Genomic DNA, 70,665 nt, shown 5'->3' on the forward strand with positions numbered 1-70,665 from the left:
TTTGTTGAATCACTTCAATGTGACAAATCAGCATGACAGGCCTTCCTTATTTTTTGGCAGTCAGGAAATAACTCCAAGCTAACACAAAATGCCCAGCATGTAGTAAAGAGCTAGGGCTGTGGAGCAGAGGGGTCTAATTGGGCTCCCCCAGAGGGCACACAGCAAACCAGGTCTGTTTGATAGCTTGCTGAAAGCCATATTAAAAATTGATATCTCCTTTGGGACTGATTGTCTTCAAATTTGCAAGGAAGCCCATTGGTAAAAGCTTTTTTTTTTTTTTTTCTGTAAATCCAGCTCTCTTCCTGTAATTTTTTGGAGCCGTGTTCGGGCCTTTCACCCTGGTGCTGGTGATGGGCTGGGACCAGGCAGGGCTGTGATCCAGCAGTAGCCAGAGCTCCTGCTGGTCCATGACTGAAAGCAGCTCCCAGGGACAGGTTCATTTGTTGTTGTTGTTGTTTTGCATGTACTTTAAGTGTTATCTTATGACAAGTTTTTTCTTCACGGGTGAGAAAACCAGTTCTTGTGAAAGCGTTGCTCATTGATGGGAAGTACAGCATGATTGTTCTTTTCCTACCCTTTTTGCTTCTGCATGGCCTTTGCTTGCTTGTTTGTTTGTTTGCCTCGTTCTTTCTGCTTTAATGGAATCATCCTTACCTCAAGCCATGAGCCTTTTTCTTTCCCGTGTACTTTGTTCTCTCCCGCTCCTTTTGAGGCAGGGGAGTAAGAGAATGGTTGCGGTGGACCTTGGTTGCCCATCAGGGTAAAACCACCAAAAGATGCAAAAAGTCAGAGAATCGTTTCACACAGCTTGCATGCTGTGAGATGGAGCATTTGGGTTTGAATATGAATTTGATAGCAGCAACAGCAGCAGCAGGAGGCTTTATCTGCCAAAGGGAGTCAAAATGATCCAGAAGTGATAACTCTATGAGCAAGGGGGAATGAGAAAAAATGTTTCTGCCTGCTTCAGTGATTCAACTGCAGTTCACACTGCTCTAATGAATTACTTGTATGATCAATGCTTGCACATAGGTCTTTTTTTAAAGAGAAGCTTAAATGGTCTTTCTGTGTTATTTCCCTTCATATCATTCTCCAAGACCTTTTACTCTGTTTTGGAGGAAGATTTGGGTTCTGTTTCAGTCGCCCACCCTTTTTTCCTTGTTGCCTTTCCTTCTTTTTTCTGGCAGTGTGCCTCCACCTGTGGTTTACCTCATCTGCTGACCTGTTTTAGGATTGTAAATTACCTTTGAGTACTGTGATGTTCTTCCCATGTTAGACTCCACCATTTTAAGGACTATTCCCATGATCTCACTTATGATTCCTATTACCTTCTCCTCAGTTTGTGCTCCATTTTTTTTCTATCACATCTACCCTGCCGTTTGCTCTGTTAAAACTATTCTTGCTTATAAGAGCTCAGGAGCAAAAATCTTCTTGACCTGCTGAACCCTTTCAGTGCCCTAAAGCACAATTCTGAAGGATTCTTTTCCTTCAGTTGCAGTGACTCCACATCACCCGGATTTCTTTTTGCTCCTCAAGACTCTTCTGTAGCATTCTCCTTCAGGGGTTCCCTTTCTCTCTCTTTTTCAACTTTTTTTTTTTTCTTTCCTGAGGAATCCTAGCAGATTCTGACTGAAATCTTTCTTCAGCTTCCTTTTGCTGCAGTTAAAACTGCATCTACAAGTTGTTAACAAGTTGCTGACGGATACTTATTGTTTAAATCCTTTTTTCAAAAGTCAAGCATCTGACACATTCTTTGGATGGAATCTCCAGCTACCAGTCCATTCTTCCTTTCCTTCCTTACAACCAACACTCATAATTTTTCTCATGTAAAGCAATAAAATGGTCAGAAAGCTGCATGTAACCTTCAGTGGGGCATCTATAAGCTTCAGTATTCAGTCGTTATCTAAATTTTGCTTATTCTGTCTACCAACCCCAGGACATTTCCTTTACTACTCATCTTTACAGATTACATTCTTATCTTAGCCATCACCTGTCCACAATTTTTACCTTGCTGTACAATAATAATAATAAATCACTTTGGTACAAAAAAAAAAAAAAAAAAGTATTTATTGCACTTTATAGATAACTGCTGGTGACCAGTGTTGAAGGTGAGGTATATAGATGGCTTTTGGTTCAACCTAGATGAGCAGTTTTCATGCTTTCCTTGCTTTTGATGAGTGCAATATTGTTCTTCTGTTATCCTCCCCAAATTTAGATATAAACAGTCCTCCAAGCCTACTCTTTTGACACCGTTTTCTGTCTGTGACTGTTGTTCTCACTCGAGTGAGATAAACCAGCTGACACACTCAAGCAAAACATCTGTTTGGAGATTCATAGCTAACTGCCTTGAGATGTGAACTTGTCTTGTAAGCTTTTGGGATACAGACCATCGTTTTGTCCTGTGCATGCACTGCACTGTATGCAGTGAGAGCTTGCTTCTTAGATCACCTCTTTGTAGTGCCGCCCAGTAATGGAATAGGAAGATGTGAAGCATGTTTGGTAGCTGAGAAATAACAAAAGAACTCTGGCATGAAAATAGTTCAGAAAATTTAGGAAAAACCCTCTGGAATTTGCACGTCGTCACCTAGTTTGTTTTTCTTTGAACAATGTTTTGCCAAATTACTATGAGGAAAAGTGTTGTTTTCAAGTTTATGCAAAGATGAGAAAATAGCGTGAGGACGAGCCACTCTTCCAACGTGGCAAGCTATGGTCATCAGGTGTGCAGTGAACTGGACAGGAGGGTGGAAACATGTTTGCTAGGAGAATGTAAGAGAGAAGGGAGGAGGATTTTTTTGTTTGGTTGGTTGAGGAAAAAAAAAGTCACTGTTGATATTACTCTAGATGTGAAGGGCAGATGACCACTCTAGTCAGATTCTCATTGTTAAAGACAAAAGCTACAAAAGAGTTTTATACAGTGAAGTTATATTGGATGTAGTCTGCAGCAGAAGTATAGAGATGTGATTAAACCTAAGTGGGTTTTGTTATCTCTCACAGCTTTATTTACACATTTCTTAAGGGGAAAGCAGTAATGTGGGGACATTGTGATAAGAACTAAGTTCTTATTGCATTTCATGAATTGTTTTGTGCAAGGTTTGGAACCAATTATGCCTAAGGAGCTGATTTTTCTAGGTGTTTGAATCTGGAGATGCTGGTCTTGAAGGCTCCATAACCATAGTAGTGTACATTTTATGAAAATCTGTACCATTTAGAATGGATTAAACAAGCTTAAAGAGAATCCTTTTCTTTGTGGAAATGGTGATTCCATTTCAAATAATTTCACTAAATTATAAGAGAAATTTTGTTGGAATCTAATACTTGGAGTGTGTTTCAGGTAAGGCTGAATTGTTTCTCTGCATCTGTTCAGCAACTGAAATGCTCTGGTGCAAGTAGGATTCTATAGCCCACAAAAACCCTCTGGCTGGCTGAAGTCTTTCAGAAGGCATCATGGTCTCTTGGAGAGATTACTTCATGCCACTATCTTCCTCAATTTAAAAATATTGAAGACGCTTATGTAATGAAAAACCTCATCTCTCATTTTTTTTCTGACATTTTCTGCATGAAATATGTTAGCTGAAATACAAAAATCAGAAATAGTGCAGCTTCAGGGAATAATTGAATATGGGTTTCTGACAACCCTGATGACAGGGTTGCCACTGAAAAGGAACAATTTTTTTGTGTTCTATCATGCTACTGAATTATAAGCAAACCCCCTGCTTACACATATGTGTTTTATAGATGTACAATGTTTTTAATTATTGAGCTCTATGACTGTTTAATTCTAATTTAGCACAGAGAAGTTTGAAATTTACTTGTATTTTAAAAAAATGTATTTTGAAAAATAGTCAATCTGCTGAAAGGATTATAAATCAGGCTTTTCCTCCTAGGTTTACATTTGATTAGAATGCTAATGGAAAAAAAACTCTGGAGCCTTAGGGAAATATTCTAACATTTCACAATTAAATGTAACAGCAAACCATAAGTAATAGACACATGAGAGAAATTTTCTTCCTGAATTTACACCATAACTACTTCTTTCAATCTGAAGGAAATCTTGATATCAACATCACAAAAAGCTTTTTGCTGTGGTGCAATACATAGTGTGATTTTTACATCAGTCTCCAATTTTGCAACAGTTGTGAAGTTTGCAAAATTAAATGTAATTTGTTACTATAGAATATTAAGTACTTGTAAAACCCTTTATTGGTTCAGTTGTAAAGTTAAGCCCGAGTAACACAACTGTCTGCCACCACAGCCCAAGATCATGTCAATTGCCCAGGGAAGTGGTGGAGTCACCATCCCTGGAAGTCTTCAAAAGACGTTTAGATGTAGAGCTTAGGGATATGGTTTAGTGGGGACTGTTAGCATTAGGTTGGAGGTTGGACTCGATGACCTTGAGGTCTCTTCCAACCTAGAAAATTCTGTGATTCTGTGAAATTTTCAGGAGACTTAGCTAGAAGTCATCTTTCTTTCTGTTTTCATATGTTGTGCTTTTTGCTACCTGGTCAAATTATAAATGATCCTTCAGCTTCCTGTCTCATTCACAACTTTAGCAGTTTTCAAGCACACTGACTTTGCCTTTAGCATCTTTTGACCACAGCTTTCAATTTAACTCGGACCTGTGCCCTACAATTATTTACTGAAAACAACTCTTCATGTCAAGCAACCTAGTTTTCCCTTAGCTTTCCTTCTCTTACCAGAGCCATTATTAAGAGCTTTGCTGTGTTAAAGCTGCAGCCTGTATATTTGGGGCAGAACCCAAATGTGCATGCTAATATGAGGTGTTACTATGAAAAGTAAGTTTTAGGTTTTACGTGAACAGAAGGAAAAGCTGAAAATGGATGAAGGAAGCAATACGGCAGAAAGAAAACTGAAGTTAAAGGCAACTAGGGCTTGGCACTGCTGCAAAAAAACGTTGCAGGTCTTGTTTCAGTACCAGCTGTTCTGTGCGAGGAATAGTACCTACCTCTCTTGCTCCTCTAGTTAAAAGACATTGTTCAGCCAGAGGCATCAAATTTTATAGAAGTAGTGACCAAAGTGGTGTCAGAGAAAAACACAACTATTGCAGGGTTAGAAAACCTCTGGGGAAAGACTGAAGGAAGTGGCTGCATCTATTTGAGAATATAGAATAACAATTATTCTGACATATGAGGTATTTATGGAGTGATTTTCCATGTAAGGTTGAGAGTAAGCAGTTTCTCTCTTTGGAAAAAGATTTATTTTTTTTCTCTAACATTTAAAAGGCCAGCTAATCACTGTAGAATGTTATGCTAGGAACTTTCCATCCTTCAGTGGACAACGGAAAAAAAAAATGCAACACAGTCCTATTTTGGAGTAGAGCAAAATGATCTTAAGAGCAGATTCATACCAGCCACAGCCTGGTTTATTGTTACTAAAATGTGAATCATAATGCCCAGAGATTCATTTCAGCATGACTGCCTCCATCATGCAAGCCCCATAGCAGGCTTGGAGGAATGCAGCTGGTGCATGGTGCCTTTCTTGCACCTTTCCCTGCCCTCTGAGCCAGGCAAGTTTGTGCAATGGATTCCTCAGCAGATTGTGCTGGGGCATCATTTCCATTACTTTCCCAGGCTTCTTGTCATGCATTACCCAGCACTGAGCAGTTCTCAAACTTTTCAACTGAAACAAAAAGCCACTGTTGCCACAAACTGTCCTTAGCATGAGCTAGCACGGCTTCAAGCTCCACCACCACTGTGATCACAGGTAGTTCAAGAACTAGCTGCAGCTGAGAAACAGGAACAACTTTATCTACTATAGCTTACAGCAGCTCCCCTGTACTGATCAGAAGCCCAGACTCAATTCTGGATGCACAAAAATTATTATGAATCCTGAATTATTACTATCCTGAATTCACCAAGAAAAACTCTGCTCCTCACTGTCACGTAGGCAACACCCCTTTCAGATTTCAGGTGAGACTTTCTCAGACGTCACACCAGCTAAGAATTTCTGTCAGTGAACAATTGTGAAGAAGCCCAAATATTGTGCTCTCTGTGAACTTCCCTGGCCCATAACATGAAATACTTTCAGGTTTCATTGCAGTCAAGACCATCAGCTCATATTTTTGACCACTCCTCAATCTAAGCAGAGAGAGCAGTCTGGATATGCAGGCTTGTGTAAGCCAAAAATACTCACTAAATTTGTTAAGCCAGAAATACTTGTTAGGAAACATTTGGTCTAAATTTATTGGCAAATTTGGCCCATGGAAGTATATCATTATGTGACCCAAAGCTACACGGTGGAAGTTCAGTGAGGTAGAGGCTTGTGGCACAGCTCTGAGGTGGCTAATAAGGGCACCTCCCACCACCTTCCAAGTATTTATACAGTGTCTGTCAACAGTTATACCCAACTGTGACCTGAAAGTCCTGTTTTGTCTTTGCCAGTGCTTTGCATTTTCACCATGGACTAGCCCACCAGTGCGAGAGCAAAGTGTATGTACACATACGTATGCGTGCAAGAGACAGCAATGGGTTTGTGTCCGGTCCGTGAATCGTGTTTGTGGTTTAGTGATAGACCAGATAGTATTTACAGCCTCTCTCTTCTCTTATCCTCCCAGACTTTCTTCTATGGTATTTTTCTGGTTTTTGCTTTTAAATCAAATTCCTATTTTCAACTCCACATGAATACTACAGCTGGGTAAGGTAGAAGGATCGCATCAATCTGTGGGTAACCCTCTTCTATTGAACACTGTCAAGGAGCTGCAGAAACATATTGTCTTGATGTATTCTTTAAATTCTGAGCTCTACCAAACTTGCAACATGCACGTTGAACCACAGGAAGATTGTGTGTTTGAAGTTTTCATTTCACATTTCAGTGAGAACTTCTGTCTAGGATTATTACTTCATTGTTTGAATTTAAAAAATAAAAAAATATATATATAAAAAAATAAAAATAAATAAATAAAATGGGAAACCCTAAAAGGAAAGAGGTTTTCCAAACAATGATCTGACTAGAGGGCAGTTCCAATCTTGCTGCATCAAGTACGTCATTGGCCCCATCCCCAACTGAAAGAAATAAATTGGAAATGGGACTGTGCTCACAAACACGTGAAGGGTGTTACACACCTGGCCAGTGGTACAACAAATTTGTTCACTTCCTTACACAAACTTACTGTGATGGCTGAAAATTTTAAATTTTTTTTAAGCTTAAAAAAGCTGGCTAGACAGCTGCACGTAACTGAAATACATGGTCTCATGTTCTCACCCAGATCTGTAACTGATGGGAAACAGACATCTTTTTCTTCTGAAAAGCAAAACAGAAGTGTTTCTAAAAAGAAGTGGAGCCAACACTTGTTTTGATAAGGGGAGATTGCTGCCTTTCTTGGAATGGGGAAGCCTCTGAGCCCATTGCACTTTCTCTTGAAAAGAAGCTGTTGGTTTCACCTTAATTTTTCTGTGTCCAGATCAGAAGTAATTCTTTAAAAAGCAGGTAGAGGAGTTGGCTTCCTTAGACACAACAGGAACAGTTCATCAACATCTGATGCCACTTGAGTTGAATACCAAGCTCAAAGTCTGCCATTTTCACCCGTGTAAGTACCATTGCTCTGATACTACCTGAGTTCAGTAACTGCCCAGACCTTGAAACAAGGAATGAGGATACATATGATAAAGAACACAGCTAATTGTTACTGTCTTTATTTATATTCAGTTATTTATTATCAAATCTGTTAAAGTTTGGTGTTACTCCAGCCCCTTTTACATACTTAAGGCCTTCTTCCAGTTCTGACTCTTCATTTCAGAAAAGGAAAAAAAAACAAAAAAAAAAACAAAAAACAACATTAATTTTCTGATAATCCTTAGATGTTATACTAGTACAATATTAGACATAGTATTATGTGTAGCTGCCATTTCCATTTAAATAACTGTCTAGAGGCAGACCCGCAAGATCTACTGAATTTACTGTCTTCTGTTTCTAGCTAATGAAGTCTTTACGGGGAATAAATAAATAAATAAATAAAATGTGAAGAACAGTCATTACACTCCTGAAAGAGAAATTTGCTGTTGTTGAATATTAGTTTTCCTATCACTGCAGAGGAAAAAGAAAGTGCCTCAATCCGGGCAGCGATAAGCAGCTGCTCTTGTTCCTGTTCAGAGCTGGCCTTCTGGGCGAGTTATCCACACCATGCTGCCTCATGGAAATTTCACATTTATGAGATGACTTCAGAGTTGTCCTCAGGTGACAGAGCTGGGTGGTGAACATGCAAATGGTGAGCTTTAAAATTGAGAAGGCCTTTGCCACTGCCAGCAGAGTCATAGATCTGGACTCTGTTTTGACCTCGACAGCAGGCTGTGTTGCAGCAGACCCAGATCCTCCTCCCCAGCTTGGAGGACTCTGTCTCCCCTGCTTTTTCTGTTCCATCCCTCTCCCCTGGAAACCCAGCCTCACTCTATCTGCACGATTAGTGCTTGTTTTCTTTTCAGTCTCACCTTCTGAATCTATCTTCCCTCACATCATTAGGTCTTCCCTCAACTTCCTTTCTTTCAGAAACACGGTCCAGCGTAGTTCCTACCTCCTGCTTCTGCAGGTCTGGGTCGTCCCCCCAACCCCAAGTCCTTGCCTTCCAGCAGGGAAACTATGAAATGCCTGGGAGAGCATCTGCCATGGAGCTGGGCAGCATTTCCTCAGTCAGGGAGCAGCAGTTCTACACGTGGCTGTATCCTGTCCTGGTGGATCTGACAGCAGCTTCCTGGGGTGCCTAAAGACACTGTCTGACCCCCATCTCCTTCCTGACATGTTTTCCAAATCATGTCATAGGCACAGTGGAACTTCTTGATAAAGGTGTTATACCTTTCAAAGTTATTACACTTTAAAATTAAGAAGGGGCAGGGCCTGTTTTGAAAAATCTAATATCTCAAATATTGCTGATCATCTTTCAATTAAACTTGAAAATTTGATTAAACCATAAAAATAACAACAACCAACAATTGTGTTATAAGGTGAGTCTGGAAAGGCTTTGAGCAACTTTAAAGGTAAAAGTTGACTTTATAACTATGCTAAGGTGTCTTATCTATTGTACTGTAGTTAGCTATTGTATTGCTTAGAGCATGATACACGACTCAAATGTCAACTCTGTGTCATGACAGAACAATCTAATCTTCTGATGTGGGCTGTGTGACCAGTGTAGACAAACTGTTTCCCATTTCCTTCCTGCTGTCACAAGCATTAGGTTGGTAACTAATGCTCAACTGCATTACCGACAGACTGGTGGCAGCAACACAGATGAACTCATCTATGTACTTCAAACTTCCAGTTTCAATTGTTTCTCAACAGCTGCATTTGGAGTAAGTCTTCTTTTAATGCCAGTCTTCTGACTGGTCCTGGAATTGGCCTGAAGGACAAGGAAGCCTGTTCCTGTTTGTCCATGGAGTTCCCATTTTTTCATGGAAAGATAACAAGGAAAGCCTGTGAAGAACTGCTGTGCAAGAATGGAAAGAATGGCAGCTATTTAATACGAGAAAGTGAAAGCGTGGAAGGAGCCTTGTGTCTGTGTGTTTTGTAAGTATTTTGATACTAAATTTCTTAAGAGTTTTCAAGTAGATTCAAAACCAAGGGTTCATATTCTCTAACGTTACTGGTTCTTTCCCTAATGTTAACAAATTCAAAGGATTGGTGTAGATGTACTCAAGTATTGCTGGTTGACTTGAGCTTCCTTTGTAGTGAGTGGTGAGAGGGTGGCATTAGCAAAAGACAATTAATACAACACAGGAGTGATTAATTGTTCTCTGCTGATGCTGGTCTCTCTCTACAGACAATAGAGGAAGCCCAGAGGAAATATCTCAGCCTGCCAAAACATGGTGAGAAGAAAGTCATTCAAAGTTACTGCCTCTGTAATGATGAGTAAATAGCATTTTAGCACTATCGAGACTCTGAAAAGTCTCATAGTATGATATAAAGCATGTCCTTCCTCACATGCTTTCTGACTATTTGGTGAAACCTTAGCCTTGTGTTTCTTACACAGTATCTGATGTAACAATACAAGCTGAGACTGAAAGCTGTAATGTCTTGTTCAAATTCATATAGCAAACCCATGAACAAGACAAACATAGAAAATTACTACCACTAGTCCCTAACTCACCACAATTAAAATCTTATGATTTTCTTTTCCTGTAGGGAATGGTACTTTTATTTTCCGTTCATGAAGCCCGTTTTACATTTTTTCATATGTAATTGATTTGTTCCTAATGCGCTCAAAATTTATAAGTTAGTAACTCTGAGTCTTTTCTGTTTGAACCTAAAAGAATTTACGCTCTCTTTGGGGATGTATTTGAGTGTGATGTGGGGAAAAAAAATCAACACAATTAATTAATTCAGAAATATCAGGACATATTTTTTGTCAATAAATAAAATCTTGTTGCTTTTGAAACAAATCAAAGAAGGGAGAAAAAGGTGGGGGAAATGGAGTATTGCGTTGTTGGGTAAAAGAACGAAGGATCGGGAAATGACAGAAGTGGAGTAAGAAGTGAAATGGCAAGTGAGGAGCAGAGTACTTGGGGAGGGAACTGCAGGAACCTGCCTGCAGTGTGATGTGGAAGGAAACAATGGGAGCAGAGGGAGCATACAAAGGAAAGGATATGTATACCCTGTCAGAAGAGACAAATGGAGGTCCTAGCACAGTTGAGGAATGACGATATTAGTCCCTGACTTGGGAGGATGGCTTTGGAGATGGCTTTTTTGGGAGATGGCTTTTTATGCAGTAGAGGTAGATCAGAAAGCGGTGATATACTTGTGTGTGTAATGAGTCTGAACTACTGAAATAAGAGTGCACATCTACTGAGTACATCATGGGCAGATGCAAGCTGACATGAAGGTTAAGTGCAGTGCTGCACTAGCACAGTTGTGTTCCCTCCCTTTTTTCTCGTTATTTTCCTCCTTTTTTTTTTTTTTTTTTTGGGGGGGGGGAGGGGGGGAAGAAGGGGGTTCTTTTTTTATTTTGCTAACAGCAAAGCAGATCCACTTTGTGATAGTCTGCAGATGTGAATTTGTCTATCTACAGTGTTCTGGGCAAGCATATACAAAAGCATGTGGCTTCCAGCTAGCCTCTGGATTTTTAATGCCGAAAGAAGGCAGCGTATTTGAATTAAGTTTGTGTATTAACAAAAATAATAGTTAAACTGCAGGAGTGGCAGCAATGGTATAACAGATACTGGGCTTGTAGAGATGAAAGGATTGTCTACAGGTATCAAATCAGGAGGGTGGTAGAGGATTGACTTAGAAACTGAGAGACTGTCAGTGACTGACTAGGGAGACAAACTGTTCGAGGCGAATGCATTTGTTCTGAAATTTGAGGCATCAACACTAAAACTTTCAGTGCTGTTTCAAGACAACCTTTGGGTTAGAATTACATCGTAAAGCACTGCTTAGCACCTAACAGGGTTGATGAACAAACTGATGCTCACCTGTGTCAAAAATAAATAAATAAATAATTTGGTTGTTCTCAACTTAGCTGCTCAATGGGCATAGATAGCAATTCACATGCTACACAGAACAACCAAAACTTTTGGTCCTCCCCACTGACTGAGGGGAGATGACATGCCCACAGAGGACCTGAGAGTTGGAATGGTGGCAGCAGCTGAAAAACATCTCATCTCTAATCAGGCACAACACACAGCTCTTCCTCCATGGTATACTGCTGTTCTCATCCCAAGCTTTCACAGGTCCCTTAGTCCAGACCTATTGCACCGGCTGCTGTTTTCATGGTTCAACATGTCAGCCTACCAAAACAAACTCTTCTCATCCTGTTCTTCTGCCTCTGGATCTTCCTTGGGCCCACACCAGCCATTTGTTAATTTGAAATATGCATTTAGTACTTGATTTGGAATAAGAAGTTTTCATTGTAATGGCAATTTCATGTTTATTTTGCCATAACTACCACAGCCAAAGTAAAATACAGGCACTAACCTTCCAATGTTTGACAGGTAAAGAATGAGTTTCAGAAAAATCAGATTAGGTTATTATTCTTCACCTTTATGCCTTACTTTTACTTGCAAATTATGTTTAAAGAATGAATGCTAACATTATAAAAAAAACTCATATGCCAGATAGATACCCATCAATTTCCACAGGTGTCTCAAGAAGGGGGAAAAAAAATAATAAAAAAAAAAGATGTAGCCCTGGGATGCAATGCTTTGAATCAAAGTAAATCTATTCTAACTGGAAGTTTTCTACTGGTCCCAGTCCATAGTAACTTCTTCAGTTACTGTGTAACCAATCCATAGTAACTTCTTCAGAGTAACCAGCCATTTACATGCAAGTCCCCTGAACTAGGTTTTTGCCCTAAGATTCTCCGTTTCAGGACAGCTTAATTGATTTAGCTATAACTGAAATCCTTCCATTGAACATACATGCCAATTAAGAGAACTTGTCTTCAGATATTGTTTTTTGTTGTTGCTGCTCTGTTGTGGTTTACATCTCTCTGCAACTTTACTGCCTTTTTTGATCATGATCTGCAGTTCATCTTCTGAACAGCTGCCATTGCTGTATTTGATAAAGCTTTTGTTTCGGTTGATAAAAGATACCCAAAGCCATCAGTACCCTGAGTGTTCAAACCATGTTTATTGTTTTTTTAAAAGTGTTTTTATTAAAAAAAAAAAAAAAAAAAAAAAAAAAAAAAAAGTAAGCAAAACCATGGGAAATCTAAAGGACAAATAATTTTCTAGAAGTAGAACTTGCGCAGACATTTTCTGCGTGTTGGTGACTGGAGGCCATTTCCTACTAACATTTCTCCAAGAATTCAACATTCGACTTGTGATACAACTGCAAAGTGAAGTTTAGGGAGGTATCGCATGGGGAGAAGAGGATAGACGAGAGCATGGGAAGCCTACGGTATCAAACTATTCTCATGTAAAGGCACGTGTCAGGTTTAGTTCATGAGTTCTTTGAAACCCTTAGTTGGGCCAAACATATTTCAAAATTTAAAACCTTCTCTCACTTTTTGAACTCTGGACTCCCCATTGTCTTGCTTTTCTAACTTAGTCTCGGTCAGTCTTACTGTACAACCTCTTGTGTCTCTAATATCACCTGCTATTGGCAGATATTTCCAGTCTCGATGGCTGTTAAAAATGGGGTTTCCCTTCCTTCCTCCATTGTGTCTGCTTTCAACATTGTGGGTCAGAGACTCAGATCAGTGTTGAGACACAAATATCATGTGTGCTCTTTTTTATGTGCTCCCTGTTAAATATCCAGTATTGTACACATCTGGTCAAATCAAACACATTCGAAGTTGAAGTAGCCTGGTACACGATCACATCTGGTATACATGGAAGTATGAACAGCTCAAGGGGTCACTGTGGGGAAATTGAGAGTATGAATTTATGCTGCTACACTTACTTGAGGGCTCTCACAAGGAAAGCAGTTCACATGAAACGTATTCTACAACTTCACACTTCTGTGTCTGCCATGGAGACTTCTATATCCGCTTTCTTCAGAGAAATACCAGTAGACCTTGTGTGAAAGGTGAACTGCAAGTCTTCTACAGAATCATTCTTTACCCTTACTTTGATTAATGTGGTTTTCCTTCTCTTTGTCCTCTCCCATCCTCCCCAACTTCCATCAGTTCAATAGGATACATTTCCCAAGACAGCCTTCTAGTGTTGTTTTAGGCCAATGTGTGTGTTTTCCATATAACATTGCAGTCTTGTGTCATAACCTGGTAATTCTCTCAGCTGTGTTTTATGGTGCTGATCAGCCTTTTGAAAGGTGATGGTTTCTCCTGTGGTGTTGCTAATTAGTTTGAAGGTAGCCTGTTTTCCCCTGGTGTATGACTTCAGGGAAAGAAAGGCACCTCACTTTTCTCTGTAGCTATTTGTGTCTTCACTGTAGCTCCATTTTTGAAGCAGGGGTACATGTTACCACCGTCTTTCCGGGGTGAAAAGGATGTCTGACTCTAAGACCGACATCGTTGCAGTCTGAGAGTCAGCAAGGCCACAGCTCCCCCTTCTCCTCACTGCTAATAGAGATACTGCAATTACTAATGATGCATGTGTCTGCTCTTTGCTTCCATTTTATTCCCATGTTGACATTTGCACAAAATGGTTTCTAGTGCAGTGAAGCAATTCTGCTGATGGTGCGTACTGAATCAGGCATCCTACAGAAGTAAAGATTTATTTTAAATGCATGGCACCTCAGCATGGAGTTCTAGGCTCTATTTTGTGTTTTACTGCCCAAGAACAAGTAGAAGTGACATCCAGCTCTGTCTGGGTGTGTAAACCTTAAGCGTTTTCATTGCTTTGACTTACCAGATCCATTCTAACGGAGCTGTATTAGTACAAAACACAGCACAGAAAATGGACCTAAGAAGCTGAAGGAGAGCTCAGGCAGCTAGCTGATGTGGAGGTCTATGAGCTAAGTGGCCGTGCTTGGTCAAAGTCTATCCTAGGGAAAGTGCAATGAGTGCAGATTGGACACAGCACTCTTAGGTACGTTTACCATACCTGGCCTAACTCCACAGGGCAAAAAAAGAGAGCGATACATTTGTTCCAAAAATCAAACAGCTCTGTATTGTCATGTACAGACGGTTGAATCTGAAATGACAAGGTGGGAGAAAGTAATATTTGGGTTTCTGAGGCATACGAAAACAACATGCATGATTAATTTTCTCTAATAGATGAATAAACAGGACTTAGAGAATCTGAAGTATTTTGAGGGCTGTCATATATGAATGAAATGAAAAAGTGAGTGCATATATATGTAATCGATGGTATTTAGCATCAAATATTCCTTTAGGTGTGTCTCTTTGTGTTTAGTCTTTCAAAGCATTGCAGTTTACTTTAAAAACAAACCAACAAAACCAAAACCTTAGTGTCAAGTTCAGCTGTGGCAGTCTAAGCAATTTGCCGTAGTTTGACAGTTGATGAAAAGCATAATGTATACAATGTTTTTCACAGCTTTGAAGAACTCATCTACACTTACCGCATCTTCAGGGAAAAGCAGGGGTATTATAAAATACAGGTAAGTAACCCTCATTTCATCAGTACAGACTGCACTAAAGACAATTTTCCTGAAAAAAATAAATAACTAAAATGCATGGGACCCAGGAGTTGGACTTGATGATCCTGTGGGTCCCTTCCAACTCAGATATTCTATGATTCTATGAATATATTTCCAAGTTTCTTTTCTATTCTATTCAATTATTGACTTTTTAATGTTATACTTATTACGTATGAGCTCACAAGTAGTCATCTTCACAGAAATCCCTAGTAACCCAAGTGAATCTGTTTTTTGTTGACCAGCTACTGCCTGATTTGACTAGTTCTTTTTCGTAGTACTGAGGAAAAATCTCATTTTCATTACTTACTCCTGTTCCTAATTAGCTTTTTCTGTTTGAAAGCTCTGCCATGGTACCCAGAATCTTGTAGGGTTTTGAATAACGGAATGATCTTTTTGATCTTAAAATACCTGCCCATTAGTGTGAAACCACCACCCGACCTATAATTCTGTGTGATTCTGGAGATAAGATGATTCTGGGATTCTGTGAATCAGAACCCTACACTAAGGAAGATTCAATTTATAGGCAAGTAGAGAGGACACTTAAAAAGATGGCTCAACCCTTTGCTTGTAATAGGATAGACAACAGGACTGACAGCATTTAGGTAGCATTTAAGTGGAATGAAGCAACAAAACTCACTTTGTGAAGGACACACCAAGCTGCTGTATGCTGGTCACTCTTGCTTATTAGTGATTTGGGCTGAGTATGAAAAATACAGTTTCCCATGCGGAATTGAATGGTTTGTTTTTTCAAACCCAATTTTCCTTACAGGGTTTTGTCATGAATATGAAGTAAGACTTCTGTTCTACTTTTTAAGTCAGACTGTTTTGGATTACTAAAATAATACATTGAAATAATATGTTGATGGTGATGGGGAAGGCCAGGTCCAGCCGTGGCCTTTCTGGAGTGTAGGAGGTTGACCCTGACCAACAGCTAAGCATCCCCCAGCAGCACAAGTTGGTGGTAGGGAAGAGAAAAGCAGAAGTAAGAAAACTTTGATGAAGACAATTTATTAGGTGAAGTGAAGTCAAGTGTGCAAGCAAAGCAACGAAGGAATTTAGTCAATACTTCCCATCAGCAGCCAGATGGTTAGCTGCTTCCTGGAAAGCAGGGTCTCAGCAGACATAATGATTATTTGGGAAGACAAATCCTGTAACCACAAGCACCCCCACTTTCCTGAAGCTTTTAATGCTGAGCATAATGTCAGCATAATGTCAGGATACCCCTCTGGTCAATTCAGGTGAGCTCTTCTGGCTGTGTCCCCCCCCAGCTTCTTGTACACCCCCAGCCTATTTGATGTGGGAGCAGAGTAGTAAAACGAGACAGCGTCAATGCTCTGCAAGCACTGCTCTTAGCAACAGACAAAACTCTAATGTGTTATCAACACACAAAATCACAACACAGCACCATACAGGCTGCTATGAAGAAAGATAACTCCATCCCAACCAAAACCAGTACACAGAGGCGGAGGCATCAAGTCCATAGTGAACTGAAGAAAAGATAGAGGATGGAGAGAAAAAAAAAAAAAATGTATCTCTGCCAGATAGTGATGAAGTGAATCCAAAGCCCCATTCTCTTTCAATGACTAGTAGAGGGTGTGGGATCCTCACTTTGATAGAGATAATTAACATGCTTACTCCCTGACATTACTATCCTTGAACTGCCAGTGTTGCAGAAGTCTCTGTACAGATTACTTGGGGGTTGTGCTGTGGAAGCAATTCAGTCCATGCGTTTAAAGGCAGTTGTGAGAACCCTGTTCTCCTACACATGGAGTGTCATCCATGTTAGGCCTCAGGAGTCTCTGATGCTGGTTGTAAACTTGGATAAATCTGAGACAAATAATAAACTCCTGCCTAAAAGCAAAAGCTGGTGACTGAAACATTCATATGTATCCCCAGACATGTTAGCTACCTTTGCAAGTCTTGGAGGGCAGATTCAGGGAGTGAAACATTTGACTGGAAAGACAGCAACTGGATCTGTTCTTTTGTAATGTAAGAAAACAACATCTGTTTCATGAAAAAAGTGAAAATCAGTAGCACATGGACTGTTGTTGACTGAAATCCCTTTGAATGTTTTGTTTAAACAGCTAAATATGAACGTGAAACTATGTGAATTTTGTTCGCAGTAGCTGGCTGGTCCTTTACCTCCGGTCAGGGATTCCAGCAGGGAGGAACTGAGAGAGATGTAGCCAGGCATGCAGACTTGTGAAGGGTTTGTTTAGAAGCAGTCACTATTGGACTGAAGGAGGTAAAATTTCTTTGTACTAGGATGGGAAGCCTGTGATCTGAACCCAGGCAGACAGCACTGAACAGCTTCCCCTAGGCTGAAGTGCACTCAAGCAGGGATGGTAAGGGAGGTTGTGCTGCTCAGTACCATCACCACACCACCACACAGGTACCTCTGTGATATAACAATATTCTGTCACCAAACAGCTTTACAAAACAGTCCCTTGGTGAACGATAAGCTAGGCACAGCTCCTCTTGCTTAAGGTACCTGGTGTGAAATAGGCTTGCTAACTAACTTTATTTTCCTTTCCTTGCAGACTTCTGAAGGTATTCCAGAAAAGGTATTCAGAACATTAAAGGATTTAATATACAACTATGAGAAACCAAATCAAGGACTAGTAACAAATCTTCGCTACCCAGTCAAGAAAACAAAGCCCCTACAAAGAAGCCGGAGGCTCAAGTTAGGAAAGGATGATATTTATGATGGTGAGAAATTTAGTTCAGTCTCTGTCTTTTTATTAAGATAACTGCACTGACAGGTCTGATGTTGGAGACATTGGAGGGGAAAAAAAAGCCATCTAATTTGTGGCTTCTTGTGAAAGGTGTTAAAACACAACTTATATTTAGTTAACACGTTGAAAATAAGAAATACATAGCCTTGTGCCCAGGATCACAGCCTTGGTACCAGAGAGTTCCAATCAGATCAATACCTGTGCTATTGACCTGATTTACTGATTTATTGGCTATCAGTTATTCACTGCACTTGACTTTCTCAGGAAGAGGAGGTCTTCTGGATACAACTGTTTAATAACAGAGCTTGCTGATTCAGAAAAGGCAATTCATGGATTTAGGGACTGGATGACCCAGTCCATAAGACACTAAGCTCAAAAAGTTGGCCCTGCAATAGCAGACAAAATACTCGGAAATCAAACTGAATTAATAATATCTGTCTATCAACATGGCAACATGCCATCCTGCTTAGAGGGGAATTTCAAAAGAGCAATTAGCAACCACAAATTTTGTTTGTTTTTTAACATTTTTATTGACTTCTTTACAGAAATTGATGAAAGTGACTATGTTGATGTCTTACCCTGAATGATCTGTGACCTGATGATTTGGAAAGCCACCTTTCTAGGCAGCACCACAGCAAAACAGGACAGCTGGGGAGAGCTAATGTTTGGACATTCACAGCAGTGGATCTATACCTATGGAATTAGTGCCCTTTGGAGACTGTCAGAGCAACTGTATTCTGCCTCAGTAGATCCAGTATAAAATACTGTATATTTTTGTGCATTATTAAGAGAATTATTTTTTTGACACATGCACACCTATATATATATATGAGGAGAAAGGGGGTTATGTGTGTTTGTACATTTTGTGTTTTTTTTGTTTGTTTGTTGTTTTTTTTTTTTTTTTTTTTTTTTTTAGCAAACTCTCCAAGGTATCAACTGCTGTTAGATATCATCTGTTAGAAAGCCAGCAATGTGAAGACAATAAATGAATGTGCTTGAAGCCCTAGTTTATGGCAAAAATGATATATGTTGATAAAAATGATATATGCTAAAAATACTACTTGTATCATATGATGCTTAAAAACTGTTCTTTTGTTTGTGATTCATGTTACCTCATTGTTGGATATGTGGGTAGTAGTTCAGCTGGGTTAAGGAATACCAGTATTATTCTGCAGTTTGGAAAAATCTAAATTAAACCAAGAAGACTGTTGTAAATTCATGCCATACACAATTAATCAGTAACATGGAAATGATTTGAAATATTTTTCATATTAATGAGTGGTTCTGGTTTATAATTAGAGGAGTGCAAGTTCAACATCTGTGCAGTTATGCACATATTCTGTGTTGTTTTTTTTCTAATAGGTACTGCATACATGAGAATGCTTACATTTCATTTACCGCTGCCATTACTGTTATGTGTATGGGTTTTGTTATTTTTTTAATGTAAGAACTTGCTTTATTTTTTAACCCCTCCCTCATTTTAAATATTTAATGTATGTGTTTGTTCTGAAGGCGGCCTGTAACAACCAGATAAAGTCACAGCTGGAGTGTATGTTCTGATTCTTCCTCTTGCTAGCACCACCTCCCCCTCAGTCAGTAATCTTGCGGAAGATGTTTATATTTTCTGTATGTTTAAGATCTTTCACAAATGATTTATGCATTTGTTTTAGTAGACTTGTTTCTTATTATACATCTTTTCCACCACTGTTTGTTGGAAGACTTTTAGATCTTTCAGTGCTTTGGACTTCATTGTGACCTTACTAATGTTTTTTTGATGCCAGGATAAAGGGGTTACTTGTTGCATGAAGGAAACAAAAACTAAGAAGATAAACTAATTCTCATGTGAAAAGTGCTAATATGTGTCCCCAAAAAGGAACTGAAAATAAAGCAGTTGTTCATTTAAAAAAAAAAAAAAAAAAAGTACTACGGGGGTGGGGAAATCCTTCCCTCTCTCGAAGCACATACACTGGTGTGTCTTCCCTACTTGGAGAATTCAACAACTTGCCCAGTACTTGGTTATCACATGTGTCAGACTGTTATATATGGAGTGGTAATTCGTGTCGAGAAAATGGTTGGTATTAATAAAGAAGGGGGAGATCTGGGAATGTGGCCATGGGGTCGGCAAGGCCCGTGATTGATGATAACATCAGACTCTTAACGATGAGGCCATCAGGAATGTAAAGGGAACAAAGAAGGATGATTCAGGAGACTCCATGCAGTCTCCGGTTTCTTGTTGTCCAGCCATTAAGGCGTGGATGTTTCTGGGTGTTTGCTGTTGTTGTTACATTCAACGTTGCTTGACCAGTGAAAAGTTGTTTTGAAAAGAACTGCTGTGGAGAGGAGGGTACAAGGGGGGAGCCTGTCCTCAAGAAAGAAGAAAAAAAAGAAAAAAAAAAAAAAAGGAAGGCAACACGATGTGATGAAGTTATGATCAATAAAGAAGCAGGAAAAAGGAGTGAAGAGGAACAGGCTAGCAGAACGGAGACCAAGACGGGAACAGGCACACTGATCGCCTCATGAAGATAGGTTCGGCCAAACTCAGCAAACCGCTCAGAGAAGCTCGTACAGAAAGTCGCTGGAAATGGGCACACTGGAGCTGGAGAGAAGCGGACCCGTGCACAGAACTGCCCCTCGCTGGTAAGCAGTTGCGCGTTATGGGGAATCATACGTCCTTAGGAACAAAGACTGTCCTGGTAACCTTACAGCTTATTCTCCTTAGTAACAATTGGACGGTTTATGGGCCTGAAATATGGGACCAAACTGAGGTCAAGGTGTGGGACTCTGCAACTAAAAACGACAAGGTTGCAGTGGGATTGCTCAGCACCTGGCAAGCAATCTCTGAGGCCTTAAAGAGCCATGTGGAGCCACAATCACAAACGTGTGGCTTGCCAGACAGTGAGGGAGCTGCGGGCTCGTTTACTGATCCGACTGCTATGCCATCACCATGGGCCCCTCTGCTGCCACAGCCATCATAGGCTTTTGCTGTTAGGCCCCCTGTTGACCTGAACGTGCCTTTTGACCCAGGCCTCATTGGCCTTGAAAAGGAGATGGATATGTTTTCTTCCACCCAGGAAGAACAGGATACATAAGGCCTGAAGACCGAGTTGCTTGACAACTTAAAGCGAGACATTGTTCAAAAGGAATGGAAAATGGAGACTTGTTTGTAATCAAGAAAAGGAATGGAAAATGGAGACTGTTAAGTCATGGAACTTGGAGGATTGTTTGTTATCTTTTCTGATTGTGTATATGTATAGGCGTACTCGCGTTTAGTAAGTCACGGAATTTAAAGGATTGTGTTACCTTTTCTGATTGTATAGGCATACTTGGGTTTAGTATGTAAAAGCCATGTTCTGTGTATTTAGAATGATGTTCGTGTGCACATGGTGGTGGAGCGTAGACTCCCCCCACACCCAGCACTGTTTACTTGCCTTTTATAGCTTTTATAAATATTCTTTTATAAATATTACTAAATTCACATTGAATTGTTACTTCATTTATAACAAGATTGAGCAGCTGCCATGCTGATATCCAAATTAGTGCACCTTGATCTTCAACTGTATCAACACTCCAGTTTTTCTGTAATGAGACTTTCAGGAGTCCTCCATGGGTTTTATCAGTTGTATTTATGATCAGCCTTAGGAAAAGGCCAAGTGACACCACAGCTAGGACTATGCCTTATGACCCTGACGGTGTGACTCCTGATGGCTGAAGAGCTGACCATGAATAACAGAGTGGTCTGTGGTACTTTTTAGCTTGCAAGTGCTGTTTCACATGCTAGACTGCTACCACACAGTGCTTAGGGCTCTGCATTAGAGTGCTACAGTGGCTGAGGCTCCAGAAACTGCACCTATATCCAGTGGTACATCCAGGCCCATACAGCCACAACTTTCCTCCAATGCATAAGGCTCGGTGCCAGGCAGCTGAAGCGCAGACCCTGTGACAGATCAACTGTTCAAAGTTTGGAGCAAAGGCCCTGAAGAAACTGAAAACAATGTACAACACACAGCAGTATTTTGAAATAAAAGAAATCCGTGTGAATGCTTCCAAAAGGTACGATCAGACGTTTCGCCCCACCGCAGCAGCTTCCCCCTTTCCCCTCAGCACCGCCACCCCCAGCAGCAAAATGGCGGCGGCGGCGCCTCCCGCCCTGCCCCGCGGGGGAGGCGGGCGCTCCTGCTCAGTGGGCGCTGCCGTCAAAATGGCGGCGGCGGCGGGAAATACGAACGGGCTCGGTCGTTCCCTGCCCTGAGGGGGAAGCCGGGGGGTGCCATGGATGTCTCGGGCTGCATGAAGTCGCTGCTTCTGGCAGCCACGCAGTATAAGGCTGCTAAGACGCCGTGCAACGCGGCGCTCGTCCAGCGCAGCCTGGAGGTGAGGATGGCGCCGGGGCTGCGGTGGGAGAGGCGGAGGAGCGGCACGGCTCGGGCTGAGGGGTCGGCAGTGGGGTCGGCAGTGGGGTTCCCTCGGGGTCGGGGAGCCGGGCGGCTCCTCTCGCACCGCCACGGTGCCCGGCCGTGGCTGGCCCCGCTCCGCCGCGATCGCCTTGGGCTCTGCGGCCACCGTGGGCTCGGCCGGCCCGGCCCCGCAGCGGCACCAGGTGTCCGACGGCGAAGGGGAAGGGGAAGGGGGAACCCGCCCGGGGCCCAGTTCCCAGGGAGAAGAAACGTTCCAGTGTTTAGTTCTGTTCCTGTGCGCTTACTTAAGAATACAGTCTAAATGACGGACTGCTCTCGTGTCTGGCCTCTGCCTTTTTCATGCAACTTGTGAACAGAGGTGTTTGCCCCTAAGGGGTAGCCTTGTTTATTTCCCTGACCTGTGTACAGCCGTGTCAGGGGCTTGTTTGGTGAGATGAGAGTGACACCCTGGCTTAATTGCTTACACTGCGAAGTATCTTTTCCAAATACATTGGTTTTATTGCTAATACTAAAACATTAATATAAAAACTGGTACTCAGCTTAACTTCCTTCTCCATATCCACTGTAGAGAGGCGCAGAGGGGATGTGCAAAATCAATGTTTCATTGCTGCATTATCCACATGTAACTCATGTCTACCCATACTGACGTGCAGGTGTATCATTTACAACATACTATTATATCGGCTTTCCTGAAAGCAAGTTTTCTTTTTCATCTTAAGCATAGAGTACTCACAAAATAGCACTGTTACCTTTTACCTTCAAGCAGAGTAATACCTTTGTATTTATGTCCACTTCTTCAGAAAGTAGGTTATTGGGTTGAGCTGAAGGCTAATCAATAAACATTTGTAATGAGCAGTATGTATGATTGTTCCTTAAAAGTAAATAAATCCTATCTTTTATTTATGCTAAAATCTGTATGAGGAACAACCTGGCATTAATTCTTTTCAATATGCACAGAAGTAATAAGCGCTATTCTGCATTTTAACAAGAATGAATTATTACAATGGATGCTGTCAAAAGGCAATCAAACAAAACAAGTCCCAAAACTGATGGCAATATAAACTTAGTATTTTCAAAGAGTAAAGGAGGTATGTACAGAGGAATAAAAAAAAAAAAAAAAAGCTTTTTTTTTCCACAGTTTTTTTGTGTGTGTGTGCAGCAAATTCAAATATGGATGTCCTATTTAGAGTGGCAGATACATTCTCAGTTTGTCAAACATGGCAAAATGAAGCTAATGTAACACTGTGCTTTGTCTTCTCTATTAAATGCTTTGCAGCAGTTAAGTAATTGAGGTTGTTTTTCTCTTTTCATCTCCAGGTTATCTCGGGACTGAAGCTTACACGATTATTTGTTTCAAACCAGATTCTACCAAGTGAATGTCTTAATTGCCTAGTAGAACTCCTTGAGGATGCTAATATAGACCCTTCTCTAACCTTGGCTTTGGTTACTTTACTATCACAGCTAGGTAAAGTTCGCATTTTAATTTCTAATTTTGGGTCTGGGAAAGGAAAGACAAGGCGGATGCTGATTGTGGCACATGTGTTGAACTTCATTTTTCACACCTTATGTTCTAAGTATCTTTCATCATGACGGAATGTTTGGCTGAGCTACCAGACTGTATGTACAAGGCCAAATAAGATCTTAAATCACTATTAGAAACAGAGTTCAAGTCATTAATTTGAAATGACAATGATCATGCTTGTCAGATTATTTTTTCCCACTGGGCTGTGTGAGAAATTATTTTCTTGTAGGAACATTGATTTGAGAGATTGAAAACATTTACTAAGTTAAGAAACCTGCCATGGGGATGTGAAAGGAGAGAAAAACAATGTTATATCAATGATTGTCCTTGCCTCAGTTTAGTTCTCCTATTGGAGTGTTTGCTAGGCAGCAGTGTGGGTTCTAGGATGTCCTGGGCCCATGTACCTTCCCGTTTCCAAACTAGAAAACAGGTTCTGGAGCCTCTTGTTTGTTGTGATGGATTTTTTCCCTTTTCCCACAAAAAGTGGGACTTAATTGTCTAGGGAGCTCTGTGCTCACCATAAACTACATATTTGGGTTACATGTAGAGGGAAAAATTATCCGTTTGCTCTCTGCTTAGAGTTTTTCCCTTAGGTGTGGGTGGTTCTTGGTGTTTTGAGACCTTTAGGATGACCCCTTACTTGTCTTTTTTTTTTTTTTTTTTTTTTTTAATGGTTATTGTAAAATGTTGTAAAATATTGTAAAACTTGTTGCTGGGGGTCATAATTATTTTTCCCAACCTGTGCAGTCTGGAAAATTTTAAGAGTCAGTCCTCCTCCAGCTGATCTGTTGCTTTACCCATCATCCTTGTCCACTACATTTTTTCCAGGACTGCCTAAGCAGAACTGGATTTTTGTACTACTGTTGCTAGATAACCTTATCAAGGTATCAGTTTTAGTCTACTTGCCACACTAGCGTGAAGCAAGAAACTAAAGTCATTAATTTTAAGCTGTAACCTTTTTAACTGCAGGATATAAATTCTCAGATAGAGCTTATGCTTTGGAGGTAGGCAGTTTCTTCAGTGTTGAAACATCCCAAAGAAAAATATTAGCATTTCAATTCACTGTCAGCTCAGAACTAAGGTAGAGATTCAAGCTGTGATTTATAGGAGCTGTGATTTGTAGTTTTTTGTGAAATCTGTGTAGAAAAAATGGCCAAAGACTAAGGCTTATGCTTAGTTGCTAATAAAACAATTGCTTTTGCTGATCCATAGGGTGTTTTTTGTTAATAATACCTAAATTCTAGCTTTAGACAATGACACTAGAGAAGCTCTTCAGGATACCTACAATCTGACCAGTGTCCTGGCAGGAGTGGTTCATCGAAGCTCTACTAATCTTAACGATCCAGTATTACTACAGGTAACAGGATCTAATGCTGAACAATATTTAGTTACTTTTATAAAGTATACGTTGTTTCAGGCAGAGCTTTTTAAGAATTGTTATTTACACCTACAGTATGTGTTGAGGGAGGGTTGATATAAGCTGTGTACTATATTTGCTGTCTGAGTCTAATATGGGATTTCAGCACTACATAGATTTCTGCATATTCTCTTTAAGATTGCTTGTGCTTCTCACCTTCTCTAATTAATAATAATAATAATTTAAAAAAAAAAAAAAAGCCCTTCTTGAAACCGTAAATTTCTACTGCATGAAATCACTGTATGAGAGCATGGAAGCTTATTTTTCAGCTAAGGTAAACTTGTTAATTTATTCTAATGTTCCTAACAAAAACCTATATTTTGTTTTGTCTAATCAGTATTTTGACAGGTAAATGGGAATGAGTGAAGGGAAAGCTGTGGTTGCTGGTTCTCGATGGAGGCTTGCAGGGCGTGTATGCCTCCTTCCCTTTGATCATTGCTATTTACTAGTGAATATAAGGGGCTGTACTAATGGAAGCTCATTTTTTAGGAGCTAACTGCAGACATCGTGACATTATTGCTTTAGTTATTTTTAGTGAACACTTGACATCTCTGCCTGACTACACCAACTTACACCTGTCTGTTCTGTGCACTGAACAGTAATGTTGGGCTTTTTTTTTTTTTTTTTTTTTTTTTTTTTAAAAAAAAGTGCAGGATTTCTCATATGTGGTTTTGAGCTTTCAGCATACACTTGCTGGCTATTTGTGGTCACAATTTTCTTTTCAGAAAAGGGAAAGCAGAAAAACGAATTTACTAGCAGTTATGTTGCCCTTGATGTGTTGGAAATTAATCAAGTGGCAAGTACGAACACTTTTCTAATGTTTTGCATATTTCTCAAAATACTAGGGAGTACAAGATGACTTGGGGATCCAGGTGACTTAGCAGTCAATGGAAAAGGTTTTGTAATCATCAAATATATACAGCTATGAGATTTTTTTTAAGCTCTTATGTTAGGTATTCTACAGGGTGAGATTTCATTTCGTCTGCTTTCCGTAGCCATGCTGTAATTCTTGTCACGTTAACTCAGTTATATGCCAGAAGAATGTTGTATGACAGAAAGTAGTATCACTAGGTCTGTTGGTGGTTTTTACAGCAGGTATGTTTTACTGTAAACATGCTTTCTGCAAGAGGTTACACAGTGCTTTTAGATTTTGGTAAAACTTTTGGTATAGAACCCCTTTCTCAGTGACAGAATGGAGAATTGGCTGATGAGGAAAAAGGGGACAGTTGGTGGGCTAAAAAGTGAACTCCTCTGTTAAAATAAAACTTTACTAACCTGCCTGGGCTTTTAATAAGTACACAGTAATCACTGTGGTAGGATATTTTATTCCAAGTACTTGCAGCAGCTTGTATAACTATTACGTTATCATTACAGTTGGAAAATGAATTCATTTGTAGTGCTTGGTTATTTCTTCTTTAAGCTTCAGCTCTAGGAAAAGCCATTTGTACTTGTAATGTTCTTCAGTGAGATGCTATAAGGAAGACATATGTGAATAGCTTTTTATTTCCTCAGAGTATTCAGCTGCTTCAGAGGCTAACCTACAATGTTCCAGTCTTTTGCGCTGGTGCCAACCTCGATGAATTGATTTCATTTCTAATGCACCACGTGTAAGTGTGTACTCACTTATCTTTCCTCATGGGAAGTCCCTAGCTAGGTTTCAACATGTAAACTTTCTGAAGATGATGTGAAGTATTGTACTAACTTTCTGGTCTTCAGAGTAAGCTGTGACGTTTTTGCTGTGAAGTTACCAGAGATTTTTACTTTAAAAACATGTTTTTTAAGTTTGTCAAATGTGATGTTTGTTGTGGGTGGCTGAATGCTAGTTGGCCTCTTAGCCCATATCCAGGAAGGGGAAGCTAACAAGCACAGAAGCCATGGGAAATATTCATGCCAGCTCCTATAAGCAGACTTCCTTTAGAAAAATATGAATTTTGTGCAAGTCTAATGACTATTAAAAACACCTGAAATAAAGGACCTTTGATAATGTTAATCTCCAACTCTTGTTATTGCTGTTTAGCTCAGTTAAAAGCTGCCTGCAGATCTTAGTTTTGCTTTGCTTGCACAAATGGTATCTTACTCAAAAAAAAAAAAAAAAAGTAACTAGATTCAGGATGCTTTAATGAAAACATCTTTGTTTAAACTTCTGGACTTCTCTTTCCAGTCAATCCACTGAAGATGAGTTAACGATACCATGTTTAGGACTTCTGGCGAATCTCTGTCGTCACAACTTATCTATTCAAACTCAGATAAAATCTTTGGTAAGCGTTTTGGTTTTGTGGCATGGCTCTCTGGCTTGAGGACAAGAGTTACTTGACTATGAGGAATTACCTTTCTATTTATTATGCATGTTTTTCCATGCATAAGAAATAATCGTGACCTTTTTGTTCAGTGTTGTGTCCAGTGTTGGTGGTTGTTTTCTCCGATTTCAGAAACAATCAGTACAACTGGAAGCTGGGTTTTCTTTGCTGTTGCACAGGCTTGCATTACACATTCAGTTATTGCAACTGTTCTCTACAAAGAGAATTTAAATTTTAAATTCTGAATTAAAAAATTTGAACATATTCTAATTGAATTTATATATCTTTGGTAGAAAAACTAAATGTTAAAATATAAAGACTGTAGTTGGATTTCAGGCAAAACTTACTGCAGTTTGCCAAAAAAGACTTAATTTTCAAAAGATAAATCTTTAAAAAAATAAAATACAATGATGTCAGGTCAGGGCCTTTGAATCTTCCAATGCACATCAGTATCCAAACCATTCCAGTCCATGTCTCTTTATCAATCAGTACAAATGTAACTTATTTCTTGATGGAGACATAAAATTTCATTTATGTGATGTAAATGTACTGCTTACCTTGAAGGGAAGGGGAGGTGGAAGGATGAACTATTTTCAAATTGATCAAAGAGGAGATAGGTTCAGTTTTCAGTGTGTTTTTTTTTTTTTTTTTTTGAAGTCTTAGCAAAATGACTTTCTTATCTATCTGTCTTTAAAATAGTGATGGAAATCCTTGCTCTCCTTTTATTGTTCTACCCTATGCAAATACAACAGAAAATTTAGTCATTGATGTCAACTCCAGTAGTTGTGCAGTAGAAGAACGCTAAAATAGGTTTCCTGGAGGAAGTCTGTCATTCTAACATTTTTGTATCGTTAATGATTTGTTTCTTATTTTAAAATATGAGCAAGCTGTAAGTATGGTGCTCTTACAGAACAAAACGAAACTTATAATACCTGTTTCTTTTTTGTTTTAGAATAATGTGAAGAGTTTTTATCGTACCTTGATAAGTTTCCTGGCCCACAGTAGTTTGACTGTGGTTGTGTTTGCACTTTCAATATTATCAAGCCTTACTTTAAATGAAGAAGTAGGAGAAAAAGTAAGTGATACTTTGAAGTTGTTGATAAATCTGTTGGCCACACTGGAAAAATCAAGTTCTAATTCCATCTAACTGTAATGTGCAAGAGACCTGAGCAAGTTAAGTATGTTCTCGAACATAGTTTTCCTTTTTCTTTTAGCTCTTTCATGCTCGGAATATCCATCAGACTTTTCAGTTAATATTCAATATTGTTGTAAATGGAGATGGTACTCTAACAAGAAAATATTCTGTTGATCTACTCATGGATCTTCTGAAAAACCCCAAAGTTGCAGATTATCTTACTAGGTATGGTTTGACTTTATAAAATATATCTTAAATACTTTTTATAAGCTTTTGTTCAATTCTTTTGCTGTATGCCATTTGTATTCTGAACCACACACTGGGAAAAAATCTGTAGATGCTTCTTGTATGTTACTAGTTAATTATAACTATGCTACCTGAAACTAAAGGATTCTTGTGTTACCTGTTTCACACAGAAGTGTAAATCAAAACACATCCTTTCCTCGTTGCTTAAGAACTACTTAATGCTTGTTTTCAGTAAATCTTTGTCTCAACAGTGTCAGTGGTTGGACAATTTCATGAACAGCTATTGTGCCTTTTTGCAGGTCTACATTAATTTGAGGTAGAATAGTATTGACGAAGTTGTAATAATTTTACTGTAGTACATTACAGACTAATTGTGCAGAGTGCTTCTCTATTGCTTCTGCAAATTCAGCTAGTAGAATTTAGTTCTGAAATCCCATCTGAATCTTCTAGCAATAAGAATAGCTAGAAAATCTTGGTGTATTTTAAGGATTTTTTTTTTAATTCTTGGAATATTTTTGAAGTCGAGCTTCTGTTTTAGCAAAGTTCATCAAAAATCAAAGCTATCACTGTACTTGAAATGTTTGGGGGTAAAAAGGAAATAGATCACGTTTCATCCCTTGGTATAAATCTCAAAGTTCAAATTTCAAATGCTTTTTTTCTGCACCCTCTTTCCCCTCATGTATGCTATAGGTATGAACACTTCACCTCATGCCTTGGTCAAGTATTAGATCTCCTTCACGGCAAGGATCCCAACTCATCATCTAAGGTATTTATGCTTTGTTATCTTAAGGCTAACAGGGTACCACTCATAACCTGATTCCATTTCTGTAGCCATAAATAGGTTCCTTGTGTATGAGGATTGATTAAATAAATTGATTTCAAGACTCTTTAGTGACTTAGTGTTTAAGTAATTCAAAAGCCTCTCAGGTTGTATTTGCTTGGTGTGTTGTTTTTGCTGGGTTTTGTGTGCATGTTTTCAGGCAACAGATAAAAAGGCAAAAAGCGAATATGAATACCTTTCATACTTTGGCTAATAAGAAATGTGGGTTACTGCACCGGAAATGCAGCTTGTGCCCCACTTCACATACCAAGGCTAGAATTAATACTACTCAGATCTTGAACTGATGGTCAGGGAACCATGACACTAGTTTCAAAGTAGGGAGTATGTTCTTGCACAGTAATAGAACAAATTACTTGGGTTCACTATTCCATTCAGCTGTGTCCCACTACCACCTTAAATAAATGACACATTGGCTATCTGGTGCTAAAGACTAAAATACGATATGTCATGAAAATGCTTGGGCGAAGTATATCTTTGAAATAAATCTTAAACTTTTGCTAAGAGTGCATTTCACATCATAGTAAATAAATGCTCATGTTTCCATGTATGTGACTTTCATTGTTTATTGGTTATTACTTAGAAATATGTGAACATAGTGCTTTTTGGGGCGTTTTCATTTTCGTCTGAGTTTGTACGTGGGCATTCATTAATATCTCAGAATATTTTTCCCTTGCATAGTTTTTTTGAATTTAGTGCATACCAAAGCATTTCTACTGCTGGTAGATCACTAGACAGCAGTTGTCTTTTTTTCTTTTCTTGCTTAAGAAAGGAAAGCAGTACAATGAATACCAACTGTTGCAAGCCTTCACCACTCAATGTTTTTCTTTGGTCTAGTGGACTGTATTGCTGCTGCTCACTTGACTTTATGGAGGGAAAAATATCATTCATAGAACTTTAAAATGCCAAGAATAGTTGATTAGAACTTAAATATCTCTTCAGATTTGTGCTATGGGAGTTGCAATTGCTGTATGAGTAATTGGTTTAAAAGTGTTTGAACTCTTTCATTCACTTCATACAGATCTTAGAGCTGCTGCTCGCCTTCTGTTCTGTGGTTGAACTGCGTCATACCCTGCGGCAGGCAATACTGGAACCATCTGGCTTGCCAGTCTCTGGAAATACCAGATTTGTGACTCGCTCAAAGACTTTTGAACCATCTGTTGCATTGGTACACTTGTCAAACCAACCATTGGAAAGCTCTGAAGACTGTTCAGTTCTAGCGTTACAGCTATTCAAAGAGGTTTTTGAGGTACCAGAGCTGATAATTGAGTTCGAAGTGCTTCTTAGCAGCTATATTTTTGTTTTGATTTTTAAACATCTAATACCATTTTACTTGAAAAGTAGCATGTAAAAATATACCTGATTTTTTTTTTGTTCTAAAATTTCATACTTCAACACTCAGTTTTTCTTTTAAAGACATGTATTTCAAAAATATATCTGTTCTGAAAGTAAAGTGGAAGATACAGCAGTTCCATATCTATCTATCCATATCTACCTGCCATATGGCCAGATAGATACAGCTAGATACAAAGCTGTACAAGACTTTTTTTCAAGGACTTTTACAAGCGAGAGTTTCTACTCTTTCACTGTTATTTGTTAAACTTCCTTCTCCAGTGTGATACTGATCAACAGTCTTAAACCTAAAATAGCAAGAGCCTAGGAACGCTTGATTACAAGCTGGTGGAGGAAGAAGTAGAGTAGACTTGTCTTCCTTTCTCTGTAGTTCTAAACATTGACATAAAATTTATTACAGGATGCTATTAATAGTGGGAACAGTGCCTCAGCTGAACACTTTGTGGATCTTTTGCTGCCTGTTCTTCTTGATCATCTTCAGATGCCAGAACAGATTGTGGATGAGCTGTTAGTGAAGAAAAAGTGTGAAAGAATGGTCAAGGCTATTAATGTCCTCATAAATATCCTTTTTACGTGCCTATTGCCAGTTAATTTATGACTTTTCCACTATGGACTTCACTATGATCTGTTCCAAGGTATTAGAAGAAATGTCCATTTTGGGTCACACTGATAGCATTTAATGGCGATAACTGCACTAATTTTATTTAACATTGTAATTTTGAAAGATCTTAAGTAGCTTTCTAATTGTTATGAAATTATTTTGTAGTACAGGGATTCAGAATAAAATGTGGTGGCTGTTCAGCAGTACAGAAGCACTTTGCAGATCAAAAATGATTAGTGTTTCTGGTGAAATTGTAAGGAAGAAGGTGGGTGGCCATCTTCTTAATCGTTGGGGTATTGTGGCCTAGCTAAATCTAATGCAGTGCCCAGCCAAATATGGTAAAAACTTAGACTTGTGAAATAAGAGTAAAAATGATGCAGAATGATATCATTTAAACTTTTTTTTAAGGGGTTTCCTTCACTAGAATTTTGGAACAGCTTTTTTAGTCACCTAGTGTAACATCCTGTCTCTGACAGGATTTGGGACAGATTTGGTGAGAAGGCAAATCTATCATGTCGTCTTCAAGTCTACAGCTCTAAAGTACTTGAAGCTTGCATTCTTCTGCTTTTGATTTTTGTCTTGTTGCCTTTTTGAACTTGGTGTCCTGAAGTAAGGAGAATGTGACAGCAGGATGTAGTCCGGCATCTCAGCTGAAGTCTGTGAAGTTTTTTTTGGCTAGTTCTCCCCTAGCTAACTAGTTCGTGTGTTAGGCACTGGTTGTGCAATCCCCTTTGTTCATCTTCATCCTTTAAGTTGCCTCATTTTATTGTGGTTTCCTGTAGCTGTCTGTTTCCAAGTATGTTTGGTTTTTAGTTGAACAGCAGAGTTTTCTTTGGATTGTCTGTTAAGTGGTTTATATAGTTGGTCTTAAAAAGTATTTTTGGAGTATGTCATGCTTGGATGTACTGTCTTATTAAAAATATTTCCTTATGGTGCAAACACCTAAGCATAGGTATGTTAAGAATAAAACTTAACTCAATTTACTGCTCTGTAGAGATGACATACTGAAAACACATGCCTCAAAGGTACTGACTGCCAGCCAATGTGTGTCTCTGATTGAACACCAATTTACCTACAGCGGAATTGATGCTGGTTTTGGGGCAAAGGTAGTGGACTCTAAAATGTGGTAAGCACACAATTTTTTTTCCTGCAATCTACTTTAGCTAGACCTGTGTGAGTTTTAATATTGTTCCAACAGAAAATATACTGTAGCTGAAATTGCCATTTAAATGTCAGTAAGTCAGTACTGTTTTTAAATCAGATTTAATATTTCTGTGGCAATAGAATGTAACATTGGTCATCTCAATATAAAACCTGGCTTAAACGTTCTGGTGCTGTTTTGTGTGTAAGCCAGAGTTCCATTGATGTGGGACAATGATTTTAAGCATCCATTAATTTAGGCTCATCTTTAGGCTTACCAGAAGTGATATCACCCATCAATACTAGGGAAACAGGGGAGCCAATGATGGTACTAAAAAAGAATGTACATTCCTTCAACTCAGTGTCGCTGACTTGAATATCAATATAACTGAGTTATATGCCCGATAAAATTGGCCAGTGATTAAACCCACTTCACTTTCAACTTGAATGTGCTTTTTGAGTTTCACTGCTGTCCTTGGTACGCTGGAAAAAATCAACAGCATGTCCATGGAACTGAGTTCTTGAGTGATTTCTTGTGGTGTTGGCATTGATGCCTTGCTAGGTATGTTTAACATCTTTATGAACGTATTTATTCACTCTGTAAATTGATTGAATTTATCAGTACTGGTTTGACAGATCTCCCTGCCTTTTTTCCACTTTTCTTTTTGCATTTGTATGTTGAAAAGTAAACTTGCTGCTGATACTATTTTGAAAACACTTGATCTTATGAGTAGACTGAAGAAAGAAGTAGCTAGTATGGAAGTGAGCTTCTACAAAATGCTGCAGGTACGAATTTAAAATGTCTTATAAAGTGTATGTGTAAAGAAAGCATAATAGCACTGCAGCAGTTTTAGTTCTAAATGATTTTGCATGCTTGTTTCTGAGGTGGTAAAACTGATAGGGAATAGTCCCCTGGGTACAGTTCTTAAATGTTTCACTGTTAGTTCTTCTAAAATACGAGCAGTTTGCTTTCATACTTCTTATTTCAATAATACATGGTAAGGATTATCCTCTTAAGACTCTACTAGGATTACAGTTTGGAAGTAGCAAACAAAAAAGTTATCACAACTATGTAATCACATAGTTTGCGAGGTTATTTACTATTAAATGTATACATCTGTGATGTAACTGTACATAGACAAAACAGTCTGGCTGGATAGTACATCTGCTGCTTACTTGTAGATGGAAAATAAACCAGGCAGTCAACCACTTCATACTGTTTTGGAGGGTTTTCTTTGAAGAATGGGAATTGTGTAACTTAATAGGTAGCAATCGTAGTCTCACAGCTATCAGGAAATCGTAATAAAACTTAACGCTTATGATCCTTTATGATGGAAATCAAGCACTTAAAAACTTGAAGGAATTAAGTAGTTACTTTACCTGTTATGTCAATTCTAATTGGAAAAACAATTTTTAAATACATCCAAGTGTGAACTGTTTTTCAAATTCATTCTGTTTCATTAACTTTGGGGTTCAGAAATTTAGAAGGGCAGAACTTAAAAAGGCAGCTTTGGATAAAAATTTTCTGTGCTCATGGGCATTGGTATTATGTTTGTTTTTTTTTGTTTACTCTTATATATTCTGACTCAAGTAGTTTCTTTTTTAGGATCAACGCCTGATTGCACCTCTGACGTTTGCTTTAACATCAGACTACAGAGAACAAGTCCAAATGGGACTTAGAATACTGTTTGAGGCTGCACCCTTACCCGATTTTCCTGCCATTGTGTAAGTTTATTTTTGTGGTAGTCCCGTAGGATTTGAAATTTTTATGGCCTTAGTGATGCTTGTGTTTCTTGACATATTACTTTCAGTTCATCTGAGCTAGTAACTTTAGAAAAATTGTCATTTCCTCTCAATCTGCACTTAAGAGACAGAAGTGGTTTTAGAGGACAGAGGAATTAGTTGAAATGCTGACAGTTAATTAATGTTAGATTCTAGAGAGCCTAATAGTGACTTCCATCCCTCGGGGTTCACTTTTCTGAAGTCTGTGCTTAGAGTTTTATACTTGGACTGCAGCCGATGTTCTGTCAGAGTGCTCTGACGGAAGTTTAACTTGGAACAGTGTCTGAATTGCTTTTTATTTGGGGAAGAAGGATGATCAAATAGCCTAATCATGGTAACTTGCTTCATTGTGTGTCATTGTGTGTTGTTTTTTTTTTTTTTCTGAGGAAAAAAAAAATGGTGGAGGTGGCATGTACAGGAAGTTGCTCCATTTTTTAAATAAAAATACGGTGATAACAGCTTAAAACTGTTCATCCTGAAAAAAAAAATGCTGTTTTTATGATTATGATAGTACTATTTATCAATAAAATCCCTATATCTAATTAGATACAGACTTCAGAAGGGCAATCTGGGTGAGGGGTTGTTATTTTCTAAGTAGAAGAAGGTCTGTAATGCCATCAAAACAGATACAAAATAAATTTTGAAAGCTGAGGCAGCAACTCTAATGAAATTTCAGAACGGGTACGCAGCTCTGGTGGGCTCAGGCTGCAGCGAGTGTCCTGGACCTCTCCCTAAGCTGGGGCAGCAGGAGGTGGTCTTCTAACCTGCAGGAGGTGTGCAGTTGCTGAGGAGCTGTGGTGCCAAGTGAAGGAGCCGTAAGGAGAAAGTTAGCGGACTTAGCATCAGAAATGATGAAAAAGAGAGAGACCAGATCCTCCTTCAAGGCCTCACAGCTTAAAAATGTGGCAACCTGACTTACCAGTTAGGGAGGCTTGCTACTTTCCGGCAGATCAGATTTGGGAAGTTTTGGGGGAAAAAATAAAGGATTCTCTAGCCCTCAGGCTATTACCACCTGCTAGCCTTCCACAAGGGCAAAAATGTTATGGCAGGAGAGACTTGAATATTATCAAGCATGGTTACATGGCTCCTGTGGTGATGGACAAGGGCGTGGGGAACACTGGTGGTGTTCTGCTTCTTCCTGTGGGTGAGAGTGGAAGGGGTTGAGGAGGAACGGACAGATCTTGTTGGTCAACAATTGTTTGTGTAACCCCTGTCAAACAGGCGTGGTTTCCATGACGAAGAGATTAAGGATCAAGGACTAGCGAACATGATGAGGAAAGCTTTAAATTAAAAACAACAGGGGAAGGGATGAGCACAGCCAATGAAGTGAAGAAGTGGTATACTGGGTTGGAAGGCAAAGGGTGTGGGTATATGTGAACAGGAGGCACCTTACAGCCATAAAAACAGCAGCGCTAAAGCAGGGTCACCCTAATGTGCATGTAAGGGATTGTCTACAGCAAGGTACCAAGGGGGGGGAAAGCCCTCGTACTTTTTCTGGGAAATCAGCAATACAGGGTGCTCCTGTGAAGTGCTTGTACACAGCACTAGGAACCAGCAGAAGAAACGGGAGGTCTGCTGTCTGCTTGCAGTTACAGGGCTCTGATCTGTGGTCCTCATGGTGTCCAAGCACCCCAGTGTCTGCTGCAGATGTAACGCAGTAGGGCACTGTATCGGGTTTATGTGGCAAGGTTTTGGTAGCAGCAGGCTGAAGGGGTGGCCTGTGTGAGAAGAGGCCGGTAGCTGCCCCATGTTAGATAAGGGCCAGTTTCAGATGGCTCCAAAGGGACCTGTCACTGCCCAGAGCTGAGCCAATAAGCAATGTTGTTTGTGCTTCTGTGAGAGCAGATTTAAGAGAAGAAAAAAAGGAAGAAGGTTAAAAAAGCTGCTGCATAACAGCAGCTGGGAGAGCAAGGAGTGAGAATCAGCCTTGCAGACACCAAGATCAGCGCAGGAGGAGGGCAGGAGGTGCTACAGGCTGTTGAACTCAATGACTTATTCAGTTTGGTCTTCAATGGTATGCTTTGCAGCATTTGGGAATCGCAGGTCTTTGAGATCACTGGGCAAGTCTGGAGCAAGTCTAGATCATGTTTTGGAACATGTAAACAAAATGGACATATACAAGTCTGAGAGACCTGACAGGATACAACCAAGAGTACGTAGGGAATTGGCTGATATCAATGTGAGGCCACCCTGTATCATACTTGAAAGGTCTTGGTGACTGGGAGAGGTCCCTGAGGACTACAAGAAAGCAAATGTGACTTCTGTCTTCAAGGATGGCCAAGATGACCAATAGCGTCCTAGAGTGTGTTAGGAAGAGAATTGCTAGGAGTTTTAAGGGAGACGATCCTTCCCCTCTGGTCAAACCACATCTGGAGTGGTGTGTTCAGGTCTGGGCTTCCCAATGCGAGAGAGAAACCTATCAAAGGGGAGTCTAGTGAAGGGTCATTAAAATGTTAGAGGGGCTGGAGCATGTGACATAATAGCAAAGCTGAGAGAGCTGGGATCGTTTAGTTTTGAGAAGACACAGAGGGATCGCATTGATTTGTAGAAATGATGGGAGGGAACAAAGAAGACTGAGCCAGAGTCATCTTGGTGATAGCTGTTAGAACACGAGGTAAGGGGCACAAATTCAAACAATAAATTTTGTTTAAATATACAAAATAAACTCTCTTAAAGCAGTAAGGGCAATCAAACACTGAAAATGGTTGTGCAGTCTCCATCCTTTAAGATATTCACAACTACTACATGTGGTTCTGGGCAACCTGCTTAGAACAAGAGGGTTGAACTAGATGATCTTTGCAATCCCTTTCAACCTCAACTATTCTATGACTGTATGATTTAGTGTATATAAAATACTTTTATAATGGACAGTAACAAATTGTCTGGGTGGAGGAACAAAGGATCTGTACAATTCAATATGTCTGGCATTGCACAAAGGAATAGGCAAATAACATGCCTCTAAATGCGAGTTAGAAATTGCCTCTGTTCACTTAAGCAATTGAGACAGCACTTCAGTGAAGTCTTTGGGTTAACTTAGTAATTAAGGAATTTATTGAAAGGAAAAAAAATTGACTGGTGGCTTAAAAATAAGCTCTGATTTGGAACATCTCCTGAGTAATTGCCTTGCAAATACCAGCCACAAGTTACATGCAGACACTGGGATGTATGTACTGTAATTATGTAAGTCTAAGCTTTTGTCTTCTCTTCCTTGTACAACTGAATATGAATCTATTATACTTCTCTCTGCATACATAAATTATGGTTAAAGCTTAAAAAGTGAAATGTGCTGTATTCAGTATAATATTGTGAAATACCATCACAGAGGGGGGAAAAACTAAAATTTACTGTTAACACTCTTGCCTTTTGATGATTCAATCTTATTTTTATTCCTGATAAAAACAAAATCATTCTTACTAAATACCTTCTCGATCCTCCTACTGACAAACAGTGGCACAGTTATGCTGTTTTGCATGTCATTATTCAACTTGTTTCTTGGGCTAATAAGACACAGATGATCTGTTTTGCTCAAGAGAGCTGAACAACATGCATTTTCTGGTGAGGCACTGCACTTGTTTCTAACAGTTAACCTTAATAGGCTTTTAAGTTTTTCCTTCTACTTTCAGTATCTCTAGACAGCGTGGGCACATATCTGGAACCACATCTTAATGTTGGGTGATAATGCAAATGTAACTGTTCCAGTAGTCTGTCTTTTCAATGAAAAAAGTTAATTAGGCTGTGAAATTGTTTTCTTCTTCAGTCCTTGCAGCAATACTTGTAGCAGCTTGTTTCATTAATATAATTTATGTTTATACAGACTCAGTGAAAGTATTGCTGCAAATAATGCTTACAGACAGCAAGAAACAGAGCACGCATCAAAAAGAATCCAAATGCAGTCACCCATGACCAACATTACACCGAGAAGTTCTTTGTCTTGTTCTAAAGGTGATGAATCCACGACTTCAAATATTCAGGAATTAATACAGAAACTTCATTCAGGACTAGAGGTTAGTAAAATTTACATACCTTTCCTAAATAATTTTTCAATTACGAAGGAAAAATATAAAAACCTTAACCTCCAAGTGTCAGGTTACAGTGCGTGTGTCAGCTGAGCTCAATTTACTTTCCTACCTTGTAAAAATCTGCTCCTTTTACTGAGTTCCTGAGTGAAATTCATTGATGATGCTTTGAGCAGTATCAGAAGCTGGGCTGCTTGTTTAAATCCCTTCTTCTGGTACGGTTTCCCATGCTCTTCCCTCTGTCAGAGGTGGACGCAGATCTCAGATATAGTTGTGAATTACTAGACTTGCTGAGACGTACAAGGAGCTGCCTTACCCAGAGTTTCTTTACCCCTTTATAAGAAGTAACCTGTGATGAAATAAAGATGATTATGTTGCTTTATGAGAGTATGGTGCGTGTCTTGTATGTCTAAACAGGCACACGAGCTTTTACATTTTCTTGCCTGTAGCTGTATCTTGAGCATTTCAAGTTGAATTTTTGTGGCCTCCTTGGAAAGGCGGCATTATTACTTCAGAAGGAAGCTTTTTACTTCTGTGCAGCAGCGTGTGTTGTAAATGAGACACTCAAACAGGCACCACATATGGTGCACCTCTTTGGGCACCATACTGTGGGATACTGAACGTATTTCCTTTTTCTCTTTTCTGTTCGATGCAAGGTAGTAGTTGTTCTGTAGCCACTTTAGACTGAGTGAAGGATTGTTGCCTATGTTTTCCTTTGACTCAAAAGAACAGTATGCAAACAGCAAAAAAAAAAATGAACAGAATGTGCCTGATAATGGCTCGCCAGCTGTATTAGTGGCATTGCCTCCAGCCTTAGCTTTGCAACCCTCCTCTCTGTCGCAACTGAAAAGAATAAAATTCAGCAAGCCACCAATCAGCTGCTGGAATAATGTTATATGAAAAGTCAAGTGACACTTCATTGGTTTCATTCTTACTCTTCCACTGGATTTCCCTGTTGATCATCCTCTTCAGGACTGCATGTGACAGTGTGAGTGTGCTGCTGAGTATCTAGTGATGTAAGTCAGAGCAGCAGTGCCTAACAGCACTAGTGTAGCAGCTTCCAGTAATGTGACAGTTGGTGCAGCTCTTTGGATTTTTGAGGGAAGGAAAACGTTACTAATATTCAGTGAATCTTTTGTTAGACCTTCTAGTAAGTAGAATTTTCCTTTAAAAGTGCATTAGTTGAAAATCTGTATACACAATTGCCTATAACATCTGGTACTTCATCTCTGTGTGTTCCGTATGTTGTGTGAAGCTCAACTGTGTGCAGAAACATTTTGAACACTTTTAATAGTACTGCTGTACAGAGAAAGCAAACGGAGCTTACAGAAGCTTTTCTTAGAGTTTGTGTCCTTCTAGACATTACTACAGCTTTGCAAGCCGGAAAAGGAACTACTGGTTTCCTGTTTTAGGGACAGGAAAGCAAGCTGGGAACTGGAGCTAGCTATGTGGGGGTTGTTAATATGCCAAAAAAAATGTCTGTAGTGGTTCAAAATGGTGCAGAGATGGTACCTTTTTAGTAATTGTTTTTTGTACGAACAGCAGAGAGAACTTGCACTTAGTCATGCATCAGCATATATGAACACCTGTTCAAAATTGGCATTATAGTAGCAGAACTGCCTAAGAAATGTATCCTAAAATCATCAAGTAACATTCTTACTTGACTCAAACGTAGTTTAATGAACAATTAAGATCTATAGGGGCATATGTGCTTGGTGAACAGAAAAAGGAGAGAAAGCTCACAAAACTACCAAGCTCTTTTAGACACATTATCTGTTGAAGTAAATACAAATTTACAGTAGCAGTAATTGCAAAATATTTCCACAGATGAAGGAGCCAATCACTGATATGAGGGTATCTGAACTAATGGATGTCTATGAACAGAAGCTGGCATCGTTAGCTGTGAGTACAACCTAATGTGTAGGGGTACAATGCTGTCTGTAGATTCAGGGAATGTTAGTACATGAATGTTCTTCCTTTGCACAGTCTAAAGAATCTAGGCTGCAAGACCTTTTGGAAGCGAAAGCTCAGGCTCTGGCTCAGGCTGATCGGCTGATGGCCCAGTACCGATGCCAGAGGGCCCAGGCTGAGTCTGAGGTGAGTAACAGGAGTCTCTGGGACTTTGGGGTGGGGTGGAATAATAATTGTCTGGGCAGCTTTAACTGTATTTGCACATGCGGAAACTTTATCTTGCTTAGCTAACCTATGCTTACAAATGAGGACGGTATTAATTTTCATGATAACAATCCAGAGGAAAACAGGATGTTTCTTTGGACCAGTTTCTGTAATGTCTTTTAATATTCCTACTAAAACATGACTTATAAAACAGAATTGCTTGTAATTGCATTTTTTTTGGTGGGGTTTTCTCCTCAAAGGCAAGAACTCTTGCTGCAATGTTGAAGGATGCAGAACGAAAAAATGAAGAACTTAATGCTTTGCTGAAAGCTCAGCAGATAGAATCTGAAAGGGCACAGACTGATATTGAGCAGCTCTTTCAACACAACAGGAAACTGCAAACAGTTGCTGAGGAACATGAAATACTGAAAAAATCTTCTGTTGATCTTCTTCAGAGGTAAGATGCTTAGGATTTCTAAGCAAATACTTCATAGTCAATCGATGTGACAAAACCCTGTTCTGGGTTAGCTAAGCATGTTAGAAGGGCAACATTACATGATACTTCATGGTTTTAAGTAAAAAGTACTTTTTTCTTTGTATGCCCGCAGATCAGGTTACAGTATGTCATTCAAAAAGTTAATATGCTAAATGGAGTGAGAAGTGAAAACGTAGTTGTTGAAGGCCCCAGCTCAGGAAATGGCAAGGAACTTTGGGCATTGTCCTCTAAAACAAACTGACAATGCTTAATTTGTGATGGTGTTACACCATACTCTCAGCTTCTTTCTTTGATCTTATATACTGTCTATTTTGAGCTTGCATCTTTGATCACTTGTGTAGCAAATAACTGAAATGAGGTTAAAGCCATGTAGGGAGAAAGGCAGTACCTTGTGTGTTCCAAATTATTTACGAGCATTATTCCTTTAGGCTCTTAAAGCTAAAATAAAACCAAAAACCACATAGGACACGTGAGACAAAAAGTACATAGGGACAGAAATTAGTTATGGAAGAAAACAAACATGCTTTGGAAGAATAAAGGCTTAAAATATCCATGGTGTTTCAAACTCACATGCATCAGTTTTGTCACTAGGTGTCAGCAAGGCAAAGAAGCTGATAAAATTGAGAGCAAGTTGGTTGTTTAATAACAGACTCAGAAGTTATGTCAGAAACTTTGAAGGTATATTACCGCCAATAAGGGATGTAATTGAAGGAGGAAAAATGTACACGATTTCTCAATTATGACTTTCCTTGAATAAACATCTTGTGTGGCCAGTGTGGAAGTACCTACTTTTTTGCTTGAGTTGTATGTAGCTATATCCTTTGAGTGTGCATTTGACTAATCTTTGTAGGATAAAGCATCTTCAGTCTGTTACGTAACAGCTATAAATTCCCCAAAGTAGGAATAAAATAACTTACTGATTGTTATACTGTTTTTATAAAGTAAAAACATACTTTCTAAACCATCTGTAGACTTTAAATGCTGTTCCGTAAAAATAATGAGATAACTACCATAGGGGGTGAGAATTTTCCTTTTGGTAGGAACGTAGCAGAGCAATTTGCTTCAAATGTGAGATCTGCCTCAAACTGTTATTAATTACACTTTGCACTGTCTCCATTATTTTCATTTTTCAGTATCTCTGTATAACAGGAGGTCATAAACAGTCTCAAAGGGTCCCTTCAAAGATAACTGCAAAAAGCTTATTTATAACAGTTTATGTATGTCAGATACCTAAACACAGATATTTGGTGTTTTGTCAGTCACTAAGAGTTTTCTGCTGGAGAGAGGTTCGTTAATAATTAGGGAAGCTTGTTTTTTCACGTATGGTCCTTTAAAATACGTATCTTCCAGCTTGTGTGGGATGATTGCACAGATGTCAAGTCTTTTGACAAACTATTAAAGTAAAAGCTCTTCAAAAGCATTTATCCTCTTCAACCATAATCCTCTAATTTATTGTAGGTATGAAACAACTGAAAGACAACATAAAGATCTACAGATTGCATGCAATTCCCTAAATAAAGAAATTGAAGCAATGAAAAAACTAAATGAATCACTCAAGCAGCAGAATGACAGGTAAGTTTGATTCAGTCTTTTAAGTAGACAGTAAAGCCAAGTAGTGCTTTAGCATTCAATTTTGTAATTGTCTATGCTTTAAGTAACATCTGAGAAGTAGAACTAGAAGTAAAAGATCCTTCAGAGTTGTGTTGTATGTGTATGAAAATCTGTAGCAGTGACTTCAGTTTTTTCTACTATATTCATTGGGGGCAGGAGGGAAACCCTACAGCAGCAGTAGTAATTTAAAAGAACTCATGATAACAACCCAATTTGGGGGTGGATTTTCTTTGGAGGGATAGGGGTTCTTTTTGGTAGTTGCTGAATTGTTGAATGCTACTATCACCCAAGGTTTTCACGTATTCCCTTTTAGCCTGCAGAATTTCTCTGTAATGTTATATCAGCAGAAGTACTTGAGGTTTTAAGTGCTTCCTTAAGGGGGGGTGGGGGGAACCTACTAAATTAAAAGTTATATTAGAAAGAGTGTTGATTTGGTATTCTGTCTCTGGTGCGGAACTTTATTCCTCAACCATAAAACTCACTTCTTCTGTCTTGAGGACAATTTATAAGTTCTTTTATTTTTAATGGTTTAAGATTAGAGGTCTGATGTAACTTCCACCCATGTAACTAAAGGATAGGGCTTCTATTGGAGAAGTTTTATTTAATACTTAATTTTGCAGAAGGTATCTCTAAAATATGCTTACAGGCAAGCCTTACATTCACTTTAGAAATAAAATGCCATTCTTGGTTTGACTTGCAAAGTTCACTTCATCCTTCCAGGCTCTTGCCTTGTCAGTGACTCGGACTGCTCTGATTACTGCCTTGAGTTCTGATTCAAATGGAAAATTTTTCATACAGATGGGTTTATTTGCTTCTAAATAAATGTGAACACTAACTCTTATTGGTACAGTATGCAGCTCAGTGTGATTGGGAGTGTATTCTGAGAAAGCTGCTCCCTTTTAAAAGCTAATGTGGTGATCAGTTACTGGTTACTGCATAGATATTCTTGAACTACCACAAATAAAGCAGACTATGGAAATATCCTTCTTTCCCCTTTATTGCCAGAGGCTGCGGTTTAGAAAGTGTCAGATAGTAAGCAGATAAAGTAAGCAAGAGTGACAATAGGCCTCATGTAGGTGAGGCAAATGAGAGATGATGTGTGTTAGTAATGGTGAAAGGAAATTGACTTTGTGGAGTTGGAAGTGCTTGGGTTACAGCTGTAATGGATGGATGAGAGTGCCTATATATTAGGATAACATGTAGTTTCCACAGTCTTAACTAGTGAGGACTGCAGATAACCTATATATGGATTACTGTGAAGTCATATGAAAATCAGTTTTTGCTGAGTGTTACATGACAGTCTGGAGATGTTCAGAATGGTATTAGAAAAACTTTGTGCATAGATGTGTTTGCATAGATGATAACACTTGCATGAAATGGGTGTTAGCAATGATATTGTCAATTCAGGAGCATACTAAGGGCTAAAAGCCCCATCTCAATCACTAATGTCAGAGAATTCTGACTCTGTCTGAAAGACAATTTCAGTTCTATTATCTTCAGTTCCATCTGTTCAAGGTACCTTGGACGCCTTGTGGCTGTAATCAAGATCACCAATTTCTGGTGTCTAGGCTTTCAGTAGCTTCCACTCTGTCTTTGATCAAAGGAGGGAAATAATGGTTTCATGAGGGGAAAAAAAGGAGAGAAAACTTGTGCTAACACCCTTCGTAATTTGGTTGATTTGATTTGAAGCTCCTGACAGCAGTTAGAAGTTAGACAAAAATCATTCTAGCTTCTTAGAACAAAGAAATGGTAATATATATCACTTTGATAAGTAAAATTTCTTTGTAATTTTAGGACTGCTGCACAGTTGGTTGAAGCTGAAGATCACAGAAAAGAATTACAGCAACAGCTACAGGATAAAGATGGCAAAATTGCAAGTAAGTCACTTACCTAAAGATCACTGAACCTAAAGAACTAACCAGTGTAAATAGATGTTCTGTGCTGTAGATAAGCAGCTATATTTTTCTTAGTAACTTGTAGATCTTAAATGTAGCTGGGGACATGCAATTTAACTGTTGAATTAAACAAATGTGTGTATATACCTATATATCTTTGAAAGGATACAAAAATGTGATTTCCCAGACTATATGAATTTCACTGAATCTGTGCACAGCATCATATGTTCTTACAGGATCTCTTCACAGCATGTCCACTAGACCTATTTTCTGTAGGAACTGCAAAATGCAAGAGTTCAGTTCAATTCTTCAGCAAACGCTGGAAAGCAGCTGCTAGAACCTAGCAATAGGTGGCATTACTCAGTATTTCACTTATTAGCAGCAATGTTGAATATTAAAAATAAACGTATATACTTGTTTCCTAGGTAATACAGTATGTTTTCTCTAAGTCTGATAAACCCTCTTTTAATGTGTTGATTTTCTTAAGGCTTGCAACAGAAAATAAAAGTTCTGGAAGAAAAACTGAGAGCTCAACAGAAAGAAAAAAACAACATGGAAGAAACTGTAGATGTTCTTAGAAAGGAATTAGGTAAAACAGAACAAGCAAGGAAAGAGCTGAGTATCAAGGTAAGGAATTATTTGCAATCTGCACTCTGGAGACTGGAGTATTAGATACCTAGATAACTGATAAAGCTGGATAATCAATATTCAACTGGTAAAGTGACCAAATAAAGTAGACCAGTCCCTGTGGTGGAGAAGAACAAACTCTCAGATTTAATTATGTACCTTTTGAGTTTTGAATTGCTGAGAAAAGAAATCGAATTCAAGAGAACAGTCACAGTCAGGGTTTAATAGGGCTGTATAAGACAAGGTGGGTGAGTATGTAATACTTGGAAGAAAAACTGTGGTGCAATATTAAATAAATGAACACAGAATGCTCCTTTCAGTTTCTAGTTTGGGCTACTGTAAAATGCAGGGGGGGAGTTTATTGTTTTGCTCCCCCCCTCCTGTTTCTTGTACCCTGTATTAAGATATTTTGTTGTATGCATACAACAAAATACATCTGTTTTTCTTGGTCTTTGAAATTCTAATAAAGTATAAATTTTTCATCTCTAAAAACAATGTCTTCTTTCAAAACATGAGAGAGAGACCAGTTTGGCAATACCACAAAGTTAACAGGGTAATATTTTTTAAATACATAAATTAAAATCCCAGAAACCTCAGCAGAGCTGATACATCCTTGCCTATAGGTAAGGCTCCCAGTAAACACACAATGCAGAGAAGTTCATTTTCGATGCAAACTAATCAGTAATTGCAACAAAGTGTGCAGTCTGTTGAAGTATTTCCATTCTCTGGAAGCAAAGTCTAATCTCTAGGACGATGATATTCTGTATATAGCAAATATTTCACTTGTTCTTAATTAATATTTACCAGTGTGTGGATTGAAATGAAACATGGATGGTTTAACCGGGAGCACTTCTCCACTTCTCTTGGTTAAAAAGAACAATGATAATGTGGGGGTGGGTTCTTCCACTTCGTATTTAATGTTTAAATTGCAACAGTAGCTGTAACTTTTTCATGTGTGCCAAATGTATAGCTGAGAAAAGAATTTCTAAAATGAGCTTATAATTTTAAAACTGTGCTTCTTAATTGCTTGCTTAAATTCACCACCAGGTCACTTAGCTTTTGCTGTATACTGTATACGTTTTTTTCAGTTAACAATGGAGGAAATAGTAACTTTTTTTTTTTTTTTTTTTTGCAGGCATCTTCTCTGGAAGTTCAAAAATCTCAATTGGAAGTACGCTTGGAAGAAAAAGAAGCACTTGTAAAATTACAGAAGGAAGAACTGAACAAACACTCCACTATGATTGCAATGATTCACAGTCTAAGTGGTGGCAAGCTAAGTGCAGAAACAGTGAACCTCAGTTTATAGGGCTCTGTCTTTTAAGGTTTTAGTATAAAATACATAAGAATAAATATGTAAAATAAAAAAAATGAAGCTAGCATGCTATCTGTCTTAAAATCATCTAAAACTAAAGTAGCTTAACAATCGAGAACAAAAAAATAATTGTGAAGGCTTTTGTTTGAAAACACTGAATTGCTGTATACCAAAAAGGTCTTCTAGTGGTCTTGGCAGAACTACTATCCATCTGTCCATCTGTATTGGGAGCTGAACGCAACTTCTTGTTGGTGACTAAGCTTCCAAAATATGTATAGAAAAATGAGAGTCACTCAAATTTTTTTGTCTGTTTATTCTGTTATTGGCAGTCAGGTAAGTATGCTTCATATGTTAAGCACTTTTATCATTTAATCTTGTTCACTTCAACTCTTCTGAATACCATCTGTTTTTTGTGCAGTGATGCTTCCTGCTGTATAAAGCACAAACACAGAAATAAAATGAATTATATCAATTAGAACATATTACACTGCAAGCTGTATTTATCAGCATATTATTGTGAATACTTCATGTAGTAAATATGTGGAGGTGTTTCGAATTTTGAGGAGATAATCTGAGTGAGTAGAAGAGTGTTTTTTCAAAAAGGAGCATCAATTAAGGAAAGCATGCTCATAATGAAATATATGGACCTACAAATACTTTGTAAATACTAGATAATACTTTCCTAAGCCCACATCATTTTATTCATTCTTTAAAAAGATCTGCACTTTTTTAACAGTCCTATCTTGTATATGCAACTCTTGTCAGCATTGCCATTTTTTGCTGTACACCAATGGGATTTCATATACTGTTCATAGTATAAATATTTAGGTAATTTTTAAGTATCCTTTAATATAAAAGACTAGAACTGAAGTTTTTGAGTGGCAGAACACTTTCCTCTCATTAGTTTACACGTGACATGAATAACATGTCTTTTAGCAGTTGGCAGACTTACTTCCTTAATATACATATTTTTTGGTACAACTACCAGAGTTTTGGGTTATCTGTAGCATTACTGGTTTTATTTCTGTCTAATTTGTAATGGCTAGATCTTAAAACACCTGACTTTCCTTAGGTTTTCAGTTGTATAATAAATGTCTACTCATGTATAGCCTTGTACATTCAGTTGCAATTATACATCAGATGAATTGTATCTTTTTTAACCTGTTCCTATAACATATATATTTTATGAATTAAGCCTAAGTAAGATTTACAGATGTTTTTCTGGTCTCTGTGAAGACTAGGGGAATAAAAAACAAATTGCTCTATCTTCTGTGTCTTACGTATTTTGTTAAGTGTGGGATATTACAGGGATACCTGCCAGCTCGGTACAGAATACATGCAGTTTGGCTGCCTTTTTGCATAAAATGTAGTTATTGCTTAAGAAGGTCAGAAAGTGTCAACAAAATTGCTGAGTTGAGGGTTTCTCTTAGTTTTGCAAACTGATTTGGGAAATAAAGCCTCATTAACTATAAATTTCTACTTCAGTGTAGTAAGTTAAGAAATTTGAGTGTCAGAATAAGTTTGCAGACATGGATTCAGTTCTGTTTAAGTCTCTTGGTCACAGTGCAAGGGCAAGTAAACGTTTTCTGCTCGCTTTCTGCCAGAGAAGAAATTCAAGTAGGAAATGTCAAGCATGTTACTAATTAAACTGATAAATGCTGGTTTGACTTTGTTTTCAGATGGTAGAATGCAAGGGCAAAAATGTCATGCTACTCACCGGAGTAAGGTTATATTTTAATAAGGTTCATGGCCCCAGAAAATGCTAAATGAATCTTCGGAGTTTACATTATAAAATCCACAGTACTAGGCATGGTATATAAATATTGATTGGGCTTGTTTTTACCCCTTGGAAAAATGTGCTATGTCAGTATGATGTTGTTCTAAGCCAAGTGTTGCTGAACTCCTTTGGGATACACAGCAAACATGCATGGACCCATCAAGCCCCTCTGACAACAGTTCTGTGTTCCTTCTTGGCAGTGTTTTTTCTAATCAGCAATGAAGCAAATCTGTAATAGTGGCTAATAGAAATAGCAAATAAATTCATTTCTGTTTAAAATGTTTATTTGAAATACATAGCTCCTCTCACTGTAGAGAAAATCTCTAGCTTTTTACACTTACCTCTTCTTCTACATGAATTATGTTCTGGGAGTTTGCTTTTAGGCCTTTTGATAATATCAACATTGAAAACAGTTCTGTAATAAAGTTCCCTGTGCACTTTTAATATTCTTGTTGCACATAATATGCTATTGGACTATTTTCCCCACAGGCTCCTTCATTTAGTGCAGAGTAACCGGTACAATGAACAGCTCTTCAATAGAGTCGATTTTTAATTATCTGTGCATTATGTCAGGTTGTCAGTTGCCAGTTTTACAAGCGCAGAGACTTGAGCTGTCTTAATTCAGAGCACCACCAAGTCTTGTTATTGGGCACTCTAACCCTTTATATCTGAGAGTAGATGTCTTTTATCCTATATCCTGGAGAAAGTTTTCATTTATGTGGTTCTGTGTAGCTTTGTACATCACTTCAATCATGCTGGGGTAGGAGAAAGGTGGGGAAAATCTGTAGTGTTTGTTTGCTGTACTCGTTAGCTCTTTTGGTGTACCTCTTTGCTATGAGTCAAATGTTCGGAGCTCCTGCCCTTCAATATATGATTTGTCATATGATATGACTTGTCATATGTTGTCTTCATCTTTGGTGTCGATTCTGGATTCTCTGATCTCTACTACTTCCCTGATATTGATCTCTTTTTCTAGACTTTCACTTTCCCATACTTCATCTCCATTCCTTTCAGAGCTGATTCCAAGCGACAGTGCCTACTGCTTGCTCTCACCTGAGGAAGTCAGTCTTGTACATAAACTGGGAAGCTTCTCAGTGCTGGTCGGTTCTAGTAGTGGAGTCTTTCCAACCTTTGGATAAAACAGACAGTGTCATTGATCTCAAACTTCTGAAGTGCAGTTGGTCATCCCTGCCAGCACATACGATGGAAAAGAAAGATTTTCCTGAACCAATTCCTATGTTGTCACTGTCCTCCCCCTATGCTTACTCTTATTACCAAGACAGCATAGTTTTATTGGTATGGTCAAAACAGGTATGTTGTGCTATCATGCCCGACTTAACATGGGGGAATCCTTCCTCCCAGGCACATGGAATATTGGCTGCCTTTCTTCTTAACTTCATCCTGTAGTTTAAAATCCTGCACAAATAGTACAACTTCTGAGCTTTACAAACTGAAAACAAAGCATTGCTTTAGGAATTAATCCTAAGAGCTGTGGTGGTAAGTAAGCCTGTTTAGAATAAGCAATGTAATGAACAGATGGTGTGCTCTTTGATAGATGTTCAGGCAGTGTTTAGTTCTGATTGTGAGTAGTAAGATGTATTTAAAGGCTGTGTAAACAGAATACAAAATTCAGAGTGCAGAAGTCTAAAATTCACTTCTTATGGTACTGATTCATCAGTGTCAGGTATGTTAAACGTGGGCTAGAAATTATGTATTGTTTGTGCTTGCAGTTGTCTTGATTTGGAGGTGAGTGTCTAATTTTCCAGGAATTCTTTAACAATGCACTTGACTTACACTTGTTCTCGCAAAAAAAATGGAACAAACTCCATTGAAACTGACACACAGCTTTATGGATTTAGTTTGTGTTCTTGTAAAGATGTAAGATGTTCTCTGCTCCTTTTTAAGTAAAAGAGTTAGTTAGCAACCGAAGATCGAGTGCTTTTAGGCAAGTACTTGTTTCACAAGAAATGCTTTCAACCTTACAACGTTGGTTTGTATATAAACAAACTCCTCCATGCATTTCAGTCTGGTTACTTGTGAAATCTCCAGTTTTGTTCACTGTCTGAAACATGCGTCCTTTTCGACTTTCTCACCAATTTTCCTCCTGCAGGGTGATGGAGCTGGAAAGTCTGCTGGCTTTAGATCCCAGTGACACATTTTTGTATCTCATCCCAGCCCAGTCTAAACTGGATATTTTCCTAGGAGTATGTAGAAATGGGAATTAGGTTGAATTATGTCACACTGAAAACCATATAGCTATTCATGTAAGTATCCTGGTAGACCTTGACCATGGCTGACAGCTAGGGCAAGGGGTGTCTCCATCTCCAGAATGGCAAGTGTGGATTGCTCGATGACTGCGGGGGGGGGGGGGTGGTAAAAAGTATCTTAATCAAAGAGGGTGTTCGTTAATTAAGAGGGTATTAATTCTTGAAGAGAAATAACAAGGTACTATGGATCCTTAATTTTATGTCCACCTTCTGCTCAAGTCTGCCATGCCTAAGGTTCTGACACCAGCCATCTGTGAAGCTCTCCTTCCTAAGGAACAGCCTTGTGTCCATTTTGACATATTGCCCTTTAATCTGGATTAACTGGCCGCCTTGGCTGAAGAGCAGGTAGTCAGTTGGTAGCACCTTATTTTATCAGGGATTCTTTTAAAGGGGAATTAGTAAGAGCAGCTAGCTGCATCCACAGATGTGTTTCAGGCTTTGCATTAGTACTGTGTGCACTCCATGCCTCCTTTTAAGCCTGCGTGACTTCCTAATTGAACTGTAAACGCAAGTTTGAGTCTATAAGGTGAGTTTTGGGGTGCGTTGGTTGTTTTTGTGTTGTTGCTGGTGGTGGGTTTTGTTTATTTCTGCTTTGTTTGCATTTATGGCATTAGCTTTGGTCTGAAATGGAAGCTGAGGAATTCTGGGAGCACTGATATAATGTCTTGCTACCAGTAATGTGTTTATTGTCTGTCTTCCTAATCCATTATTGTTGGGCTCTGCTGCTTTTTGAGCTAACATTGCATTCACTGTGCTCATAACAATAGATCTTTTATTACCGAGCGTGTCCTTGAAAACGTAAATAGGAAAGTATACTAATATACCTCTGCTCAAAACTTCGTCTGAATATCAGAAGAGGTCGAATAAAGATGCACAGAGCAGGGAGCACAGAACTTCAGTCTTGCAGTGCAGGCTCTGGCTTAGCTTGAAAAATGTCCTGCAAGGACAACATCGGTCGGAGTCTAGCAAGAATTTTTAATATCATTTGGAAGCAGTTGATCTGGTGCCAAACACCAACATTGCCATACTTAAAAATTGACTCTGAGGCTCTTAGGCTGTCGGATGAGGGTTTTTTGTTTTTTGTTTTGCATAACCTTGAGGAAAGCAGGCAATGACTTCCATTTTCTTTCATATTTGGGAATGATCAGAAATATCCTTTCAGGCAGTATGTAATTCAGTTGTGAACACAGCACCTTTTTTATTACTTCTATACAGACCTCTGAGGCTCTTTAAGGACATACAAAAGCTGTCCTGTACCAAGGACAAGGACAATGCCTCCTCAAGAGGGGGCATTGCATCTTTTGATGCTTAGATGGATTTTGAAAGCATTGCTTATATGCTTGCTGGGCTTGAAAACATCATCTCCTTTTAAAGCTCTGTGTCAGAAATGAACTCTTTGGTGTTTGAGAAGTGTGCAGATGGCCTACACGCCCCTTGTGAGATGCAGAGCCCAGGTAGATGGTGAGTGCAACTGTTTTCTTTGTGGGATGTTTCCAGCATTGCCAATCTTTTGGTGTAGGGGAAGGGAGAATATTGTCCTAAAGAAACACAGGAGTGGATAAAGCCCAGATTTCCTTGGCTAAGCTACTGTAGTATAATTGGCTGCAGTTCTCCTTTAATGTGGCTGGCTCATGATACAGAGCCTTTGTTCTAACTCCAGCCTGTGGGTTGTCACTTAATACGTGCTGATTGAATTCTGTAGGATCCCTTCCCTTTGAGCCAAAGTACATCTCTGAAAAGGTTATCTCTGCATGGAAAACAAACACTTCACAATGCTGAGATCCCCCACATAGCAAGGATGGCTAGACCTCGTTTTCCCCATATGTAACAGAGCCTTTGTACACCAGTAAATACTGTATTAGTTACATTTTTCTTCTGAGCAACTGAGCTAACAATGTGTTTTAGGGTTTTGCACTGTATTAAGTTATTAAAAACTAATTTTGTGAGTAAGCAGCTGTTGTTTTGGCTCAGTTTTACCTCAGAATAATCTATCTGAATGTATTTGTTTATATTGATACTCAAGTGTTGCATTTCAGCAGTGTTTTACAGTACAGCCAAGAAGTCCTATAACCTTTGAAGGAAGTAAAAGGCTATTGTAATTTAAAAATCCAGAGGCTTATGTTAAGCCCCAGGAAAAAAAAAAATAATAATAAAATCTAGAGCTGCTCAGTTACAATATATTTTGTTTAATCTTGATGAGGGCTGAGTGCCAAAGTCAGGAGCCATTTCTGCTTGCTTGTGTGTCATATCAAGTGCTTTAATTGTTTCTCTTTTTATCTCTTGAGGATAAAGCTTAGCGAAATATCTTCTGGTTTATTTTTATCGCATATCTAGCAATTGGATTTGAATCTAGGTTTTAAAAGAAGCCTTTAATTTTCTTTCTTATATTCTGGGTGAGATGAATTAAGACAATTTCTTTGTGGCTTTCAAAGGCAGTAAGAACTTTGAGAGCTATTGTGTTCATTGCAGGATGAGTTTAACGGTTTGCTTTGATGCTGTGAAGTTCCTCAAGATATTCTTGAAGGTATTGAGCTGTTGCCTTGCTTGTGTTCTGCAGAGGCCAAGTAATTTCCTCTTTTGCCTTTCATTAGCAAGAGCAGAAGTAATTTTTCCTGGGGGAACCATTACTACCCTGGGGAGCAGCACCCTCTGTACACGAGGCTGTTGTCACCCCTTGACCTGCTTGATGCCCATGGCTGAAGTGCCATTTATTTTTAGGCATGGTGCGCTTAAGGAGTTCCATCTTTGGGCTGGGTGATGCATGCTGCCCTCCAAGGTGACTTGTCCCCAACAGAGAGGTAACAGGCTATGGGCTGTGGGCAATGCCAGAATTAAAAACTGCTCCTGCCTCTCTGTGTGAGCTGCAGATCTAACTGCTCAGACACCTGCTGCTGTTTAGACTGTGTCCAAACACCTATGTATGTGTGAAGGAGCTTTGCTGACCTATAGCTATTTAATAAATGAAGATATATCTAGTGTGTAGCTCCCTTCTATCTTAATTTCTGTATGACATTTATGAAGTATATCTGTGTTCATTTTCCTTCATGTTACCAACAGAGAGCCACGAAGCAAATAGAGGTAAGCTGCCAGTTTCTGATTCCTTTTGTGAAATGCCAAAAGCCTCCATTTGTTAGTCACAGAATGGCTCAGGTTGGAAGGGATCTTAAAGATCACGCATCTCCAACCCCCCTGCCATAGAAAGGAATACCACCCCCTAGATCAGGCTGGCCAAGGCCCCATCCAGCCTGACCCATAACAGTTAATACATACATGCATGCACAGGTATGGTTTTTATACAAGTGTCTGTAGCTCAAAACATAGTTCTTCATGTCTTTGGCAGCAGCTTGTGCATACAGTGCTTTCATGCACTTCTACTCAGCGTTCCCATACAAACCAGTAAGTTTTTGCAAACCTAGGGCATCTCAACCTAGTCGCATTGAAAATAAAACCAGGTATAATGGTTGCCTGCCTAAAGGCTGGTGTAACTGCCTTGCTTGCTGATATGTCACCCAGGTGCTTTGAGGCGAAGCATCCTGGCATACTAATGCAGCCAGCAATTACTTGAATCTTAAAATCATCTGTTCTCACTTCTGACTCATACAGAAGGCAGCTTCAGCAACCGAGCAAAAAGGGGCATGCAGACAGCAGTGTCTCCCTTGCCACCTGATTTTTGCCTTCCTCCCCACGCAGGCCTCTCTCATTCGCAGAATGAGGCAGAGCCCCCAGGGGAAAAATAGCATCTAATCACATCAGTGGAGGCACAGCGCTTACGCACAAAGATACCAGAGCGAGGTCGCGCAGCCTCCAATTTTAGTTCTATTTCTGAAGCCTGGAGTACTCAAATGGCGATTTTCCTTCCCCCTTTCCCTCCTGCTCCTAAGCCTTGTTGATTAGAAATCTAACTACTCAGTGCCTGATCCTGTCATGTTTATTCATGAGTTGGGGAGGAGGAAATGTGGAAGCTAGTCCTAAACTGCAGATACGATTTGATTAGCTTACCAAGTCTGCACACAAGGAGGCATGTAAATGATGCTAAAGGGTAAAAAACCTTTGGCTGAGCCCAAGGGAGAGCTGTTCCAGAGGTACAGAGTCCTCCAGGAAACTCCTGTTTATAGGAGGGTGATACTTGTTACATCACCTTTATCTTAATATCATGTCGACTATTTTAAGATTATTATATACTATGTCAATAAATCTCAGGTAAGAGGGGAAAAATTAAAATACCTGTCTTAAGTTCTGTAAGAACTTTACTATCCTGCATGATGCATGCAAGTTTAAAAAGTTTTGTGCTACAGCCTTGGATAGGCATGGTGTAGGAGCATCTTTTGCCCCATGAGCTAAGAAGCATGAGGTGGTTGCATTACAGAAACTGGAACAACCCCTCTACCATTGCTTCCCCCATATTCTTCCATTTCCTAGACCTTAAGGTTGAAAGTGATTAGAGGAGAGGTAGAAGGAATGGTGCTAATCTTTTTGGTAAGTATTTTCCATTCATTGTAGTGCTGAAGTGTGATTAAAATTTTAAAGCAGGTAGCCGAAGCCTGGCATTAGTCTCTGTCTGTTGTTCGGTGATAACATTTTCCTGGATTTCTCCCAGACTCATTAAACGTCATCAGTCACAGGCAAATCTAACAAGGGCATGTTGGAAGAGAACTCTGATGGACTGAAATATTAAGGAGCGATCGTTCATGCCACAGACATGAACCGCTAGTTTTTTTTGTTAGCCAGTTACAAGGGTGCCTCATAACCTAGAGGTAATTGAAGGAATTCAGTGGGGGTACAAAGCACTGGCTCTGCAGTGGTAACTAACATCTTCTGCACTTGTCCATAGCCCAAGGTAAAGTTAAGCTCAGCAATTCAGGTCAGATCTTCTTTAGTGCTGGATGAAGTCAGTTGCTTTCCACAGTTCATGCACAGCCAGCTTCCCTTTCACTCAGTAAGGCACTGTGTAACAGTAGGAAATCACAATAACTTTGAGATTTTTCTTACTCTGCATATTATTGCTCTGTATGAAAATCTCTGTAATCCTTAGTGCTTTCTGAGGTAAGAAGGTGGGATTTTTCCTTCTTCCAGGCACAGCTCTGCAGTCTAAGCTAAGATCTGATTCATTAATTTTCTATATAGACACTGCAATGTACAATGAAGAGCTCACCAGCTGAAGCTTGCTGTATGCCCTGTTGGGGTAATCTTTGCAGCTCACTCTGCTCTTCACAGTACACACATCCCTCCTTCCTTGCAATGTTTTCATCTCCATAAAGGGTAAGAAAGGATGTGTTTATTTTTACCTGTTTACAAAGGAATAAAAGCTAGTGGCTCTGGGTCCTGAGCTCATAACTCAGGTGTCAACACTTCCAAATGCTGATGTGTGCAAGTGAGACTGGATTTTATCTTGTGTTAAAGGCTCTGGCACGCCTGTATCATTAAAACACTAAATGCTCAATGTCCTCAGATGCAAGATGGTTTAGGCAGACAAAATGCTAGTGAAAAAGCTAACTATAAACCTGTCTTACTGTGAAACTCCATGAACTCATAGAAAACGGTTTTCTAACACCATATCTAACACCATAATTTTGTTTGGAGATATTAAAAATGCAACATTGTTGTGCAGTAAATAACCCTGTGTAGCAGAGAGTATTGGCTGGTTTATGTGACTCAAGTGGGTCAATAAGTGGGTAATAGATGCATGTGACATGCTGGAAAACCACTTAGAGACCAATAGGCAAGGTCACTCCGTGTCATTGCTGCAGCGTGTGGCGGAATCGCAGAGCCAGGTCTCCTGCACTCGCTCCTCCAGCCAGGAGAAACGTAACCTCCTCTCCACAGATCCATGCACACACAGATCAACTTCAGAGTAAAGGAAAACTCGGAGGCAGGAGCTGGTTACTATGGCTATGTGCGTTACTCACTCTGCTTGGAGAAATCTAGCCAGCCATCTCTGTGTATATTAGCTCTGTTTGTGCATGAAAGAAGCTCGTTGCCAGCAGCTGTGTGAAGCTGCTGTGCTGAAAATCCAACTTTATTCACACCAATCAACAACCTGGTTTTCAGGCATTTAAAAGCAGTGCATGATGAAAGCAGCAAAACTCATACAGTATGGGACTGGGTCCTCCTTAAGCCCTGCTCTGTTCCACAAAAAAGTGACCTCAGCTTCCTTGCATCCGTGCCACTACTGATGTTCCTGCTGCGGTGGAAGAAACATGTAATGGTATTGGCTTGGTTGGACTGGTTGGCCAGTTGGGCTCTGGTATACACGATACAAGAAGACCACCTTCTGTCCACGTTGGCTTTGAAGTCCAGCTTCTCACCAGCTGCTGACTTGTAGGGCTGTCACTGAGTTTCACCTCGTTGAATGTCATCAGAATTGATCACCGAGGGTAAGCGTAGCTGTGGGTGCTGAGAGATCCACAGCACAGCCAGAAGCCTCGTTTTCATTGGCTACAGATATAAATACTTTCCTTCTCTTGCTGAAGCTATCCCCTGAAGCTAGCATTTCTGTGGGGGTACCTAGCGAATGCATTTTCCTTTTTAATGTTGCAGGCTGTCTGTCAGCAACTGTCAGAGCTGGGCACTGCTTTCCCCTTTTATACGGTGCTGCACAAAGATAAAAGCTGGGTAGGTGAGTGGTATTACCCCAGGCTGTCACCACCACGGGCTCTGGCTGAAGCTCTCGTTCCTGTCTCCAGAGCCTAGATTTTTATGTGAGTGGGAGCGATGGACTTGGGTATCCTCAAGAGGCTGTTTGTACCTTGGAGCTGAAGAGGGTTTTGCACTTCAAGTAGGGGCTGAATCTTTAATCTCGATGGAAAGTAGAGCATTTTTTTCTGCAGGCTTAAAGATTTGCCTTTTGAAAACGGGCTAGATTGTTGGAATCTGCAAATCTTTTAATTAGTCAGAGTTCAAATTAATTAGGAACTGTCATTTAAAAATTAAGCGTTTGTCGCTTTTACTGAGTCCTGAATGATCTTAATGGAATAAAGCAGACACTTGAAACTTTCCATATAATTAAAAATAATTGAAGTTTTATGTCTGCATGCATATGAAGGAATCAGCTAATGATTAAGCTAAGCTTTTAGTAATGGCTGTACTTAATGTTACATATAGCATACAAACAAGCTAAAAAATCTTAGATTGGTCCACTGTGGCATCGGAGAAAATGAAAAGTCTTACCAGGCTTCTGCAGGTTAATTTGCAGGCAAGCACTGTACTGCCTGAAATGCCAATCTTACGAGGGAGACAAGGCATGCATACATTTTCACTGGTGGATTAACCATGCCACTCTGCTTTTGTCTTTAAAAGTTTAATGCCTTAATGGTTGAGTGGCTTGCATATTGCTGCATGAAACATGCCCTGTGCTGCTGAAACCTTGGCTGCTGCTGGGAATGAGGCAGAGCCACAGAGAGCAGCACAAGTTCTGTGCTAGCAGAGCTCAGAGTAGGATCTTCGTACCACTTCTCTGTACAAGTTCTCCCTTTTTTTAATTTAAAGCCTGATAAAAATGATTGAATGATAGCAATTGTTCACTCAATGACTTCAGAAAGGTGGAAATGGCTTATAAAAGCTAGTAGGAATAGAAACACGCAGATGCCTTACTCATGGTCTGGCCTCGCTATACAGCGGTATTAAGACCCTGTGTTAATACCCTGCATGTGAGCACCCCAAGCTCTGCGTGTTTCTTACTTTAATTTAGTCAGGTTTCCTTTTCATCTAATCTCTTAGCTTCCTGGGTCAGTGAACATTCTTGTCGTGTTCCTCTTCACATTCCTAATTGTAATTCCATCCCTAAGAAATGTTTTTCTCTAAGTTGAATGCGTATGTCCCAGGCTGGATTTACTTAGACTGCCTTATCAGAGATACTGTGAATGCAGTAGGATGGTACATTATTTTTAATATCCCATAATATTTTAATATTAATGATCTGTTCCCATCATGAAGAATTTTCAGGTTTGTTTTTTGTTTTTAATTTTCTTACTATTATTTTTGAAAGCCCCTAATCCTTTAAGGCTAGGAATATACTCTCTCACTCTCTCAGCAGCTCAGCAGCTGCTGGATTCTCTTTTTTTTTATTTTTATTTTTTTATTTTTTATTTTAGACCTCTAAAGAAATTCCAATAGACACAATGAGCACTGAATCTTGAGAAAAATGAACTGGATGCTAGTGCTTAATACGTTTTGTCAGGTTGTAAAAACATCTGAGGTGATGTGTTCAGTCTGTTGTTTCAAGGAAGGTTTTATTTGGGGGGTGAGGAAGTAGGGGTCTTTGCAGACATTAATGAATAAAAGAGGAATGAGAATGAAACAACATCCACTTTTTTTTTTTTTTTTCTTCCATGCCCCTATATGTCTGCTTCTTACTTTGTAAATGCAGAGCCAAAAGTGACAACCTCTCCTGGTGCTTTCCTTCTGCTGTGCACTTCCACCAAGTCTGAAAAGGAGGGATTTCAGGAGCTGTCCCCTCGATCATCTCGTCCTCAGCTGAGGCAGGGAGACAAAGGAGGTGAAGCTAAGGAAAATTAAATGATATTCATAGTTAAAGCAGAGCTGGATGATTGGTCCCCTCTTTGAATGCGTGTGGTTAGGAGCTACTCTCACAGCTGCCTGACAGTCCTCATGTGTGTCCTGGTGCACAGACACTCTCTCCTCATCCCGTTGTTGCTCAGCTGGAAAGTGTAAGGCAGGCACAAACCCATTTCAATTAAAGAGCACTGTGCAAAAATCTCTACCCCTTGCTAACGCCCTTTTTGCTTCTGGTTGTGATAACAGTGGTGGGGGAGACGTTTAATGGAGACAGCTGGATTAAGTCACACGTTGCTGGTTACCAAAGCGTGGTTACGGCCCTGAACAGCTTTTTTTTTCCTCCCCATGTTATGACTTTATCAGTGGTTTAGTGTCAGATGTCTGGAGCTCAGCTCAGCAGAGCCGTGTGTGACATGTCACACGTTGTTACTACTAGCAAACAGGCTGTGAGATGAGGAACGGGAGGAGAGTGGAGGATTTTGTAACATTTGCCCTTTTGCAGCCTCCCTTTTAATAACCCATATGAAAGTGCATGTCCATACTTGTTTTATAGTCCGTAATGCTCACCAAAAAGCATCTTGAAGCTGTAGTTTAAAGGACTGCAATCTTTCTGGTTAGGGGAGTAATTACTCTTTGAACCCTACATGTATATCCTGTGATCAAATCAGTAAGACCCGCCTGCATGTTGTGGCTATGGGGCAGCGCTGGTGCCCACTGGTGGACTCTGAGAGTGTTTTATTATTTACGGGAAAGGATCCATACATCCACCTCCTGATTCCCTTTCTATTCCTTCTCTTCTTGAAATAAATTCAACCCATATCCCAATTTGCATGTTTCTTTCATCACCCCAGCTGCGCACCCCGTGTGGCAATAGAGAGCTGTAAGTAGTTCAAGTGTGTTCATGATGGTTTTATGGTTTCTAGCTGCAAGTAGCTGAAACTCCAATCTGTGTCCAATGTAGAGTAAGCCAAATTTTCTTCTAGAGCTGTAACTTGAAATATAATAGGTTTGTTACTATCTTTTGACTATGTTTGCCTGTTCTGTTTTGAACAGCAGTGCCACTTAGTGCTTTCCTTATGCTTTCAACATCTAAAATCTGATTCTTGCACATCTTAATTTTCTCCTAGATTCAAAATAAACCGATCTGACAAGAATGACATGCCATTAGCTTTTACATGGATAAAATTGCTACTCTTTAGACCAAGTAAGCATTAAAAGAGATGACCTGTTTGGCTAGAAGCTCATCTCCCCATGGAGGCTGAAACTGTCTGAGTAGGCTGTCAGATTATTTTGCCTGGTGGTTTTTCCTGGTCCACCAGCATGGCCATGACCAGACTGCTTAGTCCCTTTTCTTTGAAAGGTAATCAGCCTTGTAACTCTGCGACAATAAATCAGCATGAATTGTCTGCCTCACTGCATATGTGGACGTAGCCCTTACCTTGGCCTCGATCAGTTCCTCTTTCCTGGAAATAATATCTACTTCACTGTGACTTTTTTTTTTTTTTAAATGAGGATAGACACATTGCAGGTCTTGTAGGGTGGAGGTGCATCAATAATGGCTGAATGTAGGTCTTGTGACCATGCTGAAAAAAAAAAGACCACAATGGAAATCATCTGCCCTCAAGTTCTGCAGTTCCTACTCTGAGGTTCTTTTGGTGCACACCTGGGTGGCAATGGGAGCAGAGATCTTTCTGCTCTGAAAAATACCTGTTCATCAACTTTAGTATGACAAGAAGGACCAGAGTTTCCACCAGGACCAATATATCCTGACAGGCAAGAGGCAGAATAATCTATTTTACAGAGTTTCCTTTTTTTTTTTTTTTCCATAGCATATTTTCATACCCCAAAATAACCTGTATTTTTGTTAAAAATTCTGTGTCAAACTTTTCAGTTAAGCCTGCTGCTGTGAGTTTGGATTCTCTGAAAAATGTCACTGATGATTTTAAAAATGTACATCTTCCTATGCTATATAAATAAAAATGCTATGTTGCTGTTGTGCAGAAACCATTGTTAGGACCCCACGGTCTCCCTAGGCAGAGGCACAGCACAGGTGCCCGACCTGCAGGACAGCACTAGGAGAGGTGAGACCTCGTGTACAGCCCTGTGTACCCACAGGGCAGCAGCAGCCCTTGAACCAGGACTATTCCTAAGTGCTCTTTTGGTGAATAGGTTTGAATAGATTGAGCTGCTGGTGAGACGTTTCTGTGGGACGTGCTGGATCGAAGCCTGAGGCTTCCTGTTGGGTGAGTTTTGATGAAAATTTAACAAATTACTCAACCAGGCTGGTGGTCCTGTCAAATGAATTGCTTGGTGTTTCCATGCTGCTGAGCTACTGATATTTAAAGTGAAGTTTCTGAGGCCCCACTGATGCAGGCAGGGTATATTTCCTATGCTTGCTCTGTGTTTTTTCCAGTAATCTGTCTTTCCCTCATTTACCTCACCCTACCAGATGTGTTGTTTCTTTTCTTCTTTCTTCTAGACCATTGTGTGAGACTGAAGTGCCTAAAACTGTGGATGTGTACTGTGCATTTTGGCTTTGTGCAATAATTTCCAAGAATGTAATTTGACTTTCTTCATCTCCCTCATTCTTCCCTCCTCTATAAAGACAAAATACATATTTCAATTACAAAAAGGGCATTTAAAAACAGTTCTGTTACAATACGATTAGCTGCTGCTGGGGAGCTGCTATGACTCTAAAGGGAGCTATGCATGTAACCTCGCTGGAAATCCCAGCTGCTGCTGGCTCCTGTGGCAGAGGCAGTCCTCTGCAAAGGCAACGCCCGGCCCGTCTTGGCTGTGATCTTGGCTGTGGTTTTGGTCTGGGCACATAGCACAGCCTGTCTCCAAATGCTCTGGATTATTCTGGCTGGTCCAGCACAACCCTTTCTCACTGTAGCCCTTCCTGACCCCTCCTCAAATTGCTTCTGGCATCTCTGCATTCCCACCCCTGTCTTTTAGCCAAGTAGCAGCAAGAGTTTGCAGCAGCCTGGCGTGCTGCAGCCTGGCGATTCTTCCCTTTTTCCAGTCATGCCCTGCTGTGCATTTTCAGAAATTACTTCGGTTTTAGGTGTGATGTGCTCCTTCAGGAACAGCCCCTGGTCTTGCTGGGGCTGAACCTGGGCAGCAAGAACGAGCTATTTGGGGGAGCTGGGTGCACTGAAAGGAGGGGGAGCATGGCAGTGGCACAGTTGGCCATGGTACAGCATCGGTTCCTAGGATCAGTTCTGCGGGGTCTGCACAGGAAAAGTCCCTTTTGTCACCTATTAAGCTGCAAGTGTGGAACACCATAGCAGAGAGGGGAGACAAACTTGTTTTCATATTATATAAACATATACACATGTCTGTGTATATATATGTGTATATATATGTTTACATATAAACGTATGTACATCTCTATGTACACCCCAACCAGTTGCTTCAGAGCAGTGCCACTAGAGAGAAGGATGGCGTGTCCATTCTGGGAGGTGTTGATGCTTCTTGTCAGTCAAGTTTTTAAGTCATTAGACCATGTCAAAAGCACAGACGTGCTTTTTCAAGCTTGTGGCAGAAAGTAATATCTCTGGAAATAGATTTTTAAGAACTGGGATTGTTTTTTCAAGCTTTGCTGACTGAGTTTCTTGGCTGAGGTGATCGACTCAGCGTAGCTGTACTTGGCAAGACGCAGTGTCTTGTCTCTGCTTACATGAATGTAAATAGTGAAAAATCACACAGTTGGCTTCCTGCAGTGGCTCCCAGCTATTTAGTGTCATGTCAATCACACAGGGTCTGTTTTCTCAGCTCTTGCAATGTTAAGTAAGTATCTCTGCAAGGCAATTATTTTTCTGATTAAACCGTCGGTGCATTTTTTTTGGTATAGTTTGCAATTGGCATAAGGTAAACACAGCTACAAGATAACAAACACAAGATAGCAAACAATCCTTGACAAGGAGTCAAGCTAAGGCTTAGAGTTACAGAAGCAAAAAATTGAAAAGTTGCTTGAATCTAGAAAGGCATGAATATTTCCCTTTCTTTCCCCCACACCTCTGAAAAATCAACCTCTGCAGCAGCAAAAACAGGCCTGTGCCTATCTTTGCCAATCTCAAAAAGGCAGGCTTTAAATGCTTGAGGCTGAAATATAGAAAAGGACAAACAAAGGCAAGTTGTCTTGCAGGAGCTTGGCACTGAGAGATGGAATATGTTGTCTGAAGGCCTTCAGGTATTTTTAGGGCAATGCTGCATGTTGATATGGAAATGTGGCTTTTGGACTGTTTGAGCAGAGAGATTATATCGTAGTCACGGGCTGGCTGCACCCTATCTTCCAAGCCAGGTTGCGTAATACAAACTTTAGAGAGAAGTTTATGGATTATTTTTTTTCTTTTCTGCCTTCATCAAGGCTAAAGCACTTCTGACTAGAAACTTCAGAAGGGCACAATCTGGTGAATGGGCTTCGGTAATTCTAATGAAGTGCTGTGCAAATAAATGCTTGGTTAATGAATACTGAAAAGATTAACCTGAACTACTTACATACATTTTTAAGGCATTTAATTCTTTGCCTTTCCCCAGTGGTTACAGATAACGCAGAGCGGTGTGGGGAGGGGAACTCTTGAAAGGCTTTTGAGATATGTGGAAGTTGGGCAAAGGATGCAGAGCAGTTCTGCAAATGTGCCGTTGCTTTTTTTTTTTTTTTTTTTTTTACCCAACTGGCAGTGTGGGACACTCGAGGTTGGTGAAGACTGAAAACTTTCTGTGGCGAGGTGGAGAACACCAGCTTTTAGAGACAGGTATAAGAAAGCACATGACAAAAACCTTTGTTCCCTTTCCCCGCACCTCTCCACAGCCAGATATCTTAGGCCATTTATTCACTTAGGCTCGCTCCTTACCATTTTCACCCTTTTACTTTTCTTGGGGTGTGAGAGTCAACCCAAGGTTGATTCATCAGCGCCAGTAATCCACTCTCCAAGCGCTGTCAGTCTCGCTCCCAGAAGTTGCACTCCCCCATTAGAGCCCTGACCTATTCAAACGCCCTGAAGATAGCATAATGACCGTGTGTCAGCGGGGCAGAGGCACCAGTGATAGCTCTCAGAGGTTGCTCATCTCAGCAGGGGTGGGAGCAGAGCCCTGCGGGAAACCTGGCAATGCTCCCGAGTCTGACTTCTCGCCTCCTGCATTTTTGTGCGTTTGGCTTCTGCCACCACCGGTGGTGGTTTCAGGCTGCTCATGCAGGAGAAGATATTCTGGTGCAGGGGTCTGCATACCGAGAGCAATAGATCATGGATTTCAGTGGTTCAAAAGGCACTTGAGCTTTGTTTTTTTTTCTGGCTTAGAAATTATCTCCCATGGCACGCTGGCATAACAGCAGGTGCTTTCCATGGAGAAACTTAGCTTTCCTTTATACTATCAATGGTAAGCTTTCACACCACACAGTAGCTATCAGCAAGGAATTAAATAGAGAAAACTACTTTAAATGATTATTCTGAAAAAAGTGTGAACCGGAGCTACTCCTCCCCCTCCAGGTTGCAGACGTCTGTGCCCACTGCCCCGCACTTGCACTGGAGCAAGAAGGCTTGCACAACCTGGGAAGACTCCTGTCCCAATAATGTTAATCTTCCTGTCATAAACATACTTTAAATGTACTGTTTAGTGCCAACTTTCTTGAGATGTAGCAGAGTGCAGCTATTTTTAAAGCTAAACTTCTCTCCCCTTCCAATTTTTCTTTGGGGCATCAGCAGCTTAAATAATGGCAGTATAATTCTTCACAAGAGAAAACTGATCTGCTGCTACAGAATGGGCCTGGATTTGCTGCTGGATGCGACGCTTGTGTCTTCCTTACACCTGTATGGATGGCCTTTTCTTTCAAATGACACTCAATTAGTTCATTTTGACTCCTTCCTGTGTGTTCTTTAAACAGAGTGAAACATCAGCAAGGAGCAAAGACCAGAAAAACTAGAGGTGAATAAGAAGCTCTGATATCTTTGGAGGGGACAGTCTGTCTGCTCACTTAGGGAGCAGCCCAGAAGATCATGATTCAGAAGACACTTTCTCCAAGCACCCGTATCTTTAACTAGTGTTCTTGTATCTTGTCAACCTGGCTTTTCAGGAGTGCCATTTATTACAGAGCTTGCTTTATTGATGGTAGTCTAAAGGCCAACTTTGTCAGAACACACTGGGCTGGTTGCTTTTTTTCTAATAAAATAGAATGGGTTTCATAATTAGGCTTTTGCAGATCCCAGGTGTCACCTTTACTATGTAAGACCACACTATTGACACTATCTGTGTCTAGAGCTGATAAATGTTATTACATTCTTTTCTAATATGTAATGTCATTAAAAATAGGTTTGTCACAAGCACTTCTTATCAAAGGCCCTTGTTTCCCCAGAAACGGTGACCAGCATTAACCTTTCTAAAAGTAGCCTCTGCGAGAGACAAGTGTCTGTGGTTGTCACTGTTACAAATTTAATCTAGGGAAAATGTTCAGTGAATTCTGCTTCTTATTAAAACAAAGCTAATAAACTCCAGAAAGGCAGGAATAATGTGTGTAGTGCCAATTTGTGTCAGGCTAGCAAGGAAAATAAATCGATCACATTTGATCTTGTGTTCCTTTTTAGTGGCATATACATTGGAAGTGCTTTGGCATCAGCTGCAGAAACAGTTGTTTGCAGCCCCTAAAAAGAAAAAGGAGGCGTGGGAGAGAGACTGTAGTGTTTGTGCAGGACTGATAAAAGCTGAATACTTACAGAACAAAAAACATGTAAGCGATAACAGAGTATTTGCAAAAGATGCCGCCTTCTCCCCAAAGTAGGTGGTAATGGGAATATTGTGTTTGGAATTAAAGCTGCTGGTAGTAAAAGAAAGGAACTAGAAGGAGAGAGCATCAGTGTGCTGTATCCTCACAGCATGAAATAATCTTATTCTTAGACCTGACAGCAGGTTAATGGTATCCATGAATCTGGGTGATGCATGTAGTTTATCCAGTTTTCAATTACATGATCAGGAGCATCTGCTTAAGCTTTAGAGAGTCATTCACTATTCACTTCATTTGAGATCATGAGCTCTGTTCTTTTTTGCCAGACATAAAAATAAAAAGGCGATGAGTTAAATCCAACATCAAAACACATCCATGCTGCAGGGCACTGGGTATCTACAAAGCAGCAGGCTGGGAAGGGTGGGAAGTGATGTTGATTTAAGGTAATAAGTAAGAAGAGCATAACTGCCCCTTGAGTGCTGGGGCATGACACAGGCAGTTTGTTTTCAGCTCAAGCTCAGGTTGCTTTTACAGATGATCCAGACCAAGACTGAAAGCCTTACTTACTCCTAGCTTTACCAAAAGGCCCTCTCCTCAGCTTAAATCTGTCTGAAGATGGCATGTCTCTAGTGAAGCAGTAGTGATTCTCTGTCTCTTGGTTGCATTCCCCTCATACTAAAAATACCAAGTCACTAAAGCACTCAGATCCTCAGACCTGCCACATCAATCTCCCATCTCTAAGCCTATCACTTCCACAAATCCCTCCATTTCTTCCAAAATTACTTTGCCTGTGCAACCTGTCACTGTCCAGTCTTCAGGACAGCAGCTTTAAAAATAGCAGATTCAGTATGCAAATATTTTTCTTCTTGCCAGGTCACAAACAAAGCCATTTGTTCCTGTGGTTATCTAAGAATTCGATGAAGCTATGGGCAAGCTCCCTTCCTGCTCCCCCTTGCTTCCTTGAAATTGAGTGTTCTGAAGTGCTAACATGTTTTCTTCCCCTTTGGCCAGCAAGCATTGCCCACAGCCTTTATTTTTTCCTTGTGCTTTTATATTCAGTTTATGCTGGAACCAAAGGAAACCTATATATGTACACCCACTGGTAAAAGCAAATCAATCCACGTGTCACTTGTTTTGCTGTTTATGGACTGGAGTGAAATGAGTCCTGACTTATTTATGGCACTTGTTCTACAGGAAAAATGAGTTGACAAGAAGGCCAAACATTGCCTGCACTCAGTCTCATAAATGAGTTTGCTGAAGCAAAGCATTTGCTAAAACTGACACTTTTTTTACTTGTTATCTGTGGTTTACTTTTCAGACAGAATCAATAAATTCTTAAACTTCTTCTCCATCTCCCATTTATAAATGGTGGAATACCGATGTATCCCAAACCTGAGCCGATGGGCTTGGCTTTTATTCTCTGGGGCCCGGCAAGGGGATTTAAGATGCTTGAGTGGGATTTGAGAACTCGCATCCTTGCTTTGATGCTTGAAGGCTGTTTGGCTCACATAACCAAATTCCCTTTAAAGTCACTCATCCCTTGCACAAGATTTGCTTCTTATTTTCTAGGGGAGCTGCATCTGAGTAATCTTAATTTCCCCCTTCCCCAAGCCAATGTTAATTAAGTCCTCAGGCACGTGGAGAAGCTATCCTTGCCCCTGCACAAACACAGCAGAGAAGCAGGAAAAGTTTCTTCCATGAAGTCATGAAGCAAGAATGGAGCTGCGAGGGGCGGGGGGCGAGGAGTGCTCCCCCCGACATTCCTGCCCTCCCCCTGGGCTGGGGCACAGCCAGACGCGCTCCCTGCTCCAGCATTGTCTCCTCATCCGGTGGACAAATATAGGCATGAAGAAAAACCCCTGATGCCTTTAAAAAGCCATCACCAGTGACCTTGAGATGGGAGTATATAAAGTCTGGACCAGGCAGAGTGGTGACACTGTGTGTGCTCTCTGGGGTGAGTACTGACCTTTCTCACTTCTAAATGCGTGTGCCCGGCTGTGTTCTAACACTTTGCCATAGTTTTGGCGTGATAAGTTTTTCATGTGGCTTAAGGAGTAGTAGGAGTAGTAAAAGTATCACTAAACGTATAGCACTATGTTGATTGTCCTGGGATGCTGATTGAACAGTAGGATGGCAAACGTGTGCTTCTTTTCTGTTTAACTTCAGTGCGTTCATTTAGCCAGCTAGAATAAACATTTAGGAAAATGTCAGGTCCGTTATAATTATGCATCTAAGCGGAATGGTTGACCGCTACCTACAAGCCATCCTTGCTGTCTTCTCTGTCATCTGCAAGAGATGATGATTGGTGCAGTTCACAATTATAAACAGCTTGTTGCTTCAAAGAATTCCTTAATCTAGAGTGAATTACAAACCTTGGAGATTTATTGGTTTCCCTTTCAAAGGCAGACAATGATGGCTTTTGTTGGTATAGCAGCTGAGCGACCAGCACAGTGGTAGCTCTTCCAACAACAACAGAAAAGGAAGAGGAGGTCCTTGTTTTCCAAGTTTGAGTGCACCACCAAATTGTTGGTGCTCCTGGGTGTGCCACTTGAATTTTGTGTTCCAATACTGGTGCTTCCAAGGATCTTCCAAAATTTATGTACAAGGGCTACCTCTTTTTGTTATTACTCAAAGTAAACTGAAAGGAAAGTGAATGTCCTTAGTTCAGCCTTGTCTCTCCTGACTGTACTACCTCTTACAAAGAATCCTATGACCATAAGCCAAACAACATTTCCAGTTTCTCATATCTTGCAGTGTATTTCCCATGCTGAGTCCTCTGCACCCCCACGTGCGCTTCCTGGGCTCTGGCCTCTGTCTTAACTCCCAGCACGTGAAAATGCTGCAGAAAAAGGGATTCTGTACCAGCTGCAGCAAGTGCTTCCTTACATTGTAACACGTTAGACGTAGTGCTTAGCTCTAAATATACATGAAAACAAAATTACATCAGAAAGTCAAAGCAGGAGAAACTTCGCTAAGAGGTCTGCAAATAGAGCTAAACCACATGGAAAAGGTTTGGTGTATATTTGGACTTGTGAGAATCTGTCCTGAATCCTAGAGATAAAGACCTTCTCTTACTTTTGCATGTTTAATGTGAAATGGCACTTACATGCCTTAACCCTGTTCTGTTTAAATGTATGAACTGATGTAGTTTCTGTGCTCTACCAGAGCTAAGACGCTCCCCATGGGAGACAGACTTCTCTGTGCTAGTTTTGAATTGTTTCAAGTTGGGAATTTTGGTCAGTTCAGATAATGTTAAAATAATTGCTGGTAGTTGTGCTTAGGTAGGCCCTTTAGAAAGGAAAAAAGTTGAGGTTAGTTCTGTGAAGAAGAAAGTTTTTGCTTTACAACAACAAGACAGAAGATCCCAAGCTTGCATTGTGTCAGGGGGCAGAGGGCTGCATGTAAAACTTTTGGCAGACAAACTCTATTAGGGCTTTACATTCCTCAGGAGGAATGTGCTGGGGGAAGAAGAAGGGGAAAAAATAAAAATAAATAAAACAACAACAACAACAAAAAACACCTTTCTTCATTGATGAAGATCTCATATCTGTACAAAGATTTTTTAAGAAGAAATCTAATTAAATTTTAAAAGACTGCAGTGTCTGTCTTGATAGGACTCTTGAAACTTTATCAGCTGCTCTGGATATTGCATAGTAAATAGAATAAGGGAAAAGGTAGTATCTTAGGGTCACTTACGCAGTTTCAGTACTAATTAAATGGTATTGATGTGAAAGAGAAAAATATCTGAAATATTTAAACCAGGGGAGGGAGGTGGAAGGGGACGGACACCTTTTAGCAGCAGAGCTTTTAAGATGTCTCTGGACAGCACCCTGAATATTTTACATACTTACATACTTATGTGTGTTTGTGTAAGTCTTTATAAGGATGTGTGTATGTATGCATATGTATACATAAAAAAAAGTCATTTATACAGTTAATATAGAAAGCACACGTGAATCAAATTAATTCCTAGTAAAAAGCTATCCATTTCAGTGGTATTCAATAAGACTTGTTTCAGCCCAATTGTCAAGTTTTGAATCCTTAAAAATAAATATCGTGTATAGCTGTTTAGGCAAATTTTCCTTAAAGCTTAAGTTCTGTGTTTATAGATTCCATTATATAAAGTGCCACTGATTTGAGCTATCTGCTTTCCAAATACTAAAAATAAGAGTGGGATAACCAGCCTTAGTGCTTGGCAGTACAAACCCAGCAAATCAGTCTCACTTACATGAGTGTGCCCTGCCATTTCTTATATGATAAGGGGCTCCTAAATGCTGTGGCCTTGTCATTTGAGAAAACAAGTGTTGTAGGTATTAAGCTGGACTAATAAACTCAGATCAATGTGGAAATCAACAAAGCCTTAGTGCCAGTATTGCAGGCACGTTTGCCTTCTGCCGTACCCGAGACGGATGAGTCCTGGGTTTTTGCCAGGCTGTCTGGCACCATCGGAGGCAAGCACTGTGGGCACGGCACCATCTCCAGCTCCAGTTTTCTGCGGCAGGAGCATGGGCATGCCTCTCTGGAGCCTCGCCAGGGGGTGTAAAGCATGCCTCTGCAATAGCTCGCAGCAGGGAATTCTTGTTCTGCGGTTTCAAGACAGTGCCTGCCGGAGAGGATGCGTGGCAGGGCCCCGGAGGATGTGCCCCAGCACTGGAGGGCATGCAGCCCACTCCAGATGAGTTGGTAGGAGGCAGAGCCACTGCTAAATGGTTTTCAAAGTCACAGGCTGAAGTGGTCCCTTTTATCTGCTGTTCCTAAGCACCATTCATGCTATAAAGAGGAGACTGCATTCTCCCATGGAGATAACTGTGACCCGTGTCGGGGTTTTGAACCACA

At 39.9% G+C, this 70,665-nt stretch overlaps 2 protein-coding genes across 2 annotated transcripts; both read left to right on the forward strand.

Moving 5' to 3' along the window:
* Positions 1–9,373: 9,373 nt before the first annotated feature.
* Positions 9,374–18,315, forward strand: SH2D1B (SH2 domain containing 1B; the record flags this gene model as incomplete). Its single annotated transcript, XM_084293946.1, has 4 exons — positions 9,374–9,507; positions 14,895–14,958; positions 17,538–17,706; positions 18,278–18,315. 4 exons carry the CDS (start codon positions 9,374–9,376, stop codon positions 18,313–18,315), a joined length of 405 nt encoding a protein of 134 aa, XP_084150072.1.
* Positions 18,316–22,001: 3,686 nt separating this feature from the next.
* Positions 22,002–46,544, forward strand: CIP2A (cellular inhibitor of PP2A; the record flags this gene model as incomplete). Its single annotated transcript, XM_084293107.1, has 21 exons — positions 22,002–22,103; positions 23,465–23,612; positions 24,914–25,026; positions 26,599–26,693; positions 27,248–27,344; positions 28,336–28,458; positions 28,598–28,743; positions 29,455–29,530; positions 30,624–30,851; positions 31,356–31,528; positions 32,551–32,682; positions 33,383–33,482; positions 34,303–34,421; positions 38,293–38,482; positions 40,322–40,396; positions 40,481–40,591; positions 40,870–41,066; positions 42,564–42,677; positions 44,511–44,593; positions 45,099–45,238; positions 46,374–46,544. 21 exons carry the CDS (start codon positions 22,002–22,004, stop codon positions 46,542–46,544), a joined length of 2,733 nt encoding a protein of 910 aa, XP_084149233.1.
* Positions 46,545–70,665: the final 24,121 nt, after the last annotated feature.

Source organism: Netta rufina (genome assembly GCF_964035555.1).
Source record: "Netta rufina genome assembly, chromosome: 1".
Lineage (NCBI taxonomy): Eukaryota > Metazoa > Chordata > Aves > Anseriformes > Anatidae > Netta > Netta rufina.